Genomic DNA, 72,089 nt, shown 5'->3' on the forward strand with positions numbered 1-72,089 from the left:
GGGGATGCCTGGAGGTCCAAGTCAAGAGTCAATGTAGGATGTTTTAAATTTTCTCCTGTTCTTAGAGTAATTTGTTTCATTAGTCACATGTTCTTTGTTTCTTCAGTACTCTCTCCTTCCTTGAGGTGCTGAAATCTTTTTATTTGTCCCATAATTTTTCTATTTTTCACATAATTGTAAGGAGAAATTTGTGTGTCTCCAACTTTGGAAATTAAGGTTTCTTTTGGTACTGATATTGGGACTTATTCATAATCATCCAGGCACAAAAAAGAAGGTCAGGATTGCTTCGGAATTATTTGCCAAGCCAGAGACCAGGATGTCTGTCGCTAGCAGGAACAGTATAGCACTCATGTTGCGACCTGAGCTGGAGTACTCCCTGGAGAGTCTCCCACTAGTGTCCACTTGTGTGCCTGAATTACTCTTACACTTCCATCTCCTTGTGTAAGTGTATCATGATGATAGGGAGAGTAGTTTGGTGACATAGTCTCAGTGGTTTGGTTCCTTAACAATGACAATGATGCTATTTGATATTCCTCTAATGGCATGCAAACAAACGATATTTTGCTTCTAGGATGAAAATTTTGCAAAAAAGATGGATACTTACTTTCTGAAATATCTTATAGATAGACAACAGTTGGTATTAAACTAACATTTTTCACTGTTTATACTTATTAACTACTTCACAATGAGAGGGCAGCAATAACCTCCTGACTGCTTGTGCAGTCTCTATTGTATTCTTTTTCCTACATTAATAGTTTACACTTATTGAGTTCTTGCTGTGTCTGCTGCACTGAACAAAACATTTTATGTACATTAACCTCTGTATTCCTAATAACATTCTGGAGGTATCCCTAAATTTGCAGATAAAAAAAATTGACACTTGAAGACATTAAGTAGCTTTTTCAAGCTCACACATTAAATGGGAGAGCTGTGTTTTAAGGCCAAATTGGTTTGAGGCTAAAACACAATATCTTAACTATTCTTCTTCAATGCCTATCAACCTACCTCTCCAAATTATTATGTGGACAAGGACCCAGATTAAATATACAGAATTTCTCTTTCAAATTATTACTCATTTTCTCCAAAGCCTCAATAGATCTTTGCTTACTAACAAATAACTTACAACCTCTTTCAGGCATTCATCATCTTCTGCATTCTAGACCAAAATTTTCCTTCAATGTGATTTCCTGTGATACTCCAGCTTACTCTCTCTATCTTCTACTTATTTATCCATCCTTTTGTCCATAGAGCCATCTGTTCAACCATCATCTATTCCTCCATGGAATGATCTAAATATATTTGAGGAAAAGACTACAATGCACCTATCCTGGCATTAGCAAAGTAGAAAAGAAAGAAACGCTAATATATATAATCAGGGAATTACTGCATTTTAAAAACAATGTCAAATACCCTTTCAGAGGATTTTCTGCAAGAATTGGGTGAAAAAAACCCTAAAACCTTCACTGATTTGAGTTCTTGCTGGATTTAAACTGAATGTCTACCAACTATAGCCCAATAAGATCAAGAAGAAAGATGATTCAAAGTCAAAGCAATAGTTTTCCTACTTGGGGTGAGGCCAATAGTGGTGAAGGGGTGAAGAGTGGAGGCTCAGTACCAGGACCTGAGAAAGTTTCCTGGAATTCCGCCATGCATTCCCCTGTGCTATACATTATCTAGAGCACATGACATCCTCTGGCTACTGCAGTGGGAACAGCAGAATAGCTCAAATGGGCAATGGAATGGAGGACTTGGGAAACTGCATCCTTTGTCTTGTATCCAACTTTAATACAGTAAATTCCATTTCATGTACTGAGACTCAACAAACATTCTTCTAGACTTGCTACCTGCAGATGTGGTCTGAGAACCAGCAACACCAGCATCATGATTATGTTTATTAAAAATATAGACTATCCAGCCCCACCCCAGTCCTAATGAAACAGAATCTGCATTTTGATAAAGTCCCCAGGTGACTCATGTGCATATTGTTTGAGAAGCCCTGCACAACCTTCTGGACACAAGAGGGCAGTGTTTCCTATCCCCTCAGTGCCTTTCTTGGATTTGAAACAAAGTTCACCATATAGCTGGATTAGGCCCGTGTGTTCATATAATGTGCCGAACAGGCTTGTCACTATTTGGCTGGTAGGAAGGCTGAGACTTCCTCCTAGAATAGAAGAATCCCAGTAACACCCACCAAACTAAACAGAATGGCTTTTTGACTGATGAGGCTGGGTCTACATTTCAGGCCACAGTTGGGGACAAGAATGGAGCCATTCCTGGGAGTCGCTTTGGTGGTTTTGTGGCTTCAAACGGACTGTGAGTTGGAGGCTTCCTGGTGATGGGGACCGAGAGATCCAGGGACACAGCACACAGGATGGAGGGGAAGTGCCGGGATCCCTTGCTCTTCATCTTTGGGTCTATCTGGGGGTGTGGGAAGAAAGTGGACTCTTAATAGTGTCAGTGTAGTGACTACACCTTCTGTTTTTGGCATTGTGCTTCTGCCTAGGGGTGAACAGCCAGAAGGTAGAGCAGAATCCTCGGGCCCTGAGCATCCAGGAGGGTGAAAAGGCCACTCTGACCTGTAACTATACGAGCTTCTCTCCAGAGGCCCTACAGTGGTACCGACAAGATCCAGGAAGAGGCCTTGTCTTCTTGCTGCTAATACGTGAAAATGAGGGTGAAAAACAGGAAGGAAGACTGAGGGTCACCTTTGATAAGACCTCCAAACAGAGCTCCTTTCATATCACAGCCTCCTGGCCTGTAGACTCAGCCACATACCTCTGTGCTGCAGACACACAGCAGTGCCCTGGCAGCTGCGTCCTGCACCCAAACCCTGCTCACCTCTCACAGTCAACAGAGCTGGTGCTGTTCCCACAAGGCCTCCTCCAGCTCCTGGCAAAACAAAGTGGGGGCCATTTGAAAGGGGTGAAATGTGTGGGATAGAGCACCTGATTGACCAGGATAGGGGGTTTGTGCTATACTCTCAGGACTGCTGATGCTAACTGTACAACTTTGAGTAATGCATGAGGTTTGTAGGTGTCAATTTCCTTATCCAAAAATGATGGGCTTAAATACATGATTTCTGAAGTTTCTCTCAGCTCTGAAATTCAGAGTCTAATTTTTCCCAAGCTCACTCTTTCAAGAAATATTTGATTACCTAGCATATTCCAAAATTGTCTTAAATTTGTATGTTCTCAATAATATATCTCCTTGTTTCTTGGTAAAAATGGCTTTTTACACATAGTTTGGTTATAGTCCAGTATTTTAATCCACAACGCTTTTTCCCACCAGGACGTAATTCTCCCCATTTCTATCAGAGCTAAACTTACCAAATGGTCCCATTGCCTAGAGTGGGCAGAAGACTTGGTTAGTGGTTAGTGATGGTGATCCCCATTTGCACTAAAGTTGAGAGTTCATCAAATTAGAACTAGAATTGAAGAGGGTGGGTTTTGTTGTATGTATACTTTAAATATTATTAGAATCACCAAATTCAATTTTGAAATGTTGTGACTTTGTGATTAGACTCTAAAGGCAGTTTTTTAGATTTCCTGTTTTAGCACATTCATGACAGCCTTGGTATTTTCAAACTTTAAAACATTTTGCTACTCTGTTGAGTGTAAATGTCTTAATTTGCATTTCTCTGATTACTAGTGAAAGGTAGTATCTTGCCATATACTTACTAGTGAACCGAGTTTCCTCTTTCTGAATTTCCTGTTCTTCCAGGGGGGCTGTTCATCATTTTCTACATGACTTATGGGAGTTTTTATTTTTTTATTATTATTTTTAAATTTTTATTTTATTTTGTCAATATACAATGTGGTTGATTATTGTGGCCCATTACCGAGACCTCCCTCCCTCCTCTGTCTCCTCCCCCCCTCCCAACAATGTCCTTTCTGTTCGCTTGTCATATAAATTTCAAGGAATTGTAATTGTTGTGTCTTCTTCCCTCCCCCCGCCCAGTTTTTTGTGTATTTATTTATTTATTTTTAGCTCCCACCAATAAGTGAGAACATGTGATATTTCTCTTTCTGTGCCTGACTTGTTTCACTTAATATAATTCTCTCTAGGTCCATCCATGTCGTTGCAAATGGCACTATTTCATTCTTTTTTATACCTGAGTAGTATTCCATTGTGTACATATACCACATTTTCCGTATCCACTCATCTGATGATGGACATTTGGGCTGGTTCCAACTCTTAGCTATTGTAAAGAGTGCTGCAATGAACATTGGGGAACAGGTATACCTTTGATTTGATGATTTCCATTTCTCTGGGTATATTCCCAGTACTGGGATAGATGGGTCATATGGTAGATCTATCTGCAATTGTTTGAGGAACCTCCATACCATTTTCCATAGAGGCTGCACCATTTTGCAGTCCCACCAGCAATGTATGAGAGTTCCTTTTTCTCCACAACCTCACCACCACTTACTGTTCACAGTCTTTTGGATTTTTAGCCATCCTAACTGGGGTGAGATGGTATCTCATTGTGGTTTTGATTTGCATTTCCCAAATGCTGAGTGATATTGAGCATTTTTTCATATGTCTGTTGGCCATCCATATATCTTCCTTTGAGAAATGCCTATTTAGCTCTTTTGCCCATTTTTTAATTGGGTTGCTTGTTTTTTTGTTGTAAAGTTGTTTCAGTTCCTTGTATATTCTGGATATTAATCCTTTGTCAGATGTATATTTTGCAAATATTTTCTCCCACTCTGTTGGTTGTCTTTTAACTCTGTTAATTGTTTCCTTTGCTGTGCAGAAGCTTTTTAGTTTGATATAATCCCATTTGTTTATTTTTCCTTTGGTTGCCCGTGATTTTGGGGTCATATTCATGAAGTCTGTGTCCAGTCCTACTTCCTGAAGTGTTTCTCCCATGTTTTATTTAAGAAGTTTTATTGTTTCAGGGTGTATATGTAATTCTTTAATCCATTTTGAGTTGATTTTAGTATATGGTGAGAGGTATGGGTCTAGTTTCATTCTCCTGCATATTGATATCCAGTTATCCCAGCACCATTTGCTGAAGATGCGGTCTCTTCCCCAGTGTATAGTCTTGGTGCCTTGTCAAAGATCTGATGGCTGTAGGTGTGTGGGTTGATTTCTAGATTCTCTATTCTATTCCATTGATCCATTTGTCTGTTTTTATGCCAGTACCTACAGCTGTTTTGGTTATTATAACTTTGTAGTATAGTTTAAAGTGAGGTAGTGTTATGCCTCCAGCTTTATTTTTTTTGCTCAGCATTGTTTTGGCTATGTGTAGTCTTTTGTTATTCCATATAAATGTCTGGATAGTTTTTTCCATTTCTGAGAAAAATGTCATTGGAATTTTGTTGGGGATTGCATTGATTTTGTAGATTACCTTGGGTAGTGGACATTTTCACTATGTTGATTCTTCCAATCCAAGAGAATGGATATCTTTCCATCTTCTTGTATCTCTCTAATTTCTCTCAGGAGTGGTTTGTACTTCTCATTACAGAGATTTTTCACATCCTTGGTTAACTCTACTCCTAAGTATTTTATTTTTTTGGTGGCTATTGTAAATGGGCAAGCTTCCTTGATTTCTCTTTCTGCATGTTCACTATTGGAGAATAGAAATGCTACTGATTTTTGTATGTTGATTTTGTATCCTGCTACTTTGCTGAAATCATTTATCAACTCCGAGAGTTTTTTTTGTAGAGGCTTTAGGCTGTTCGATATATAGGATCATGTCATCTGCAAACAGGGACAGTTTGACTTCATCTTTTCTAATCTGGATGCCCTTTGTTTCATTCTCTTCTGTGATTGCTCTGGCTAGTACTTACAACACTATGTTGAATAGGAGTGGTGAGAGTGGGCATCCTTGTCTAGTTCCTGTTCTTAAAGGAAAAGCTTTCCACTTCTGCCATGCAGGATGATATTGGCAGTGGCTTTAATTATGTTGAGATACTTTCCATCTATACCTAACTTATAGAGGGTCTTTGTCATGAATGAATGTTGAATTTTATCAAATGCTTTTTCAGTATCTATAGAGATGATCATATGGTCCTTGTGTTCGATTTTATTAATATGGTGTATCACATTTATTGATTTGCATATGCTGAACCAACCTTGCATCCCTGGGATGAATCCTACTTGATCATGTGTTGCTGTATTCTGTTTGCTAGTATTTTATTGAGGATTTTTGCATCTATGTTCATCCAGGATATTGGCCTGTAGTTTTCTTTTTTAGTTGTATCTTTATCTGGTTTTGGTATCAGGGAGATGTTTACATCATAAAATGAGTTTGGGAGATTTGCCTCTGTTTCAATCTGTTGGAATAGTTTGTAGAGAATTGGGGTCAATTCCTCTTTGAATGTTTGGTAGAATTCTGCTGTGAATCCATCTGGTCCTGGGCTTTTGTTGTTGGGAGACTTCTGATAACAGCTTCGATCTCCATTATTGTTATTGGTCTGTTCAGATTTTCTACATCTTCATGGCTCAGTTTTGGTAGCAAGCGTGTGTCCAGAAATTTATCCATTTCCTCCAGATTTTCAAATTTGTTGGCATATAGTTGTTTATAGTAGTCTCAAATGATTCCTTGTATTTCAGAGGTATCAGTTGTAATATCACCTTTTCATTTCTAATTTTTGTTACTTGGGTCTTCTCTCTTCTTTTTTTAGTTAGCTGTGCTAATGGTTTGTCGATTTTATTTATCTTTTCAAAAAACCAACTTTTTGATTCATTGATCTTTTGTATTGTATTTTGGGTTTGTATTTCATTAAGTTCTGCTCTAATCTTAATGATTTCTTTCCGTCTCTTAACTTTGGGTTTGGATTGTTCTTGTTTTTCTAGTTCTTTAAGGTGAAGTATTAGGTTGCTCCCTTGCCATCTTTCCATTTTTCTGAAGTAAGCATTTAATGTGATAAATTTTCCCCTTAGTACTGCTGTTGCAGTACCCCAGAGATTTTGGTATGATGTATCATTGTTTTCATTAGTTTCAAGAAAGTGTTTGATTTCTTTTTGGACCCATATGTCATTAAGTAGAATGCTGTTTAATTTCCCTATGTGTGTATAGTTTACAGAATTTCATTTGTTATTGATTTCTAATTTTAATCCACTGTGGTCTGAAAAAATGCATGGGATAATTCCAATATTTTTGAATTTGTTGAGACTTGATTTGTGACCTAACATGTGATCTATCCTGGAGAATCATCCATGTGCTGATGAGAAGAATGAATATTCCGAGGCTGTTGGATGTAATGTTCTGTAGATATCTGCCAAGTCCAATTGGTCTAGAGTGTTGTTTAGATCTTGTGTTTCTCTGCTGATTCTTTGTGTAGATGATCAGTCCAATATCGATGGTGGGGTGTTCAGGTCCCCTGGTATTATGGTATTAGTGTCTATTTCCTTCTTAGTTCTAATAGAGTTTGCTTTATAAATCTGGCTGCTCTGACATTGGGTGCATATATATTTATGATTGTTATGTCTTCTTGATGGATGAATCCTTTTATCATTATGTAGTGGCCCTTGCTATCTCTTTTTATGGTTTTTAGTTTAAAGTCTATTTTATCAGATATAAGAATAGCTACTCCACCTCATTTTTCATTTCTGTTTGCATGGGAAATCTTTTTCCATCCTTTCACTCTTAGTCTATGTGAGTTTTTGTAGGTGTGGTGGGTCTCTTGAAGGTAGCATATAGTTGGGTCCTCCTTTTTAATCCATCAGCCAGTCTGTGTCTTTTGATTGGAGAATTTAATCCTTTTACATTAACAGTTGTTATTGAATGGTGTTGATTTACTCTTAGCATTTTATTGATTTTTGTTTGGATGTCTTAAGTGTCTTTCGTTCCTTTCTTTCTGATTTACTGTTTGTCTTCTGTGTTTGTTGGTTTCTTGGGTTGCAGATAAACTTTTTTTCTTTCTCTTCATTGTTGGCATTTTTATTTTACTAATGGGTTTTGATTTTTCTTGAGTTTTTATGGCAGTGGTAGGTATTTTTCTGGTATCAAACCCAGAACTCCCTTGAGAATTTCTTGTATGGGTGGTCATGTGGTAGTGAACTCCTGCAGTTTTTGTTTGTCTGATAAATATACTATTTGCCCTTCATTTCAGAAGGATAGCATGCAGGGTAGATTATTCTTGGCTGGCAATCTCTGTCTTTTAGTATTTTGAATATATCATCCCATTCCTTTCTGGCTTTTAGGGTTTGTGATGAAAAGTCTGATGTTGGTTAGTCTGATTGGGACTCCCTTATAGGTGATTTGACACTTCTCTCTTGCAGCTTTTAATATTCTCTCTTTGTCTTTGAGTTTTGCCAATTTGACTGTAACATGTCTTGGAGAAGACCTTTTTGGGTTGAATACAGTTGGGGACCTTCAAGCTTCCTATATCCAAACATCTGTGTCTTTTCCTATACCTCGGAAGTTTTCTGCTACTATTTTATTGAATATGTTTTCAATGCAATCTCCTTTTTCTCCCCTTCTGGAATACCCATGACTTGGACATTTGAGCACTTAAGGCTGTCTGATATCTCTCTTAGATTTTCTTCAATGTTTTTAATTCTTTTTTCTTTCTTTACTTTTTTTTTTTTTTTTTGGTCTGCCTTTGTTATTTCAAACAGCCCATCTTCAAGGTCAGAATTTCTCTCTTCTGCTTCTGCAAGCCTGCTGGTTAAACTCTCTTTTGTGATTTTTACTTCGTTGAATGAATTCTTCAGCTCGGCCAGCTCTGCTACATTCTTTTTCAGGGCTTTAATTTCCTTGTACATTTCTTCTTTCAGTTCCTGTATACTTTTCCTCATTTCATCATGTTGTCTAGCTGAATTTTCTTGTATCTCATTTAGTTTCCTTAGAATTATCACTCTAAATTCCTTGTCTGACATTTCAAGGGCATCTTGTTGTATAGGATCTAGAGTTTGTGAGTTATTACCCTCTGGTGGTATACTTTCTTGATTTTTCATATTTTTGGTATCTTTCCTTTGATGTTTAGTCATTGTGGCAAGGGATTTCATGGTCCACTGGTTCGACACTATTGTCTGGCTAGGATGCTGCTGGGGCTGCCAATTTGGTATGGCTGCCTCAGTGTCTGCTCGGTCGCCCGCTGGTTCCTTTGGCACATGGTCTCCATGGGACTCAGGCCTCTCCAGTTGGGCACCTGTCTGATTGGCAAGCACTTGGCTGGGCTGGGGATGGGGTCCAGCGGCAGTGAGGCCTACCTGTTTGGTTGTGCACTGGTGCCACTGGGCATGTGGTCTCTGCAGATCTTGGGCCTTTCCAGCAGCGCACCTCTCTGGTCAGTGTGCACTCAGCCGGGCTGGGGATTGGGTCTGGTGGCAGCAAGAGCTATCTGCTTGGTCATGCGCTGGTGCCGTATGGCATGTGGTCTCTGCGAATCTCGGGCCTCTCTGGCGGGGCCGAGTTTTTATTTTTATATGGTTTTTGATAAAAAGGCATAAACTGTCTTGTTAAATATTTTCTGTAGGTGGCTTGCTTTGTCATGTTATTTGTGATTATTTTTATACAGATATTTAAGTTTTTAAGGTAGTCATATTTACCAAGTCTTCTCTTTTATGGTTCAGTATTTAGCATCAAAGATCAGTAATCTTTCTTACCCTAAAGTCTTAAGGAAGTGCTTTTCAATGTTTTCTTCTAATTGTTTTAAGTTTAATCTTTCTCATTTGGGTATAGTGACTTTGTTTTTGAAAACAGTCTGAGGAAGGGATATAGTGCATCTCCTTTCACTCCAGTAAATAATACTAGGTATCTGATCATTCTTCCATCTTGGTCATCCCATCTTTCTCATATATCAAGCTGCTATGTAAACTTTGTTCTATTTCTGGGATAATTATTTCCTATTACTAAGGCAAGATTTTCTTCATTACTCTACCTAATGAATTACAAATTTTTCCACTCCAGCTAGTGGGAACAGACAAGGGTCTTGTCCCTGTGTGAGCATATGCTGGGCAGTGCTCCTCGTAATCCTTTTGGATGGTTTTTCCTCTGGCCTCAGGTAGTTGCCTACCATGCATGGGCTGCCCAGTATTCTGAGTACACAAGAGAGACCTTGGGATGATCTCTACAGTTCTGTCTGTGCATCTCTTTCCTCTTGGGCACTCCCTGCTATGAATTCTATTTGCTTTGGTCTATCGCATCTGAACTCTCTTCAACTCACAGAACTGAAGTAGTTCACCCGAGCACCCTCCCTATTTATTATGCAAACAAGGAATTTTTCACAGAAACATTAGAAAGTAAATGTTAAATATTAAATAGTAGTTAGTAAATATGAATTATAATTAATAATTATAATTATTATTAGTAATTAGCAAATATTAAGCACTTTACTTAATAATTAGATTTTAGATAAATTTCCAAATAAACAAACATTGATTAAGATATAATTTTGTTACCTCTTTCCTCAAAAGTTTTCACATCCCTGGTTTAATTATCACCCCTTTTACCTTTCTATTCTTTTGTCTGTGGAGATTTTGGAGAGATTAGGCAGGGAGCAGGTATGGCCAGAAGCATTATTCACAGACATTAAAAGTCTCAAACTGACAACTTCTCATAAGTGAGAGACAACCTGCAGGCAAAAGGGAGCAAGAAAATGAGTATCTTGAGGACAGATTTGATCTCATCCTGCTCAGAACAATCACAGCCCTGGTAAAGAGGCTTTCTGTTTTTAGAAAAAGGGCCCTCTTGGCCTCAGGGAAGGCAGAGTGTTTCTCTATTCTCATTTCCCGTGAAACTGATCTCCCAGAGTGGTGGTTACTTTTTTACTCACAGGGGTTTGGCCACAATCAACACTACCCTCATTTTACCAGACCTGACTTTTACTCATATTAAACTGCTGGTTGCCTGTCTATGTTGGATTTCATGATCAAACTGCTCCCAAGTCTTTCATTCCTTTCAGAAGTTTCTCTTGGCTATGGTCTGCTGGTGGTACTCCTTCAAGTGTTCCAGGGTTAATGCCAATTTAATCTTACTCTGTCTTTAAATCCTTCAAAAATTCTTTGTTTTATTTTGCAGTGCCTTCATCTGAGTCTGTTCAGTTTCATTGGCAGATGCTCAAATCTGTCAATGTTCTCTTGATAGTGTGGTAACCAGAATTGTGTGAAATACTCATCTTGGTCTGTGCAGATGACAATGGGATTTTCTTTCTTATCTGAATATTACATTATTATTGTTATTGATCTAAAGCCACTGACTCTTGGTAATTCTGCTAGAAGTAGACAAAGATAACCTTACTTCATTTTCCATGTTCTAGGTTGATATTTTGTAGGTCTGATTTTTTTTAAAATTTCACCAGCCAAGGCAATTATCTCCACATCCTACCACATTCTCCTCTTGATCTGATGCTCACTGTCAGCAAGGACATCCGAAGCTCAGCCTAGTGGAGTTGATCTGATTGTTTCTGCTTAAAAAATGATTCAGCTGCTTTTACACAAAGGCTCTAATGAACTCCAAAGTCTGACAGATTTATTGTGAGATCAGTTTCTCTGTCAAGTAAATTTCTCCTCTATTTTACAGTCCTCATTTTTTACTGAAGCTAGGATTAATGTAATTGACTACAAAGGGTGACAAAGCACAGATTATGGAAGAAAGAAGCATGTTCATTTCCTCCTCTAAACAGAAGGAAAGTACAGGTTAGCTTTCTGTGGGGAGTCTGGACCTTCAGTCCTGCATCTGGCCTCCAGAGGGTGATGTTGAACAGACTTGAGCTCCCTGTTTCTGCTAAGATCAGCAACTTCCCCTCAGCAACTCCTTCCTGCAGCTATGACTGAAGCTGTCTCACTGAGCTGTTTGAAGACAGCACAAGTGGAGGAGCAGAGTCAGAAAGCACCCAAGAGCATCTCGGAAGTTTTTGTATCTTTATGTAAACAAGGAACTTGTCTAGCCAAGCCTAACTCACCCCTCCTGTTTCGGGGGGTTGACTTCCGCAGCCACTTTCCTGCTTGCTCAGAAAAAGAATTTCCAGGACTCCTGCAGCATCTCCCCTGCTCAGCCATGCTCCTGCTGCTCATCCCAGGACTGGGAGTGATTTTTGCCCTGAGTGAGTAACATTCTATTATGGTTCCTCATTCCACAGAAGTAACTCTTCTCAGATCTTAGTAGAAATATTTTTCACAGTAAAATATGCATTGCTTTCACTGATATGATGTTGATTTTCCAGGAAATGCCAGAGCACAGTCAGTGACCCAGCCTGATGTCCACGTCACAGTCTCTGAAGGAGCCTTTCTGGAGTTAAGATGTAATTATTCCTATGCTGCAACACCTTATCTCTTCTGGTACGTCCAGTATCCCAGCCAAGGCCTCCAGCTTCTCCTTGGGTACTTTTCAGGGGAAACCCTGGTTAAAGGCATCAAAGGCTTTGAGGCTGAATTTAGAAAAAGTGACTCTTCCTTCCACCTGAGGAAACCCTCTGTGCATTTGAGTGACGCCGCTGAGTACTTCTGTGCTCTGAATGACACAGTGCCTGGGAGTGCAGGGGTAGCTGAACACAAACTTGGTGAGATGCTAAGGAGGGTAACTGCTTGTGAAAGAGTTTGGATTCTGACATAGTAGAAGCCAGAATGTTCTCATCCCATCATATGGAGGTGCTCAGGGACTTGCTGGACCAGTGTGGGGCTGATGCACTATAAGTGGTTGGAGATGAGGTATGTGACAAGGCACTGGAGAGCTCTGCTTTTCATTCATCATTTTATCTTTCAGTAATCAAAACAAAGGTGAGCTTCCTTTTGTAGGCTTATCTTCTCTGTACTGCCTTCCTAACTTGGCAATGTTAAGGTAGTTTTCTTGAAAATTTTTTTCTGATTGGAACTTTGTGCTGGTTATTTTCTCTCATTTTGGGGTGACCCCATTTAGGAGGGAGAAGATTGATTGGGATGGTAAATGACTTTGAATACAGGGTACTCATGTCAACTTTAGTAACTTTTTAGGTATATTACAGAAAGAAGAGTAAGTAACTCAAATTATTTAGTATTTTTTAAAGAACTATTAAGGAGAGAGGAGATACTAAATATAGATGTCAAATCCCATTTATCTTATGGTAAAGCTGGTTTTATTTTTCTCAATTACAAAAACTGATCCTACCCTTTTGATATCTTAAATTCTGCAAATACACATCAGAAGTCTTCAAAATTGGTGGAATAGCAACTTTTTCCAGTTACCCCCAAATTCTGACATTGTTTTCTTTTTTATCCTTATTTTCATGTATTTGCACAGTTGGAATATTAGAAATTGATTCTCACCTGTTTAACATTGCTGTAATTAATGATGTGTAAGGTTTAGCAATATCTGTCCCCTGAATATATACTGATTAAGTATTGGAATCAAAATTAAAAGGTAAAAGGGACGTGATTGATGTATGGCTTTCCTCTGGCTAGGATGAAATATACTCTGTAAGAAGACTTTGTATCCTTATTATCTGAAGCCTTTGAGGTTAATGATGACTTTGAAGTCAAGTAAAGAGAAGGAGGAAGGAGGGTTGGGCTTTGTATTATTCTGTTTCTGTTGCTTGTAACAAAATACCTCGAAATGGGTGATTTCTAAGAAAATGAAATTTACTGCTTACAGTTTCAGAGGCTGGGAGGTCCAAAGTCCAGGGAACACATCTGGTGAGGGTCTTCTTAGGTGGTGGCTTTACAGCAGTGCAGGAGTCTCCCACGGCAGAATAGCAGAGCAGAGAGAGAGATAGCTCCTCATGTGTTCTCCTTTTAGCCCTCAGAACCATGGCCACGACTACCATTAAACCATCAACTTAATCACCTGTTCAAGGCCCCACCTTTCAATTACTGTAATAGGATTTCCTACCCTCAACAGTTACTGTGCGGATTAAGTTTTGGGGGTAATATTCAACCCAAGGCAGGCTTTTTGTTGCATATTTCCTGATACTGTCCTGAGTAAGAGATGAAGGCTATAGGAATTCAAAGATATAGAGACTAATAGTGAATTGCGTCCAGTGATTTACCTTAGCCAAAGGGGACACCAATAGGGATCAGCATTATTTTCAAGTCATATTGATGCAGCTATTTGTGGTATATGCATCTGAAAGATTTCTGGAAATGGGATAAGACATATAAAATTATTCATAAGCAATTTATGCTTATTTAATCTTTGTTCTTCAGGTTACATTCTCTATTGTCTCTGAGAAGTTGATTATCGTTATGAGATTTAAAGTCACCAACTCACTTTCATGGCCGAAAATGTCTGCAAGTGGGTACTTTATAAGTATGTATGAGAAGGAGAAATGCCCATTTCTTTTAATTCTGAACTGAAGCTTAGTATTAAGGAAATGAAACTCCAGACACTAAGGACTTCAAGCACCTGGGAAAGCCTTTTGCATTTTCACACCAGCAACCTTACTTGGAAAATTTAAGTGATTTTATTTATGTAATTGCTCTATAGTTGAGAAAATTTTTGAATAATATGTAAATATATTAAGGAGAAAGTAGAAATCCCCAGTTATTTTAACACAATTATATTTGTCATAGGAACAAATTGTAGCATCTTTAAAAATAATATATAATCCATATCTCTTTATGTTAATAAATATAATTATACCTAAATGCAAAGTTTTAATTTTTTAAAATAAATAAAACATTACAGATAAAATTGTCATCTGTTTTATTTTTCTCCTGTCTTATTCCCTTCCTCCCTTTTTCAAGACAAACTTATAATAAACTTTTTTCTGAAGTCCAGGTTTTTATATATCTAATACATACAAGTTTATAAACAATGTGCGGTGCTATATTTTGTGTTTTTAATATTTACATGATTGTTATCCCATTGTATATATTGTTGTGGAGTTTGCTTTTTGTCACTAAAAACATTTTTGAGATGTAGAAAAATTTATACATCTGGATATACTTTATTACTTTTAACTGCTCTGTAGTATCCCATTTTATGAATATACCATATATCCTTTTCTGATGGACATTTGGGTGGTGTGGTGCCATCAGATATGGTCCTAGGCTTAAGTAGGTAATCACATTTGCAAAGCTCAATAGGCCACATAAGTATTGGCTTCCCTCATAAGTCCCTCAGCTGTCCACACAGTTCATAGAATATTATTTTTACAATTCCTCCTCTCCTCTTCTCATGTCAAGTGCTCAGGTGTGAGGGAACAAGACCAAATAGGCCACCCAGATTTGGAAGCCAAGTGTCCCCAAAAGGAATCAATATCTCCTGTAACAAGACTTAAAAATCACTGCCCCAGAGCTATGGCATCCTACCAAGCATTCACAGTTCATTTACAGCCTGGATGCCATTTATCAATCAGTGATCATTTTTATCTAAAGAATGTTATCTAGTAATACAGCCGACATTCCACCTTCATCAGGTTGCCAGAGGAGGAGAGGTAGAAAGTTAGCCTAATTCTTTCACGTAGAAGGAGAAAGCATTTTGTTACTCCTTTACTCAAGAGATGTTTCTAATTGTTTATTCTCATAAAAATTCTACAAGGCATATAATTACAAATGTCTCCTTATATAAAGGTACAGAATGTTCTGTGTTATATACTTGAAAGTGGCATTGCTGGGTTATACGATTTGCACTTTTGAAAATGTACTTGCTATTGACAAATGCTCTTCAAAATGAATCAAAAACTATTATTTCCTCACATTCTTGTAAACACTTAATATTGTCTGCATCACACCCCCTCTTCTCTTCATGTGTTTTCTGCATTGCCCAAATCCTTTTTTTCAATGTTGGCTTCTGGAGGAACCCATTGTAAGAGACTGGGTACAGAAGCAATCTTTGCGGTGAATGGCATGGGGTTCAGGTGTAAGTTGTTGCAGAAGATTATGTAATATCTTCAGCATTTGAGAAGTATTCTGATAATGGTAATTTTCTGCGCTATGGAGTTGGTTACTTGTTAGGTGTCATAAGGGAAGAGCCAGAACAAAATGGAAACAGCCAATACCGCTGTGTCTTTCACCATCCAACCAACAACAATCTTCAGAAGATAATGGCTGCTGTTTACTGTCTGCTTCCAAAATCTTATAGGAATTAACTTTTGTTTTCAGAATTACAAGTGGCAGGAGATTTTTGCAAAATGTAGTTTTCTGTGCAACCACATTGACAATAGAATAATCCACCATAGAAAACTGAGAGCCACTTAACTTCTTTTATATTATATTCTTCCAATCTAGAGTTTCCTTAATTTTTTCTATCATGACATTCAGTGATACTTATTAAGGAATCATTAAAAATATCTGAGTAGATGGAGTGGTTGGAGCCCAGCTTCAAGCAGCAAACATCCATACCCCACTTGTTATAATAAGATGAGATAATTTGAATAAGAAAAGTTAGGGATAGAACTAGAAGCCCTGGAATTAAGAATTTAAAAAAATTTATTAATTGTGACATGGTAGTCACAGATGCACACTAGCAAGGTCTCCCTGTTTACCTCAGGGACAATGCAAATTTCTTGTGTCACTTATTCCACACTCATTCAACAGCATTTATTGAACAGATTACTAAGTGTATATGGCACAACTTTAGAGCTCATAGGTCTTAAAGGCTTAAAACCTTCATGTGCGAATAGAAGACAATGTATTTGTCATTAGCTTAATTTCTGCCTTTCTTGTGTCATGGTTCTTTTCATGTTCAGTGCCATTATGTTGAAAAATGATAAAAATTCTAAATGGCAACTTATAAAACATTACAGTGGTCCTAATCCACATTCACCTACTATCTGCTGTAATTATTACAGAGGTAATAATTAATATTAAATTAAAATTAATAATATTATTATTAATTAATATTAAATTCTTTAATATTAAACTACATTTCTCTTGGTGTAGATAAGGACTTAGTTCACTGGTGTGCTGTGTTGCACATTGTCAACTGAACATCTTCCTCATCCCCTTTAATATACTCCCGTGTTTGCTGAGAAGTCTAAACTACATTTCCAACAATCCCTAATTTTTTTTTAATCATCTAGTTTAGATTCTGTAAATGAGAGGCATTTGCACGGTATTAGCAAAATGTGAGAGAAGGAGAAGCCAGTACTATTCTGTAGGGCTGTGGACAGGCAGCTCAGATTACCAGCAGTGGCTTTGTCTGGCTTCTGGGTTTCTTCCTAATAATCACCCATTTTAGTGTTACAAGCAGCTGGATTCATCATACTTCAGAATTTCCTGCAATCGGTCGTTCTCATCTTGCTTCATCAGCCTTTCAATGGCTGTATGTCCAATTTCCTATATTAAGTTTCTTTCTTCTTAAAATATTTGGATTTGTTTCTGCTTTTATGATTGACCAACACATCTGGGTAAATCCAAGTCCTTGAAGCAGAGGTTCTAAGCTCTTGAAGTTAAGCCAGCAGAATAAATCTAAATGAGCTGGAAACCTTTGTCACAGATCATACAGTTCTACCGCATTCCACTCAAGTCTACTGCTACAATTCCTTGACGATATTCATCTCCTTATGAACTCATGATGTGGAGAACAGATTCCCTCAAAGTAATGGAGGCTTGCCACAGCACACGGACAAGGCTGGCTTGAAAAAGTAAAAGAAATCCTGCAGAGGGAACACGGCGCCAGGGCTTCTGTGGATGCAGCCAGGATCCCGGAGGCCGGGGCCACGCTGAAGGCAGCCAGCTGCCCTATTCAGGATTCGAGGTTTCAGGCCGGCATTAAAGAAGATTCCTGGGAGCACCCGAGCCGCGCCGCGACTGAACAGCCCGAGGTGGCAGCGGCTGAGAACGGGAAAGGCGACAAACCAGAGACAGAGAGTGAGCACCCGACCTGGCACAACCCTGTGAGTGACCCCTGGACCAGTCCTGTGGGCGGCAGACGCCGACCCGGCTCCCGCCTGCATCACCAGGCCACTCACCACCCCGGGGCTGCCTCCATTTTCCCAGGTCCAGGCAGCTCCGCCCGGCTCGGCCTCCACTGAGCCTTCCCACTTGCTTGGCCTGGCGCGGGGCTTTCCAGAGCCTGCAGACTGGCCTCCCCTCCCACTCCCTCCGTGGTTCTCTGGGGGGTTGGTGGCGTGGGGCGTCCCCGGCCAGTGTTGGGAGGGCAAGGAAGTACGGGCGGGCCGACTCACTCCACCGCACCCTGGACTCCGGCCCCGGTAAACTTCCTGTTACTGGGAGGCAGATACCATCGCTGCGGCCACCAATTCGGGAAAAAAAGCCTAACCAATTTCTGGTTGGGAATAGTGTGGTAGGAGAGTTCCCAGGTCCGCTTGAACCTGCCGGAGAGCTGGCCACAGGCAGGTGCTAGACTCAGTTTATACCGGGGGGATACAAAGGTGAACATACCCGAGAAAGATCTACACAGTGCTACAAAGGCACCCAGAGTGACCGGTCGTCTGTGCCTAGCAGAAACCTGGTAGACTTCCTGGGCAAGGCGGTGCCGAGCAGGGTCTTGAAGGCCCAGCTGATAGACGAGGGTTGCAGAAGACACGCCCCAGCCCAGCACAGTGTGCACAGAGTCGGGAGACGTGCAGCCAGGGAGGCGGAGACTCGACAGAAACCACACACCCTGTGGGGTCGCCACTGCACGATCCAACAGCCTGGGCCAGAGCACACGGAACAGGGAGAAGTCCTGCACAGGAAGTGAAAGCTCAACAGCGATCACACACCCTGTGGTACGTGATCCACCAGCCCAGCAGAGTCCAAGCTGACCAGAAAGGTGGCTACCCAGAGAAGCCCAAGACCCGAGGCAACCACACACACAAGGCACAAGAGGCCAACTGAGCAGCCACGGAGGTAGCCATACGAAATTGGCAACCACAGCAACATCCTAGTTAGTCATTAGTCTCAAACCGGTGGACTGTGAAACCCCCTGCCACAATGAATAAACATCAAAAAAAAGATACCAGAAATACAAAAATTCAAGAAAGTATACCACCAAAAGTTAATAAATCTCAAACTCTAGATCCTATAGAACAAGAAGCCCTTGAAATGACTGACAAGGAATTTCGAGTGATAATTCTAAGGAAACTGAATGAGATACAAGAAAACACAGCTAGACATCATGATGAAATGAGGAAAAGTATACAGGACCTGAAAGAGGAAATGTACAAAGAAATCAATGTCCTGAAAAAAAATGTAGCAGAACTTGCTGAACTGTAGAAGTTATTCAGCGAAATAAAAAGCACAACGGAGAGTTTAACCAGCAGGCTTGTCGAAGTTGAAGAGAGAACCTCTGAACTTGAAGATGGGCTGTTTGAAATAACACAAGCAGACAAAAAGAAAGAAAAAAGAATCAAGCACATTGAAGAAAATATGAGAGAGATATCAGACAACCTTAAGCGATCAAATATCTGAGTCATGGGTTTTCCAGAAGGGGAGGAAAACGGAGATTCCATTGAGAACATATTCAACAAAATAGTGGCAGAAAACTTCCCAGGTATAGGAAAAGTCACAGATCTTCAGATCCAGGAAGCTCAACGATCTGCAAATGTATTCAACCCAAAAAGGCCTTCTCCAAGACATGTCATAGTCAAATTGGCAAAACTCAGAGACAAAGAGAGAATCATAAAAGCTGCAAGAGAGAAGCGTCAAATCACCTATAAGGGAGCCCCAATCAGGCTAACATCAGACTTTTCATCACAAACCCTAAAAGCCAGAAAGGAATGGGATGATATATTCACAATACTAAAAGACGAAGATTGCCAGCCAAGAATACTTTACCCTGCAAGGCTATCCTTCCGAAATGAAGGGCAAATAGTATATTTCTCAGACAAACAAAAACTGTGGGAGTTCACTACCACACGACCACCCTTACAAGAAATCCTCAAGGGAGTACTGGGTCTGGTTCCTGAAAAATAACTACCACTGCCATAAAAACCCAAGAAATATCAATACCCACTAGTATAATAAAAATGGCATTCATGAAGAGAAAACAAGCAAGCAAAAACGCTGTCTACAATCTAAGTAACCAACAAACACAGAAAACAAACAGTAAATCAGAAAGCAAGGAACAAAAGACACCTAAGACAACCAAACAACCAACAAAATGCTAGGAATAAATCAACACCTTTCAATAACAACTCTTAATGTAAAAGGCTTAAATTCCCCAATCAAAAGACACAGACTGGCTGACTGGATCAAAAAGGAGGACCCAACTATATGCTGCCTACAAGAGACCCACCTCACCCATAAAGATTCACACAGACTAAGAGTGAAAGGATGGAAAAAGATTTACCATGCAAACAAAAAAGAAAAATGAGCTGGAGTAGCTATTCTTATATCTGACAAAATAGACTTTAAACTAAAATCCATAAAAAGAGACAATGAGGGACAGTACTTAATGATAAAAGGACTGATCCATCAAGAAGACATAACAATCCTAAATATGTACACACCCAATGTTGGAGCAGCCAGATTTATAAAACAAACTCGATTAGACCTAAAGAAGGAAATAGACACTAATACCATAATAGCAGGGGACCTGAACACCCCACTGTCAATATTAGACAGATCATCTAGGCAAAGAATCAGTAGAGAAACACAAGATCTAAACAAGACTCTAGACCAATTGGAATTAGCAGATATCTACAGAACATTCCACCCAACAACCTCAGAATATTCATTCTTCTCAGAAGCACAGGGATCATTCTCCAGGATAGATCACATATTAGGTCACAAATCAAGTCTCCATAAATTCAAAAAAATTGCAATTATCCCATGTATCTTCTCAGACCACAATGGATTAAAACTAGAAATTAATAACAAACGAAACTCTGGAAACTATACAAACACATGGAAATTAAACAGCATTCTACTTAATGACATATGGGTCCAAGAAAAAATCAAGCAGGAAATCTAAAAATTTATTGAAACTAATGAAAACAATGATACATCATACCAAAACCTGTGGGATACTGCAAAAGCAGTATTGAGGGGGAAATTTATTGCATTAAACGCTCACTTCAGAAGAATGGAAAGATGGCAAGTGAACAACCTAACACTTCACCTTAAAGAACTAGGAAAACAAGAACAATCCAAACCTAAAGTTAGCAGACGGAAAGAAATCATTAAGATCAGAGCAGTACTGAATGAAATTGAAAACCAAGAAACAATTCAAAAGATCAATGAATCAAAAAGTTGGTTTTTTGAAAAGATAAATAAAATTGACAAACCATTAGCATGGCTAACAAAAAAAAGAAGAGAGAAGATCCAAATAAAAAAATTAGAAATGAAAAAGGCGATATTACAACTGATTCATCTGAAATACAAGGAATCATTTGAGACTACTATAAACAACTATACGCCAACAAATTTGAAAATCTGGAGGAAATGGATAAATTTCTGGACACACACAAGCTCCCAAAACTGAACCATGAAGACGTAGAAAATTTGAACAGACCAATAACAATAAAGGAGATTGAAGCTGTTATCAGAAGGCTACCAACAAAGAAAAGCCCAGGACCAGATGGATTCACAGCAGAATTTTACCAAACATTCAAAGAGGAATTGACACCGATTCTTTACAAATTATTCCAAAAGATTGAAATGGACGTAAATCTCCCAAACTCATTCTATGAAGCAAACATCATCCTGATATCAAAACCAGGTAAAGATATTACCAAAAAAGAAAACTACAGGCCGATATCCTTGATGAATATAGATGCAAAAATCCTCACTAAAATACTAGCAAACAGAATACAGCAACACATACGAAAAATTATTCATCACGATCAAGTGGGATTCATCCCAGGGATGCAAGGTTGGTTCAACATATGCAAATCAATAAATGTGATACACCATATTAATAAACTCAAACACAAGGACCATATGATCATCTCTATAGATGCTGAAAAAGCATTTGATAAAGTTCAGCACTCATTCATGACGAAGACCCTCTATAAGTTAGGTATAGAGGGAAAGTATCTCAACATAATTACAGCCATATATGCCAAACCCACTGCCAATATCATCCTGTATGGGGAAAAGCTGAAAGCTTTTCCTTTAAGAACAGGAACTAGACAAGGATGCCCACTCTCACCACTCCTATTCAACATAGTGTTGGAAGTACTAGCCAGAGCAATCAGAGAAGAGAAGGAAATAAAGGGCATCCAGATTGGAAAAGATGAAGTCAAACTGTCCCTGTTTGCAGATGACATGATCCTATATATTGAACAGCCTAAAACCTCTACAAAAAAACTGCTGGAATTGATAAATAATTTCAGCACAGTAGCAGTATACAAAATCAACACACAAAAATCAGTAGCATTTCTTTTCTCCAATAGTGAACATGCAGAACGAGAGATCAAGAAAGCCTGCCCATTTACAATAGCCACCAAAAAAATAAAATACTTAGGAATTGAGTTAACCAAGGACGTGAAAAATCTCTATAATGAGAACTACAAACCACTGCTGAGAGAAATTAGAGAGGATACAAGAAGATGGAAAGATATCCCATGCTCTAGGATTGGAAGAATCAACATAGTGAAAATGTCCATACTACCCAAAGTGATATACAAATTCAATGCAATCCCCATCAAAATTCCAAAGACATTTTTCTCAGAAATGGAAAAAACTATCCAGTCATTGATATGGAACAATAAAAGACCACGCATAGCCAAAGCAATGCTGAGCAAGAAAAATAAAGCTGGAGGCATAACACTACCTGACTTTAAGCTATACTACAAAGCTATAATAACCAAAACAGTATGGTACTGGCATAAAAACAGACACACTGACCAATGGAATAGAATAGAGAATCCAGAAATCAACCCACACACTTACTGCCCTCTGATCTTTGACAAAGGCACCAAGCCTATTCACTGGGGAAGGGACTGCCTCTTCAGCAAATGGTGCTGGGATAACTGGATATCCATATGCAGGAGAATGAAACTAGATCCATACCTCTCACCGTATACTAAAATCAACTCAAAATGGATTAAGGATTTAAATATACACCCTGAAACCATAAAACTTCTTAAAGAAAACATAGGAGAAACACTTCAGGAAATAGGACTGGACACAGACTTCATGAACACGACCCCAAAAGCACGGGCAACCAAAGGAAAAATAAACAAATGGGATTATATCAAACTAAAAAGCTTCTGCACAGCAAAAGAAACAATTAACAGAGTTAAAAGACAACCAACAGAGTGGGAGAAAATATTTGCAAAATATACATCTGACAAAGGATTAATATCCAGAATATACAAGGAACTCAAACAACTTTACAAGAAGAAAACAAGCAACCCAATTAAAAAATGGGCAAAAGAGCTAAGTAGGCATTTCTCTAAGGAAGATATAAAAATGGCCAACAGACATATGAAAAAATGCTCTACATCACTCAGCATCCGGGAAATGGAAATCAAAACCACACTGAGATACCACCTAACCCCAGTTAGGATGGCTAAAATCCAAAAGACTATGAATGATAAATGCTGGCGAGGTTGTGGAGAAAAAGGAACTCTCATACATTGCTGGTGGGACTGCAAAATGGTGCAGCCTCTATGGAAAATGGTATGGAGGTTCCTCAAACAACTGCAGATAGATCTACCATACGACCCAGCTATCCCACTGTTGGGAATATACCCAGAGGAATGGAAATCATCAAGTCGAAGGTATACCTGTTCCCCAATGTTCATCGCAGCACTCTTTACAATAGCCAAGTGTTGGAACCAGCCCAAATGTCCATCATCAGATGAGTGGATATAGAAAATGTGGTACATCTACACAATGGAATACTACTCAGCTATAAAAACGAATGAAATACTGCCATTTGCAACAACATGGATGGACCATGAGAGAATTATATTAAGTGAAACAAGTCAGGCACAGAAAGAGAAATACCACATGTTCTCACTTATTGGTGGGAGCTAAAAATTAATATATAAATTCACACACACACACACACACACACACACACACACAAAACGGGGGTGGGGGAAGAAGATATAACAATCACAATTACTTGAATTTGATACAACAAGCAAACAGAAAGGACATTGCCGGGGGGGAGGGGGGGAGGGAGAAGGGAGGGAGGTTTTGGTAATGGGGAGCAATAATCAGCCACAATGTATATCGACAAAATAAAATTAAAAAAAAAAAAAAAGAAATCCTGCAGAGTGAGGCTGCTCACTCTGTGTTCTGCTTAGACTTCCAGTGGGGCAGGTTAGACACATGGGCCAAAAGAACAAAGAAAAGGCAGAAGGCGCTGCTTGATCCCAGAGATTTGACACAGGAAGGAGAGAAAAGGAAGAGAGACGTGAGCGCAAACCTAAACAATATCCAGACCTAAATATTGTACTCACATCTGGAGCGTGCTACTGTTTATTCCTTGATGCAGGACCATGTAGCTGCCCCCTCTGAATTCATGGATAGGGAGCGCTTCAGGAAGCACAGTGAATCTGGCTTTCATGTCCAAAGGTAAATGTTAGGAGGTCTTGGCTGAAAAAAGTCATCCTTCTTCCCTAGTTTGTCTTGTGAACATTCAGCATTTTTGTTATAATGGGCAAGAATAATGAGAGTAAGCAGTATTTATTTTTGCTACTGTGACTTCAGTGCTACCACGAAAGGACAATGGTTTTAAAAATATGTGAGGATTGGAGGTTTTTCCCATGCCGATACTATGTTTCCCTGAGACCTCGACTGTCTGCTTAGGCCAGTGTTCCCAAAGATTATTTTGTAAATTTGTACAATACTGGCTGCATCACAAGCCACTTGAGGTGATTTTAACTACCTAGACTTCAATTCTATAGATCATGATTTTATAAGTGGATAATATCCAAATTTGTATTTTAAAGTTGATCATCAGCTAACCCTTATATCCAAAGAAGTTTCACCTTTGCCAGAAAATGATTCTGTACATCAGCAGACATGTTTCTATCAATCCTAGAAATTGAGATTGAGCTCGTTCTTTTGGTCTTTTGAAACAAATCCATATTATATGAGTATCTTATCCTGAGGTGAAAATAATTTTATTAAACTTTATTGACCCAAAATTTTGGTAAATGGACATATGTAAAGAGCATAGTTGAGAAAATTTCCATTAAAACTTTAGTATCAGAGCACTTTGTCTGATGCACACAGGACAATCACATTATCTGGGAATCATTAAAATCCTAGGGGAGAAGAATATGATACAATTTAACAGGGATTCAATAACTTTAATTACTGCATTTCTTCAATACAAAGAGTTATATTTTTTTCACTTTTTAGTAAATATATAATGTAGAATTCTTTTCATATTTGAAAAGCTTTTCATTAAATTGTATTTTTTTTACAACTGATGTCTTAAATGTGAAGTAATACGATATTTCAAATAGTAACAATTTCTCAGCCAAAGATCATTCATTCATTCATTTAATTGTGCATTTAAGAAATACTTGTTAACCACCTGATAAGTGTCTGACATTGTTCTAGGTGTGGAAATAGTATAGCAAAAAGAAGTTTGTCTCTGCCATCCAAAATCATCTACTAATGACTAAACATGTGTTATTGACATTCCTCTGATTTTAATGCTTGCTTATACGATATTTCAGTGGATTGCTGGGTGACCTAAAATGGCTAAATGAGAAAAAGTAAAATTGAATTCTTCTCAAAGATGTCATGGTATGGAGTTTCCTTGTCAGTCAGTGTGTTGGTTTCACAAAATAGGCTTGTGAAAATTACCAACTATTCTTTAGTTTTACAAAAGACCATCAGAGAGATAACAGGTGTCTCAGAAAAAAAGCCAGAGATGAAGATGTAAGACTAACTTTTGAGAGGAGAACAGGTAAAAATCCTCTGAGTACAGTATCTTGCCCACAAGGGGGTGCATCTTCCTAACATGTGCACATTTCCTGCTTTAATTCTGAGCTTAAATTCATCCTTTCACCGTGACCTTAACCTTTCCTCACACTAAGTAGTCAAGACCAAAGGACACCAGAGGCTCTAAAATGAACTCTTCTCCAGGACCAGTGGTTGTGCTATTCTTAATGTTTGGTAAGTAAAGTGGCACTTAAATCTTAGAGTCTTTTACTCCATGAAGTTAGTAAAGTCTTTAGCCACAATTTTCTCAGTGGGGAAGAGCCCAGATCATGCCTAAGGTGAAATGCATTGTTATTATTTTTTTTTCAGGAGGAAGCAATGGAGACTCGGTGATGCAGACAGAAGGCCAGGTGACCCTCTCTGAAGGGGCTTCCCTAACTGTGAACTGCTCCTATGAAACCAAACAGTACCCTGCTCTTTTCTGGTATGTTCAGTATCCTGGTGAAGTTCTGCAGCTCCTCTTTAGTGTCTCAAAGGCCAACGAGAAGGGAAGCAACAAAGGTTTTGAAGCCACATACAATAAGGAAACCACCTCCTTCCACTTGAAGAAAGCCTCAGTGCAAGAGTCAGACTCAGCTATGTACTACTGTGCTCTGAGTGACACAGTGACAGGAACTGCAGGGGGAGCTGAACACAAACTCTGAGCAACAGCAAGGGGCCTGGCTGCTGAGTGTCTGACTCTGTGATCCTCTAGGGTTTAGGGACCAGGAACTAGTTTACTATTGCTGTTACCCATAATCCACCCCAGGTACTCCTGCTGGTGGGAAAGTCATCCAAAGAAGTAAACATGCCTCCCACAAGACACTCTAACAGTGAGAGTGAAAAGAGTCCATCACCATACTACTCACCCACAACTGAAATCTGTGATTTTTAAAAGTATAAAACTTCAAGATAAATGAAATGGCCTCTGTGCTCATCCCTGTGTGAAACTCTAGCCCCCTAACTTTGTCCCATGTTAACCATGTTTATGTTTATTATGTTTATGTTTATTATGTTTAGAATCACAGCCGTGACACATAAAGTTGCAAATGCTTAATGTTTCCCTGATAAGCTGGGACAAGAAAGAATGATTTCCTAGGGAAGCTTGAGCCCAAGAAATAGGTTCTTAAAGGAGAAAAGAAATATAAGAAAGGAAGGAGGAGAGGAGAGTCCTATATTTGATTACATTTGTGGAAAAAGAAGACGGAGCATTTCTTAGTTTCTTTTTGGAGAGATTAGATGGCATACATATATTGGTGTTCTATGCTGTTTGATGGTTCAAAATAGGTAACTTATGCCCCCAAATTAGAGAGATCTCCCACTCTTTGTAATATCTCAGCAAGCTGGCTTTCTATCAGCAGGACGTACTTGAGATAGATAGGCAGTGTCCAGAGTCTGGAGAAGAAAAACTCTACTGAGATGAAATTCCCTATCTGTAGACTGGTGAGGGAAGGGAATGCTCTAGCTTCGCCAATATCTTTCAAGCCATTTCTTCTACAGAAGCGGTGTAGTAGATAATGTGGGAGATGGTGGCCAGGGCTATGAGAAGAGGAAGCATGGCAAAAAAGAAGAATCTGATTTTAATTGTACATATCTTGGCGTTTTTGCAAATTTTGGAGATTTTTTTTTGCTTTGTGTGTTGTAAATTGCTTAAGGTATGTCAGTTTACTGACCCATAAACAGTGCATTTTTGCTTGTGAGGAGGATCCTTGAGCACAAAAAGTGAGAGTGAGAGAATGGTAGGCATGATTCACTATCTCAGAGGCTGCAGAGAAATGCAACTATGCAGGTTACTGAAATTGGCATTGTCACTGAAGAGACTTTGCCCGTAAATCTTTCATTGTTTATGATTAACCTTTCTTAGTTTTATCTTATCATTTTATTGTTTTTTTTCCAGAGGCCCCCTCTCTAGGTTTTAATTAGTTAAGTCCATAACTACTCATACAAAATACATAATTTATATACAGTGAAAAAAACAATTTCAAATAGTTCAAAAGGGCATATAAAGTCTCTGACTTTTGGCTAACATGGCAGATTGAACATATGTGCTTACTGCTGCTCACTCTGAAACCTCCCCAAAATGACACTAACGGCATTTAAAAAGCAAAATTCCATGAACACAAGAGAATGGAAAAGGAGAAGACATCGGATGAAATGTCAGCAACATCTGAAAAAGTGAAAAAGAGATCCAGAGATATAGCAGACTAAGAAGACCTGAGCAATGTGACACCAAAGCTTGCAGAGGGGAATCCAGGAAGAAGCCTCTCAGATTGTGCTGCAACATTCTAGCAAGGCCCAGGAATTGGAAGCAACAATTACCTTTGAATACTTGGAGAAAATGATGCTGTGGACAGGTAAGTGGTTGGGACTAAAACAGGAGAACTCCACAGAAGACTGTAAGTAGCAGTCAAATCCCCACATCCTCCACCACCTTGTACAGCAGCAACTCTCACTCACCAAATATGACAAGAGATTAAAGGTTACTCTTGGTCTCTGGTTTGGGAAACACCAATCTGATGGTGGAGGTGAGTTGTCAGATTTTGAATCAAAGACTGAAAATGTAACAGATAAAGTTATAAAATACTTACAGGTAAACATAGAGTAAATCTTCATGACATTGGGCTGGGAAATTCCTACTTAGATATGACAAAAAGGGACAAGAAAAAAAAAATAAAATAGATAAACTGGACTCCATCACAATTAAAAATGTTTATGCTTCAAACTACATCATTAATAATGTGAAATGACTAACTAAAATGGAAGAAAATATATGCACATCATATATCTGATAAGGCAATTCCATGCAGAATATATAAGCAGTTCTTACAACTTGGTAATAAAAAGACAAATAACCCAGTTAAAAATGGGCAAAGAATGTTAATATCATTTCTCCAAAGATGACATACAAATAGTCAATAAGCACACAAAAAGATACTCAACCTTGTTGGTCTTTAGAAAAATGCAAAGCAAAACTACAATAAGGTGCCACTTCACTTCCACTAAGATAGATGATATAAAAGACAAGTGATATAACAAGTCGTTGGCAAAATGTGGAGAATTGGCAATCCTCATGCATTGCTGGTGGGAATGTAAAATGGTGCAGCCACTTAGCAATTCTACTGCTAGGTGTATACCGAAGAGAAATGAAAACATATGTCCACACAAAAAGTTGTGCACAAATGTTCAAATCAGAATTATTTATAAGAGCCAAAAAAGTTTGAATAACCCAAATGTCCATCAACTGATGAATGAAACTGTAAACTGTAGTATATTCATGCAATGGAATATTATTCAGCAATAAAAAAAAATGAAGTACTGATATATACTACAACATGGGTAAAATCTGAAAATATGTGAAAATAAGTGAAAGAAACCAGCCACAAAAGATCACAGTGTCATAACTCTATTTATATGCAATGTTCAGAACAGGCAAATCTATAAAGACATCAATTTTTCAGTTTACCTAGACTTCTAGTAGCCTCAGTGGCAGTGGGTGGATGGGAGGAAAACGAGGATGAATGCTAATCGGCACAGTCTCTTTTTGTGGTGATGAAAATGTTTTAAAATTGATTTTTGTGATGGTCGCACAACTCTGTGAACATATACCAAGCATTGAACTGTACACTTTAAATGGCCGAATTGTACAGCATTTGAATTATATCTTAAAAGAGCTGTTAAAAATGCAAAGCTCTAACAAGGTGAAAGAATACACTGTAAGTCTTCGTGAAAGTATGCATTTTATTGTAAAAAAAAAAAAAAGTAAGGTTAAAAAAAGCAAAGGCAAAAATTCCAGTGACTGAACCTTTTAGCTCTATTTAGACTCTGTCCTCTTTTCACTAACTTTGTTGTTACCATCTCAGTTTAGGCCCGAATATCTCTTGCCTGGAATTTTGAAGCCTGCTATCTCATATTCCTACTTTTCTCCTTGCCCAATTATAGTCTGTTTTCCAGACAGCAGCCAGAATGATCCTTTCAAAACAACAGACAGAATAGATTGTGATGTCCTTTCAAAACAAACAAACAAACAACAACAACATAGCCTGCTTCACTCCCCCCAAAACCCAAACTTTTCTTATTTCACTCAGAACAAAAGTCAAAGTTCTTGAATTGACTTAAATGCATTTTATGGTCTGGATACTGTAAAAAATACTTACTTATTCAGTTCGGCCCCTACTCCTGGGTCTTTTTACTTGCTGCACTATCCGCCTAGAAAATACAACCCCCTTGAATATACACATGGTTCTCTTAATTTTTGCTCAAATCTTACCTTAGTGAGGTCTTCCTTAACCACTGTATATATAGTACCACCTCTTATTAGTTTATGTCCCTCAATCTGCTTGTTTACTTCTTTTATACATTTATAGGCATAATCTTCTGAATAAATATGTATATAGAAATACATACACACACACAGTTTTTTCCGGTCTCCAGTAGATTTTACGCCACGAGGGCAGAGATTTTGTCTTTTATTTGTTGTTATAGTGCCTGCAATTACAATGGTGCCTGTATTATATAGTAAAATCTTTTAAAACATTTTTATAATTAATAAACAGGAAAATCAATTACTGCTACCACAAAATACTACCAACTTTTTCATTAAAGAAAATTGTTTAACAAAGAATTATTTGTGCCTATTTTGTGCCAGATTATATTCTAAGGGACAGTATGCAAACAGACAAAATTTCGGCCCCCAAAGAACTTACATCCATGTTAGTTCATAGCGAGCTTACTCCATGTTACCACTATTCTAGGCCTTTAATGTGCATCACATAATTGAATTCTCTTAAAAATTGGTATACAAATAAAACTATGCCCATTGTATATAAGAAGACACAAAGGTACAAATAATTTCAGCTACTTATCTGCCATCATGTAGTAGTTAGTAGGAGGGCTTAGACCCAAGTGCAGGTCCTCAAAGCCTATGTCATAAGTAAATATTAATGTACAGTTCCTATATCTATTTATAGAGCATTGCCAGAAGTGAGGAGACCAGACAATAAATTAACCAGAAGTTCTGAGTGACTGCAGATAGACTCTAAGATGGTCCTTGCTGGCATATCTGCTCACACATACAGCATGACTATTTGTGTAGCTATAAAAGTATACAGTAGGGCCAAGTCTGGACTCTGATGACCTGGAGTGTGAACTTGAATCTCCTTTTCAGGTAGCAGCGTCAGATAACAGAAAAATATACAGCATAGAAAGGCAAGCCTTGGCGGCCGTGCTGGGTAGTGTACTTAGAAGAATTGTGAAGATACATCTGAGAACTAATGAATGTCTTCCTCTAGTGCTGGAAAATGAGAATGCTTACTTGCTTGTATCCATGTTTTAAGTACTTCATTTTTTCTAAAATCCAATAATTTCAGAATTCTGCATCTATTTGGCCCCAAAGGCATGATAAGGCATGCTGCGACTGTTCAGACTGTTTTTTTTCAGAAACTAAAAGCTGTTCTGTTTTAAATGTTCTCTGCCACTATTTTTTTAATTCCTGAATTTTTGCTTGTTTTATTTATTTTTCTTTTCTTTTCTTTATTGAAACATAATGGATTGTATATATTTGAGGGGTACAGCATTGAATATCAATACCTGTGCGTTATGTGATGCTCAGACCAGGATACTAAGTATGTTCAACATTACACAGTATAATAATCTCTTGCGGCCCTTTACCAATTTCTCGCTGAGCCTCCCTCCCCCTCCACCTTTCCCACTTCTGGTGGTCTTAGTTCTGTTCTCTGCTTTTGAAAGTTCAACAAGTTATTGTGATTGTTGTATCTTTCTTTCTTACTTTTTAAAATTTGTTTATTTTTAAATTTCCACTAATGAGTGAGGACATGTGGTATTTCTCTTTTTGTGCCTGTCTTATTTCACTTAACACAATTTTCTCTAAGTTCATCCATATTGCTGCAAATGGCATAATTTCATTCTTTTTTATGGCAGAGTAGTATTTCACTGTGTTTATATGCCACATTTCCTTACCCAGCCATCCATCCGTCGATAGACATTTAGGTTGGTTCCAACTCTTGGCTACTGTAAATAGAGCTGTGATAAAAAATGCAAACCAAACCACTTTGAGATATCATCTTATCCCAGTTAGCCTGGCCATTATAAAAAACAAATAGAGAATAGTATATGTTGGCGAGGATGCGGAGAAAGGAGAATCATCCTATACTATTGGTGGGACTATAAATTAGTGCAGCCATTATGGAAAACAGTATGAAGTTTCTGCAAACAACTACAGATAGAACTGCCATACTATCCAGTAATTCCACTGGAAGGTATATACCCAAAGAAATGGGAATCATCATGTTGAAGGGATACCTGCACTCCAATTTTTGCTTGTTTTTTAAGGACCATGCATTGTGGTATCCAGGGCTGAATCGGGAGACTCTTCAGTCTTTCTGGCAATCAGGGTTTTTCTTGAATGCTGTTAGCATCCTTAAGTGAGAACATTCTATTTCTGATCTTACTCTTTCTCAACTATGAGATGATGTTTCTACTATCACAGAGGACTAGGGAATTCCTTTGCATTCTTCCAGTGCAAAGGAAACAGCACCATTTCAAGGTATCTAACTGTCCTGTGGCCTTTGACTTTGCACATGCTGGGCTTTGCCAATGTCCAGCAACTTTAAGAGGAGTTAAGATAACCATCAGCTTGAATTGCTCCTCATAGCTTATTTTTGACTATTTTTTCCCTCTAAATTTAATCTTCAATGTGATCCCATCTACTTTTTTTCCTCTGGAACTATGTATAAATCTCTTCTCTCCAGGTGATCCTTATTTCTTTTACTTTTATGGATTTTTTTTCTCTTTTATATTTCACTTCTTTTAATTAGGAAGAAATTTGGAAGAGATAAGAGGTGAGTATATAGCCCTGAGTATCAGAAGTCCACATCCATAGAGTCCACATTCAAAAAATAGATAGCAGTACCAAATCTTCCAGGTGAAAGACAGTCTCTTCCAGCATAAAGACAGAGCAAGTGAATGAAAAGCGCAAGTAGAGGACTGGGATAATACTCCTGGAATAAAAAAACGAAAGTATTCTGCCTTTGTCAAAAGGCCACATTGCCCACAGAGAAAGTGGTGAATTTCTCCATCCTCATGTTTTCAGAGATTGATCTCTCTGGGTTGTTGTGTTTCCATTAGCCCTAAAGGTTTCTGTAGTTGTGTTTCATTTAGCCCTAGGCACAAGCCCTTCTTATCCAGAGTTATACCTCATCATTAGTCACATGGCAGCACTACTCTATTTTATGGGCCATGTTTTACCTCTATGGATGCACAAGCACCATCCAACGGAAATACCTCTATCATACTCTATTGCCACCATGGCAGCATGGGACCATCCCAAACTCAGCCTCAGGCAATTTGTCTCATTCCAAATACTCTCATGGACCCTAATAGGAAGTCTGATATACTTTTTAAAAATTGGTTTATCAGTGAAGTAACTTATTTCTCTATTTTGACAAAATGTCCCATTTCTAATGGACTCTAGGGCTAAAACACTATCATTGGTTCGGGAAGAAAGCAACATTTCGGGTGTAAGTTTTGTTATATCTCAGAAAACAGAAGGAACACACTAATTAGTCTGTGTGGGACCTCAGGACCTTTGGTTCTGTGCCTGGCCTCCAGAGGGTGATGCTGCACGAACTAGAGATCTTGCTTCTGCTGAAGATCCGCATCACAGGCTCAGTTCCTCCTCCCTGAGCTGGCTGAGTTCTTTGCAAGCAGAGAAAAGTTACAAGGCTCAGAGGTCGAAAATCGTCTAGGTTCATTTCAGCAGTTTCTGAATTTTTATCTAAGCAAGGGATTTGTCCAGCTGAACCTTTCCCACACCTTCTATTTCTAAGATCTTGGTTTCTGCATTCACTTTCCTGATTATTCTGAAGAGATTTCTAGAAAAGAACCCGAAGCCAGGTTCTGCCATGCTCCTGGTGCTCATATCAGTACTGGGAATACATTTTGCCCTGAGTGAGTAAAATTTCTTTATGGTCTCTAGTTCTGCAGATTCTGACTACAAATTCTTACTTTTCATACTGGAGTCTACATTGCTTTCACTGATATAACATTGATTTTTCAGGAGATGCCAGAGCCCAGTCAGTGACCCAGCCTGATGTCCATGTCACTGTCTCTGAAGGAGCCTCTCTGGAGTTGAGGTGCAACTATTCCTATGGTGGAAGTCTTTATCTCTTCTGGTATGTCCAATACCCACGCCAAGGCCTCCAACTTCTCCTCAAGTACTCATCAGGGGACTCCCACGTCAAAGGCATTAAAGGTTTTGAGGCTGAATTTGTGAAAAGTGAATCTTCTTTCTACCTGAGGAAACCCTCTGTGCACTGGAGTGACACAGCTGAGTACTTCTGTGCTCTGGGTGCCACAGTGCCTGGAACTGCAGGGGGAGCTGAACACAAACCACCCACGGTAGTGGAGTCTTCAGAGACTCAGGTTCTCTTCCTGTGGTATTTTTAAAGTTCCCTTGTTTTATTACAGCAAATGAGGCAAAGAAGGAGGAGCAGACCCAGGTACTTATATATAATTCTTCAATTCCCACTGTGCCCCATGTCTGATAAACTTTGTTTCAGAAGATTTTGCTACTTGTAGAAACTACATAATACCAAAGAGCTAATATTCTAGAATTATTGAAAAGACAGTGTCCTTCTCTCATAATAATAAGGATTTGCCTTGAGTTAGACAACCTCAAGGGGTTGACTATGTGATTTGGGATATGGCCTTTGAGAAGCTGGGTTTTCATTAATCATGTCATCTCTCAACCGATCCAGAAAACAAAAGAAGAGCTCCTCAAGCGTCTTCCCTGAAATTTTGCCTCCTTGTCTACACAGGCATTCACAGACAATTTTCTTGGAATTTCTTTTCCTACCTCTAACTGTGCTGGTCACAATGAGTTGGATATTTTGTATGAGTTTAAGTATCTCTACTTAGGAGGGATTCTGACAAATTATTAATCAACTGTAGGAGATTGATTAGAATTGCAAAGGGCTTAGGAAACTGTCATGGTTCATGTTAGTTCTGGCTACTATTTAAGAATAGTTCAGAAGGAAAATAAAGATTCAGAATTCATTTTTCACAGTTATAAAAGTAGGATTCTATTCTCTTGGTAGCTTAAATTCTGTAAATCTACATCAGAAATTTGTGGATACAAACACGTTGAGTGAAAGAAACCAGGCATAAAAAGTACCAGTACCAGTACTTCTAGCTACTGGCATTTTCACTCACTGCTTTCACCTTATGTATACATGATTTCACTCTTAGAATATTAAAGATTATTCTTCTATGCTAACAATGTTATCACATTGTAATAACATTGTAGTAACAATGTAATAACAATGTTATTGCTGCATGATTACTAATCATGTAGTAAGTTTAGCAATGTTAAGCTCTGCTAGAAATACTGAAGAATGGTAATTGATACTAGGGGTCTCTGGACCCAGCATAAATTTATGAATTTCTTCTGTCTAGGATGAGGTGGACTGTGTAAGAAGCTTTTAGATTGGTTGTGAGCTTAAAGCCTGGGAGGAAAACAAATACTCTGGAGAAGAAGAAGGAGGAAATGGCCTTGTAGCTGCTATTTGTCTCACACCAGAATCTATAAGAACAGAGTATATGTGCATAGGAACCCCAAAACATGCAGAGCATTGGGTAGATTATGGCCAGTGGTCCCCTATAGCCAAATGTTGAACCAGGAGAGTAACAATATTTTTCCAGACATAGTGATATGAGTATATGTAATAAATGTGTTTGAGTGAATGCTGGAAGGGTGTAAGAAAGATAAATAAGGTATTAGAGACATAAAATTATATGTAAGAAATGTTTGCTCATTTAACGTCCTCCTTCCTTACCCTCGCCCTTCTTTTCTGTTTTTGGACCTCACTCTCTTTTGCCTCCCATTAGATGGCTAATTTTAGGTGACTCACTGTCATCAGCTCAGCCACGTTGCCTGAAGGGACTACGGTAGACACACTTTATACTGGAGAAGGAGAACTTCCAGTTTCTTTTGATTCTAAATCCAAGCTGAGTATTGAAGAAAAATAAGTTCCAAAGCGAGGACCCCAAGCAGCTGAGAAATCAGCCCTCATTCCCCAAACCCATACTCTGCCTGAGTAATGAAAGTAATCTTTCTTCTTTTATTAATAATTTCATATTTATTTATATGATTATATGATTTTATGAAAAATTTTCTACAATAAGTGATTGTATTAAGGAAGTGGAAATCTGAGTTATTTTATTAGTGGAATTAATAGTTCTGAGTTAGCAGCAGCTGACCTAATTGAAAGGTGGAATAGCTTACTGAAGACCGAGTTACAGTGCCACTTCAGAGACAGCACCCTGAAAGGATGGGGTTTTGTTTAACAGGATTTGGCATGTGCTTCAAATCAGAGACCATTACATGTTGCTGTCTCCCACTTAGCTGGAATACATGGGTCCAAGAGTTAAAAGGTGAACATGGGAGTAAATTTACTCTATTACACCTAGTAACCCACTAACAGACTTCGAGCTCCTCATCCTAGCAACTTTATAAAAGGATTTTGCTTTCTGGTTTCTGTGTGCTCACAAAAAGATCCTGCTGCATGCAGCCTTCTGCAGTGCCCCATTCATGCAGGGCACCTTCACCAGGTTCCTGCAGTGCACAGAGCCAGCACCTTCCTGCAGCACCTCGATTTGTTTTGATGGTTTTGTAGAAAAGTGCCCACGTGAGACATCTTCCTGTGAACAGCTTTCCCAGAATTTAGAGGATGGTTTTCTAGCAAGTTCTAGAGGGTGAGTTTTCAGCAAGTTCCACTAGTACAGCACCACAGCAACCTCTCTGTCATCCAGTGAGCCACAGCTGTGCCATTTCCATGATCCAGGTCTCAGCCCTGGGGGTGGGGCTGGGGCCTCTTTCCTGGGCATTTTATACTCCGTGGCCGAGGAGTACACCTTATATCTTCTATTCCTGTATGCTTACAGTTTTCTTTTCTTACTGTCCATTCCCTTGTTGCTCCAATCTCCTGTTAGTTAATAATCCTTTAAACTTGCTCTGTTCAGATTACTATGTGGTTTCTCTCTCCTTATTGGACCAGACTCATACATGCATCAAGGAACTCGAGCAGCTAAGGTGCCTCCTCCTTCTCTCCACACCCTCCCCTGCCTGAGACATTAAAGTAGTTTGCTTTATCTATTTATTTATTATTTGATTTGTTGTTTTATTTACTTATACAATTATTATATAATTGTAAGAAACTTCCTACAATAATTATACTAAGAAGAATTCAGAAATCTATGATTTATTATATCAAAAATTTAATTTTTTAATAAGTACTTTCTTAAATATCTATTTCTAATTTACAAATATTGATTGTACAGATTTATAGGGTACAGAGTTATATTTCAATACATCTATACAATGTGTGGTGATCAAATCAGTGTAATTAGCATGTTCATCATTGCAAAGCTTTATCATTTCTCTGTGATGAGAACATTTGAGCTCCTCTCTTCTAGCCATTTTATTTATTTATTTTTTATTTTTTTTGAAAAAATGACTGGTAAGGGGATCTTAACCCTTGACTTGGTGTTGTCAGCACCATGCTCTCCCAAGTGAGCTAACCAGCCATCCCTATATGGGATCCAAACCCATGGCCTTGGTGTTATTAGCACCACACTCTCCCAAGTGAGTCATGGGCTGACCCTCTTCTAGCCATTTTAGAACATAAAATAATTAAAATTAATTTTGATTTTTCATATTTTGTGCATATTTGACACAAAATGTTATTATACAATGGAGACAAATTATAATCAATTTTAAAGCTATTTTGGCTTAAAACACATATAAACATTCATGCCCCAATGAGAATGTGTATAAAGATTGTAATTTGAAGTAATCTTTTTTGCATCTAATTCTTTCAATACATTCTTATTTATGATTTCCTATTTCTTTAAAATGGAGTGGGGAAGCAATGGTAATTTTAAAACAATCCAAAGGCAGAATATCTCCCCACAAAGTTTTCATGTGTCCCTTTCCACTCAGTCCACCTTCTGGAAGCAACAGATGTTCTTATTTCTGTCACCATGGATTTACTTTAACTACTTCAGAACTCCAAATCACTGGAATCCTATGGTTGGTACTTTTTATGCCTGGTTTCTTTCACTCAACCTGTTCTTGAAATACACCCATGGTTGCATGTGTATCAGACACTCATTACCATCATTGCTGAATGGTATCTTATTATATGATTATAGCACAATTTGTTTATCCATTCATCTGTGTCCCTCACTGGCTGGACACAGGACCTCTTAGGGATTAAATCTTTGCTAACATTTATAAGGGTGTAAGGTACAAGCTGCCTTAGATTTTTATGTCCTGATTATGCAAGGGTACACTGTGTCTCTAAAGTATGTGAAACAGATATTTTAAATACCTTTATTTAAAAACCCATTTCTAACATTATTTATGCTATTTAACATGCCACTAATTTTGCCAATAAAAATCCAATATCTGATATTCCCTTTGCTATTTAACAAAGCTTCAGATATCAATCAAGATGTGGATAGCTGAATTGTAGTTTTCTCTGTGGTAGTCTTCTGTTGCGGTGGTAGCTGCTATATTTTGGATATGTTTGCCCCTCAAAAACACATATTGTAATCAGATTCCCAATTCGGCAGTGCTGGGAAGTGGGGTCTAATTGGAGGTGTTTGAAAGATGGAGGTGGGTCCCTCATGAATAGATTAATGCCCTCCCTCTGAGTGAGTGAGGTCTCGCTGTTAGTTTTTATTACAGCTGATCATTAAGAAGAGCCTGGCACATCTCCTTCCTCCTTGCTTTCTCTCTTGCCATGTGATCTCCCTGCATGTGCTGGCTCCTCTTCCATTTTCTGCAGTGAGTAGAAGCAGCCTGAGGCTCATGCCAGACTCCTCAGCCCCAGAATCCTGAGCCAAACAAACCTCTTCTCTTTGTAAATACCCAGTCTCAGGTATTCTGTTATAGAAACACAATTACGGACTAAGACAGTAGCTGACCAAGAAATTTGCTTTCTTCACTAGGCCAATTGACTCTTCTTAGAGTTGAGACTTAATTTAACTAGCACATATCCATATCTTATGGTCTGTGCTAAAAAGATTTAATGTAAGTTATACATCCTAAAACTTTGATATATTTGTTTTCCCTTGGTAAGCAATGTACAGATACTATGAACAATTTTTAGGTAATAGTTGTTGCAAGTTCTAAAAAATCTGTGAGTCATGTATTGTGATCCTTTCTTAACAGGGATTCCAGGGAACTTTAAGATTTAGAGGCATTTGCTGTAAAAGGCAAATATAAAATATTGAAAAACTTGTTAGGTAATTTATGAGGAAAAATTCACTAATTCATTATTTAATATCAAATACGTAATACATTCAAAACAAATTTCCAATCTTTTTAGAACATTGACCAAGTTAAGGTAATTAGACCTCCATATACAATCCTTATGGGGATATCTAAGACAAGTGAGCACTTCTAGTTAGAAAACAAATGCACTACAGCATGGGTATAATGGGTAGATTATCAAACTGTTTAAGATATTTTACATGCATAATTATTACTCCAAATTGCTTTTTGCAATATGTTTTTAGTTTTATATTTTATGTAATATGTTTTTGTGATGTGTTTCTGAGGGGGAGCGCTGCTGCGCTCCCAAGCGCCGCACTCTCCCGAGTGCGCCACGGGGCTGGCCCCTTGTCTCTTCTGTTTTAGATCTCACCTTTGCAGGACCTAATTTAACTGACTCTCTCGCTATACTTTTCTTGGACTTCCCCCTTTACTGACCCGTCAGCAGAACTGACATTCTTTTCAGACATCTTTGTGCTGGATTTAGTGGTGTATTCAGTGGATGAGGGCTTCAGTTCTTGCACATGGGGGCAGCAGGCAGAATCCCATCCTATATGCTTGGCTTTCTTTGTTGTTTTCTGTTAGGTTTGTCTCTTCAGCAGTATGTAGGGAGAATTTTTATTTTGATTCAAACAGATAATCTCTTTTTATTATAATTTGATTAATGATATATTTAGACTCATTTCTAGTATTTAGTTTTTCTTGGCATGCTCTTGGTTTTTTCTTTTTCCTTTTCTGTCTGACTTGTGTAGCATTGATACAATTTCCTACCGATTTAGAAAACGTAAAGTGTACTTCTGTTCCTAAATTATATATATATATAAATTTTCTATGTTCAATGTTATTCTATAACATTTTTTCCTTGTATATCTGTCTCCTTCTCCTTGGGGGTACTTTTCCTCTTGCTGGTTTACTATCTTTAGAACTACCTCAGTGGCTGGAGAAATTGCACACTAGCTATGTATCAGGTCAGTAATTTCCAACAGCATTTATCAAATGAGCTGATAAAGTGTAATTCCAATGCACATTAAGAAAAGTAATAAAAAAGAAAACCACCTAACACAATAATCACAACATAAATTCACTTTCTTCTTTTTCAGAGACTTTATCCCTGATCTTCCTCCTGCCTGGAGTGCTTTTCACTTATTAGCCACGTAGATCGTTCCTTCATTTCTTCCTAGTCTGTGCTGCTAGAGAAACATGGGCACATGTGAATAAAGAGGATAAAAGTTTCATTGAAATGAATGTCTTAAAATAATTTAGCAATTTTCATCTCGTGCTATTTATTTGATTTCTCTAGTTCAAAATAAATCTATACACATTTATTGAAGTTGCATTGTAAATGAGTAATTTACTGGACCTTAAGAATATATAAAAGAGGATGAGACACTAGTTTACACTCTACTGAAGAAGACATTAAGAAGATTATTGCAGTGTTCTATTTCATAGCTAAAATAATTCAGCACCTTAAGTGTTCATCAATAGGAGAAGGCCTGTATATAAACTGAAGTATATCCATAATATGGAATACAATGTAGCAGAAGGACCTTATGTGTTAATATAATGAGACCCACAAGATTTATTATTGAGTCTATAAATCAAGTAATGGAAAGGTATGTACAAAATGTACCATTCTGTATTAAATACAAAACTATAAATGCTATATATATTTTCCGTTGATTCATATTTGTAAATCTACAGTAAACCATCTGGAAACATGAAATTCAAATGGATTAAAGTGAAGAAAGATTTAGGGTAACAAATGGTGAAAGGATTAGTAGTGGTAGTCAAAGGAAAGTTTAGTTTATATATAATGTTTTATTACTTTTAATAATTCATATATTTATGAAGTCTTCTGAATGTTAAAACTAATAAGATGCCATAAAGCCACCATATTTTCCTCTGTTCTTTTCATAAAAAAGGGGAAAAGGAGAAAATAACCACATTCTTTATAAGATTTTGTCCAACCATCCCAAGTATAAGTATTTCTCCTACCTCTACCATTATATAGCTTATAGTTTACACTTCTCTTAGGGTCCTACTCTTTGACTTTATTATAGATATGTGTATTTTTTACTTCTTCAGTAGACTATAAATTAGTGTCTCATCCATTTTTATATATTCTTAAGACCTAGTAAATTACCGCTGTGGTATTTCTCTTTCTGTGCCTGGCTTATTTCATTTAACATGATTTTCTCTAAGTTCATCCATGTTGCTGCAAATGGCAGTATTTCATTCCTTTCTATGGCAGAGTAGTATTCCTTCCATAAAATGGAATTTTAAAAAATAGGAATTAGTTTGTTTTTAACCTGCATTCAATCTAGGCAGTTATTTTGTTTTCTGACCTTCTGCATTTCTTTCTTCAGAAAACAAAGCCTGAATGAGACTGGGGTCTTCTGTCTGCTGGTCTGAAGTTTTCTTTGTTGGCAGTTTCTGTCCACAAGGAGGCACTCTAGGCTTTACTACGAAAGATTCACTGATGGTCCCAGAGGGCTGAACAGCAAAGAGGGGAGACAAGAGAGCATGTGAGGCAGTCAAATCACAGACAGCAAGGAGGGTGGGGAAGGAGGTTTTTGAGTGAAGTTCACCTCAGTGTTTCAGGTCTGCCATTCTCTACAAAAGCTCACAAAGGTGAAGCCCATATCTCTACAAATCCATTGCAAGAGTGATTCTCTGAGCGAGGATAAGGAATTGGGAGTTTACATAGCATTATCAGCATGGAAGCTCAATAGAAAACATCTCCATTACCTGTTTTCAGTTTTTAAATTTTTACAACTAAAATTCCCCAAAATTACTGACCTAGAAATTACTCCAACACCCCTGATATCTGATCTTTTCATAAATCTCCTCTGAGACTAGAAGAGACAAAAGTAAAGAGCAGAGTAAAAACTAAGGAACAAAAATAGAAGAAAAATGAGAGGACGATAATTTGACCAGTAATGGGTGGTTTAATCAGAATCAGCTGTGCCGGCTTTCAGGGTGTGTTGAAAAGGGCTGGACAGAAGAAAGGGAGATATAGAAATTAAGTCAGAGTGGACATCGTACACATATCCTACTTTTCTTTTAACCAACCAAATTCTTCTTTAAAATAATCTATGTAGGTGGTAATCATATGTCCTGGGTGTCTAGAACTCTCCTGATTTCAATAAATTATTTTTACTTCTTAATACATAGTGCATGCCACCAAATAGTGTTTCTTTATTAGAATTTTGTATACATGAGTCTCAAATTCTCTGTTAAACAATGCAATTTGGAAAATAGGGTCACTCTAACCATGATTCTTCAGGGCTCTACTTAAGTCAATTGAAACATGGATTCTTCTCAGAAGTACCATCCCAATCCTCACACACCATCTCATGAACTTCTCTTACAAAATGTGTTTTTTGTTTGTTTGTTTAAGGAAAAAAAACCCCTCATATCTTTACACATTGGAAATATTGTGTTCTACCCCTCTGCTCTGTTTTCTCGCACAATTTTGGAGAGATTACTGTGAAGTCTCACTGGGCCACTGTGGGTGGAGTTTCCTGTTAAGAAGAACACAGAGCTTAGGCGTGGGGGGTACTCAGTAAGTCTGGTGAAACCTATTGACTTAACATCCTTCAGAGCAGGGATAAAGACACCTCAGCCACCCGGCAAGGAACCATGGAGAGGAGACTGGGAGCTCTGCTGGGGCTTCTGTGTGTTCAGGTTTGCTGTGAGTTGGGACTTTCCCAGATGCGGGCTGTGGGATGTTCCACGGGGAGAGAGAGAGGGGAGAGCTGACAGAAAGCTCCTGGCATGTTCTACATCTGCATGGGGGTTTCTTGGGATATTTTACAGATTTGGAAACTGTATCAGTGATTCCCCAGTGATATCATATTTGTTTTATTTTCTTTTCCAAGCAGGGGTGAGAGGGGTGCAGGTGGAGCAGAGTCCTTCAGCCCTGAGTCTCCAGGAGGGAACCAGCCCTACTCTGAGGTGCAATTTTTCTGCCAGCGTGAACAATGTGCAGTGGTTCCGACAGAATCCTGGGGGCGGCCTCATAAGTCTGTTTTTCATGGCTTTAGGGACAAAGCAGAGTGGAAGGTTAAAGTCAACAATGAATTCTAAGGAACTCTATAGTACTTTACACATCACGGCCTCCCAACTGGAAGACTCAGGCACCTACCTCTGTGCGGTGGAGGCACAGTGTCCCCAGCTAACCTGCAGCCCGGACCCAAACTGCAGCTGGCACTGCAGCCCCACTTCTTCCACAGGGGAGCACGTTGTCCCTGCAGTAGCGTTTGCATGGCTCTGGGTTTTCTGATTCACATTGTAGCACTTTTATCTCTGCTAAAATTAAACGTTTCAGGACTGTCATTTAACTTTTTTGGGACTCCTTTCCTTCTAGATATCTTTTTGCAGGAAATAGAGCTCTAATATGAAATCATTGAAGCAACTGATAAAGATATCAGGACCCAATGTACTATTACAACAGATCCCCTGGCAGAGAGCATAGAAATTATATGCGAATTACTGTGATGAAAAAGGCTTGTAAAAAATATATGTTGGCCAATAAATAGAAAAGAGATGACTCAGTGTTTCAGTTAATTGCAGATCGTTCAACTTTCCAGGAAAAAGGAACAGAACATGTGTAAGTTATTTTTTTTTAATTTTTTTTTAATGTTTGCATTTAGCTTTTTCACTCCTGGAACCTGTAAACAGTATAATTAAAAAATACTTAATGTCATGGTATGTCAGCACTCTAGGTTATTACATATATTATTTAGGTACTGATGATACCCTGTGAATGGGTATTATACTTCACTATGCACACTGAGAAATGGAGAATTACAGAGCATAAGTGTCTTACCTGAGCTTAGATGATTACTAAACCAGCAAAGCTGGGGTGGGATTCCTACTCAGGAAGTCTGACATGACAGCTTGTGCTCTGAGCTAGCCAGTATTGAAGAAAAAAGTAAGTGATTTCTATTGATACATTTATACAATGTGCTTATACACATCACTGACAAAAGTATCTATTTTGGTCACTTCTCAATAGAGTTTTGTGAGAAAGAGTTCACTGAACTTTTCAATTTGTTACATTAAACGCCATTGGTCCTCCTTGCATTTTGAATGAATCTGTCACCCATGATTTTGTAACGTAATTCAAGGCCTGGGAAGGGGAGCAGAAAGCTCGTAGGACACCCTAAAAGAAACCCTTATCTGCTCTAGCCACAGACCAAGACTTCTGATAACCAAACTATGTGTGGATCAATTACAGCACACACAGAATTCCAATCTTGCAAGTTATTTTATGTTAATGTAAGGACATTGGCTAGGAAGGAGGGGGATCCTGAAAATTAAGATGAAACAATCAGACACACTCCAGTAAAGCTGGGAGCAGGGCCAGCTTTCTCATCATGTGACCTCTGCAGTCTCTCACAAAGGGCCTGGTAATTGGTTTAATGTTCTTCTGCTATTGCTGTCTTGAAATTCTTAATAATTTTATTTTTAAATTTGTGTTTTGTAAATGAATTCCAATAAGAGGATGGAACATGTGCATGAGCAGAGGAGATATGTGGGGCAGCAGGACACAGGACAGGAACACATGCAGGCTCAGGTTCACAGGCCCAGCAGACATCTGTGAACCAAGCAGTTGGTCGGGCCATTCTGAGTGCACGTGCACAGTTGGTGCTGTGAGGTGCTCTGTGGGGCCTCAAGGTGGATGGCCGTAAATTTTATTGGTAAATTATTACAAAATAAAAATAAATACAGGGACATTGCAATAAAGCATATCGGGGAGTTAGAATTCTTCAAAAAGTTTAGGAATTGCTGCAAAGTTACAAAGTAAATATCCTCAAGCTTCAAAATAGAAATTAAGTGTAAAGATAGTAGCTTGATGGAAAAGAACAATATTTCCACATGAAGATTTGAATGAACCAATTATTAACTCAGAAAATAATTTTAAAATTAATTTTTCTTATAATTAGAGATACAATAATAAGATGCCTAAACAAGCATTGTGAATTATATACAAATCATCAAGCTGCTTTTGATTTCTTATACAAGTTATAGAAAATGTCGGAGGAAACATTAAAATGTCACTTTATAAATTTACATTTAAAATTAAATTCAGACATATGAAACTAATTGGCATGAGAAGTTAAATTGTTTTAGAGAAATTGTGCCACTAGAAACATTAACCCTAGATTTATTAAAATTTATATTTCAAGCTAATTCATCAGATATTTATGCTAACATTGTCACAGCATATAAAATATTCTTAAGAGCTCCAGAATTAATTGCACCAGCATAAATATACTTCTCAAAATTAGAAATGATCAAAAATGCTGTTTGCAGTTTTGCTTTCACTGAGAGCCACGGACATTGGTGTTAATTATAGTGCTTGAAAATGAAGTTGCTAAAAGTATAAGTGTTGCTAACCTAATAAATGAATTTGCAGAAAAGTGAGCCAGTAAAACTTTATGGTTAATCAGGATATCATATTAATAGAGTATAATTATTGTATTACATAAAATTATGACACCCAATAAATTTTTTTTTGCCATTTGTAAGTTTATGTTGTTACTCATGTATTATTATAAACCCTATTTTGTTTTATAAGTAATAAAAAATTTTAAAGAGATCTTTATATTTTACTACCTAATGACACTTTTTCCCTGTGTTTTGAACAAGGAACCACAAATTTTCATTTTGCACTGGGTTTGGAAAATTACATAGCCCATCACCCCCCGGCTGGGAATCTTGGATCTTCAAGCTAAGAGTCTAAGGAAGGACTAGAAGCTAGAAAGCAATCATGCTGTTTGAGAAAGTGCCTTTTGCTTTACATGTTAGTAAACTCACCCATATCCTTCAGGTTCTCCAAGTTGTTTCTTTTTTTTTCCTACAAGAACAATATGATATGTCAGGAAAGAGGGCTCAGGCTGAGCCACGGTTATTCTACCAGCAAATCAGTCTCTCACTCACTGGCTTCTGCAGGAGTGAGCCCAAAGTGATGATGCCATCTTCAGCACCCAGATAGATTTCTAAGGACTTTTCTAAAAATAGCAAGGTATATTTATTATGCAGGTGGACATCCCTTGAAGGGAGGACATAAACATAATGAGCATCACTCATTCATTATCAGTGAAAATAATCATTGGAATTGGATCATTTCAAGGTTCATTGTCTTCATGCAGCTGAAGTCCATAAAGGTGCTGGAAAAAAGCTTTCTCAGGCCAACACTTTGACAAGGAGCAGGCAATATTTAATGAAATAATTATGGGGCTGGGAATTTTGTCCAACGGATGGCTTTACCTGTGCTATAGTTGATATATGAAACACTGTGCTCCATATAAATGGTAATATTTAGACCATTACATTCAGTTCTGGATACCATAACTTAAAAGGGTTATTGGCCTAAAATATATGTCTCAAAGAAGACACACACACACACACACACGCACCTACACACATATTGAGCTGAGATTCTTCATTATAGCTATCCTTAAATCTTTAAGGGTGTGAGATATGAATGAGGTTTTAGACTTATTTCTATAACTTCAGGGGACTAGTGAGTACAAATCACAGGAAAAGGGTTTTGATTTTAGAAACGAGGTAGTCTTGGTTTCCCAGGGACCATTTCTCATGGTCAGTTCTCTAGGATCAGTTTTCTATTTGTGTTATTCCCCTAGCTGACACAGGCAATATTTAGGTTTCCCTAGATTTATTCTTATGGAGATAATAAGAAAACACTGAGAAATTAAAGTAGATAAGAAAGATTTTCTGGCAGAAAGAGATAACCCTGAAAATTTACAGAGTAAAGGACTTTATCAATAACTTGGGGAAAAACATTGTAGTGGAGTTTGAGAGAAAAGTGATAGAGTATGGAATCTGAGCCAGCAATGTCCAAGGCAGCAGGAGTCCATGCCAGGAAAGTTGGCTTATCCTTTGGAGAAAATGCCATTAAACATATGACTCTGTCATTGCGTATAAGGACATGCCATCTATTTTGATATCAAAATAAATCACCTCAAGAATAAACTTACATGTGTTTCCATTTTCTGAATCTGCAGCTTGATGTTCACTGAGAATTTCTCCTTTTTCTTTTAGCACTTTGAAGAATATAAGCCACATAGCAATAGAAAGAGATTTCTTAAAGCCTGTCAAGTTTTTCCTTGCAAATCTATCCAAACTATGGGTCAAATTATTTCCTAGGTCTAGAATATTAATAACTCACGGAACTTATCCTCTTTTTACCTTAACATTGAGATTTGATCCTTTACTTTCTATCACAGTCATCTCTAATGAAGGTAGTTTTCATATTTTGGCTGTTGGCACTGTCAATTCTCTAGGAATAGCAAGGTCATGGGCAAGACCAGGCTTGGAGGAGCAGAGACTGAGATAATATGCACTTAAAATACCAAGTATTCCTCCCTCTCTTACTCTGATCTTGGGCTTACATGTTCCTTTTAGAAAGAATTTTTCTCCATAATAGACAAGTCATGATGATTTGGCTGAAAGGGAAGCTATTATTTTTTGTTTGTCCAGGAGAGTGAATCATGGTGCTCTATTGGTTTCAAACATTTAAACTTGGTCCATCATTGAATTAACATCAACAGCATCTACCTCTTCCTAATTTATTAGCAAAAAAACTTCAATAGTAGAATTTAAATTTTGATTTCTATATTCTTACTGTGCATTTAATCTCTAACCTAACACCTAATTTGTTTGACTTATTGCTGCTTTTATGTATCTGAGTCCCTCACAGGGTAAGAGAAGAACTTTCAGCCAGTGAGTTCCATAGTTAGGTATGTGACCACAAGATGGTAGTGCACCTCTGCTGATGCAGAATATGTGGAGGGTGCATTTTAGTGGATTCTGAATGAATAGGCTTATGGAAGAAGCAGAACCTTTTTCTTATTGGCTGGGTAGACAATATGAAAAACCACTACAATTGTTAGAAAAAAGAAGGGACAACTTCATAATAGAAGTAGCTCTCCTGGCTGAAGATTGCAGGTCTATGATTGATGCTAAACGGGAAGAACAATGAAGGCATCTATTCAAACTTTATTCACATTCTTGTGGCTGCAGCTGGATTGTGAGTTGAGAGGTTTTGGGAAATGGGATATATTAATAGGTATTCCTTGGAAGTCCAAGGAGGAGACTAGCTTTATTCAGGTTTCTTCTAGTTACTGAAGAAAAATGAAATAATGACCTGATAACCTTTCTCCTTCCTCTGACTTTTTCTTTCTGCATAGGGCTGAGCCAAGGAGAGAATGTGGAGCAGCGTCCTTCTACCCTGAGTGCCCAGGAGGGAGACAGAGCTGTTATCAACTGTACTTATTCAGATAGTGTCTCAAACTATTTCCTTTGGTATAAGCAAGAACCTGGAAAAAGTCTTCAGCTTATTATAGACATTCGTTCAAATATGGACAAAAAGCAAGACCAAAGACTCACTGTCCTATTAGACAAGACGGCGAAACATCTCTCCCTGCACATTGCAGCCACCCAGCCTGGAGACTCAGCGGTCTACTTCTGTGCAGCAAGCACACATTGCTTCCCAGCCACCTGCAGCCTGTACCCAAACCTGCGACTGGGGCTGAAGCCTCACCCAGTTTCCTTTGCCACAGACCTTCAAGTATAGCATTTGTTATTTTGTTTGTGTGCAAGTGGAAATTGGCACATAGACATTAAAAGCATATAATAAGCAGGTTAGGTTCAAGATGACTCAGAAAGGGTTGACTGATTGTTGCTTAATGGATTCTTAAAAAGAATTGGTGGTGTTTTTTTTTTTGAAATCCAGCCTTTCAATATGACTTCATGTTTGCTATTCAGACTCCGCTCCTATAAATAGCTCCTTAGAATCAATAGCACAGTCCCTGTTATGGATGATCTTAACTCTTTCAAAAATTGTATTTGTCATTTTTTGTGATTGTAAAACTTTACATGCCAAATATAGAAGATATGTAAAATACAAAAATAGAAAATGATAATTTTATACCCAGACAATTTACTGCTAATATTTAGTTTACTCTCCATAAATTCTTATTATAATTAGGATTTTGATTTTATTCACTTGATATTACTTCTTAAGTTGAAATTCTCCATATCATCAAGTCTCCTCAAACATCTGTTTTTTTAATAACTCCATGAGAGATTTTCATAAGTTACAGTTTTATTTTTATTTTCTTCCTCTCTACATTTGTGGTAAAATTTGACAGTTCCCTCTATCTGCTCTGATCACTTTCGTGTTGAGAATATGTGACTTGGGTTTTGTTTTAGAGCCAAGTGATGGTATATGTTGTTTCTGTGTTTGAGGAAAATCAGGATAGGAAGTGATATGAGAATGTGAGCTTCGGATTAGACTTACAAATCTATTTTTTTTCAAAATTTTGTTAGTATCTGTTCATATTTACTCTCTCATAGAATTTAGAAGGGAGGTGCTGTGTTTTAATCCCTGCTATATCTGTAGCTTTTTCATAAGAAAATAATGAGTAGATGTTTGTTAAAGAAAGAAGGAAAAAATGAATTCTGCTATATATTCAAAAGTTTATTTTAGGCTTTGCGATTGAATTAAATTTATAAACTTATTTGTTAATAATAAACTCAAGGCATATATTTTACCATGCAAGAATACAGTATTTCTTTCCATTTATCTCTGTCTTTCTTGACAAATGTTTATTGTTTTAATATATTTAAATATACTCCCAGATATTTATTTTTATTGTTACTTTTGTGATTGAATATTTTGGGTGTTGAACTTGGAAAAAATTATATACGAGTATATATAAATTATACATAGATAAGTATATATTCATATATATGTTATATATGTATACTTTTTAGCCACCTTATCCAGCTCTTATTAGTGGATTGCAGAAAGATATTTGGACTAACAGATAATTTATAACAGAGCTTGCTCCAAATCTCTTGCCTTTGTGTTTTGACTGAATTAAACATTACTACCACAAGTTTATTTTTAAAAGTTATTTCTTTTAGTGTTGTAGATAAGTCACTGGAAAGAAATAAGTTGCATAAATAATTAATTCCCCAACTCTTCCACCCCTGGTCAAGGGTAAGGTATTTCCAAGATCTCTCCTATTCTTCCTAAGCTTGAATGTAATTGGTGATTGACAAGGTGAAAGTGATCCCTCTTGGCTGAGTTATGATTGTTAATTATTAGTCAATTGGCTTGTTCGTATAGGGAAAGTCACTAAGTTAAATTAGATTTAAAACATCTAAACAAGGGAAATCTCTATTTGTAGTCCAGTACCTTAACTGGATTTTATTATTTCCCTCTCTATACCACCAGCTCCAGTCCAGTAGAGGCAAGTTGACTCTTGATTCGTCCATTTCCTCTAAGACTGATCATGGAGTGAAAGGATAGCCAGGATTAGATTTTATTGGTTTATGTCTTCTTAAATCTGAGTTAGAAGAGAGAGGGTGTAATTACTATTGGCCTAACTGCTTTATCTTACTTAGGTGACAATTTATCCAATAGAAGAAAAAAAATTCTCTAGTTAGATTGTGCAGGGGCATACACAGTTAGCTTAGATCCAGACACATTCAAACTTTAAAGCTTCACCCTGGTTTGTGTATTTAAATTTCACTCTGATTTCCTATTGCTTCAACGAATTCCCACATACATGGTGGCTTAAGACAGCAGAAACTTCTCTCATGGTTCTGGAGGCCTGAAGTTGAAATCCGTTTCACTGATTCTAAATCAGTTTCACTGGGTTGAAATCAAGGTGTCAACATGGCTACTTCCTCTCCAGAGTGTGTAGAGGAGAAACCGTTCCTCACCTCTTCCAGCTCTATCGAGCTGCTGGCATTTCTTAGCTTGTAGGAATCACTCCAATCTCTCACTCCAAAGTCATATTGGCTTCTCTTCTTCTGTTGTCAAATCTTCCTCTATCTCCCTCTTACAAATATACATGTGCTTGCATTTAAAGCCCATGTAATTTAGGATAATCTTCTCACCTCAAAACCTGCACCTTAATCATATCTGCAAAGTTGTTTTTTGACATATAAGGTAACATTCACAGATTCTAGGGATTAGGGCATGATTTTTCTGGAAGCCTTTGTTTTGCTTATCACAGTTATCATGGCTGGTGCTTTTCTTTTCCAAATTGAGAAAATAATATATGTATTAGGCAGAGTCCAATCAGGAAAATAGATATGTTTTTAATTTTTAATTTTTTATGTTATCATATAAAAATAACTTTTTGGTGTACAGTTCTATCTGTGCATTTTAAATTTTAATACATTGTATAGATTCATGTGACCATCACAATTATGATACAGAACAATTTCATCTCCTGCAAAACTCTCTTGTGCTATTCTTTTGTAATCACACCCTCTCCATTCCTAACTCCTCACAAACCTTGATCTGTTGTTTTACGTTTTCATCTTTTTCAGAATGTCATATGAATGGACCATGCTCTCTCTCTCTCTCTCTCTCTCTCTCTCTCTCTCTCTCTCTCTCTATATATATATATATATATATATATATGCACATGCCATTGGGCACATGCAAAATCACCATCTCTGCCACCAACTTCAGTTTTTCTATACCTGGATGTTTTAAACTCCTAAGTCATTTCATAGGAACAGCTTATCATTTCAAGTGTTTGAATTTCTTTGGAGATTTGAATTATAGTACTACAAAAGAAATACTGTAGCAATTGACAACAAAGAGGTTCAATTTAGGGTTAGACCAACTCCTGTTATCAGGTTGAGTCATGTTCTGTATGAAAGTTTAGTTGTACCAATTCTATCTTAAATTTTTATAGATATTTTGCTAACATTTTAAGGCTAATTTTACTGATCAAAATTCACCTTTGTGAATTTTGTGAGATCTGTGCACTAATTGGGCTATGGTTATTATTTGGATTTTTTAAGGGGTTGGTATTGGATGACACATCCAACAATTATTTAAGTTTGTTGGACTGGCAATGGCTTTATAGAGCTGAATTATAGCATTATGGTGGTCATTTTCTCAAGTAAAGCCTATACTAAGCAAGTTATTGCATTAGTAAGAGAACATATTAGGGTAAAGTAGAAACATATAATATTCTACTACTAAAATGAAAAAATACCACTAGAAGAATGAAAATGAAAGAATGCAAAGGAGAATGTGACAATCAGTTGTTCTAAACATCAAGAATATTATGTTCTGGTAGTCTTGGAGGGGGTGTCTACTTTATGCAATTATGTTTGTTTCAAGGATTTGGGGTCAGCACTCATCTTCCGTGGACTGTCTGCCTCTGAAGATTCTCCAGAGAATCTCAATTTAAGATCTTTAATATGAGTAACCTTATAATTCTTGTCATTTAAGAATGAATGATGTCATACTAGTTGGTAAACATGTAACCAAGGATAAATTCCTTGTGCTTTATCTGCTGAACTGGTAGTAAACAGTACCAAATAAGGTCATTTCCACAAGGTTCAAAGGCAGTCTTCCTTTGGAATTTTTTTTCAGAATAGCAAGTCACCCAGGTTTAGGCTGATTAAATGAAAGGCTGGGAAAGGCAACCCATACCTGTTGGTGAAAAGACTAATAAGAATAGGTTTATTTATCTAGTTAAGTTTATGAAAGAATAGAATGTGACATTCTGAGTGATATGGACCTTCTTATGACCATTTCATAGGGAGAAAACACAGGACTTTGTGAAGGGGAAACATGCAGGGCCATGAGAGCTAGGGGTAGTCATGCATCAGGCCATGGAGTTCAAGGATGTCTGACAAAGTAATTTCAGTTTTATTACTCCATTTGTTGTTTCCGCATTTTCAGAAAACAGGGAAGTGATAAGAAAAATGAAGTTTTTGAGTGAGGACAAAACATTACTTAACTGTCCTAGAAAAATACACTCCTTTACTGATAGAAAAATTGAAACGGCACAGGTAGGGAACAAAATAATCAAATTTACTTTTAGCCGTTGTGAGTGCTGTGGCTTTCAAAAGACGTGTGCCTCAACCCATGTAGAAAATAAAAATACTAACATATACTCATAAGCCACACAGGGAATGCAATTGTGAAAAGTCCTTTTGGAGATGCTCAAATGGTTTCTTAGGACAGTATTCTAGTTTATATCCCACTTTTACAGTTTTTATAGGATTTTGTTGGTTTCAAGAAAGGTATGAACTGGCCATATTCCCTGTTATCCTAGAAATGTTCTCCCACAAGTGTTTGTTCGATATTGCAGCCAGTATGTCCCTGCTGTGATGAGTTGTCTCTGTAGGATTTTAACAAGAGTTCATTGGCGATCATTTGGCTCCCTCCACCAGGCAGCCTTTCTGGCTTTGACATATGTTATTCTCACTGATTAAACAAATCAATCATTCCTCGTTTTCTTTACAAAACTGAGCACAAAGTTTCTGCATCTATGTTGGAATTACTGAACTTTCCCATGGATTTTTCTTTGTGCTACAAAAGAGGTCCTTACATAGAACTTCAGTCAGAAAGTCATGTTTAGCATTATTATCTTCTCGAGCATTTTTTCCTAGTTTCGTAGTGTCTTTTATACTATGGAAATTTGTCTTTGTTACAGAAATTTATTTGAGTACTATCAAAACTTCAATTAATTCATGTGTTTGAATTTCATTCTTAATAGGGATATATGACATATATTAGAAGGTTAAGGAAAGGTTAAGAAGATTAAGAAATCTTATTGTTTTCCTAGTATTTGGAAGTTGTGAACTACATCAAGACATATGGATTGTCATTGTGTATATTTTTTGTAATTTGACATGCCCAAGAGAGTCACACGGTCAGGAACTTGAATTAATTTTGCTTTTGCTAAGGAATTAGATTTTATAATGATGTCTGCAGTAATTATTGCATACCCAGCTGGATATGATCCCTTTTCAATTTTTAAGATAAGACTTATTAAAAAACAAAATTAATTTAAAATTTGGTATGAGAGTGTCCAAAATATCTGTTCTGGACATGGATACTTCTTGAATGACAGAAATACAATTATGAGATTCTTTTGAATGACAAATGTAATGAGATTGAAAGTTATCAGCAGAAATTAATAATATTTTATAATTAGTAACCAACTGGTAGAAAAATGTTGGGTGTTTTTAGAGAGAAGAGTAATTTTACTGTATGTGATATCATCAGATTTAATGGCATTTCCAGTACAAGGTCTGAAGTTACTTCAGCCAATTTAGACAAGGCAGAAATTATTTTGAGATGAGGAGAATAAGTTCTGGCTAATGTATCAGGAAATTGGCTATGATAAGCAATGGGTCATTGTTGTTTGCCATGCTGTTCAGTGATATCCCTAAGGCATGGTTTTACTGTTAATGTTAACAAACAAACAAAGGTTTATCACAATCAGTGATCCTGTGATCAGCTATCTTAGAAATATATGTGGAATTACCTAGGATATATTCCCTTCATAGCTGAGAATACAGAATATAGCTGCTTGTTGTGGCTTATTTACAGCTTTAACTGAGGCAATGAAAAAATATAAATTCAAAGGTTTGATAACCTAATGATAAAACTCTGGTGTCTAATTTGACCTTATGAACAGTTAGGCGATCAAAGATAAATAGAGAAGAGAAGGAGGCCATTATGGCAGGACTCTTAATAAAGAGGGCTTCATTTTAAACTCTATAGAAAAGAGAGATTAGTTTTATTTTCCCTTGCTGTTTTGCTCCAATATAAGCAACTGGATAGACATTGAAAGTGAGTAGGAACATTGTTATATAAATAGATAGGTCAAAAGAGCTGCAGTGATTAGTTCAAATGGCCTCGCCTTCTTATCATAAAGTGATTTATTTCACTCTATGACACACGTAGGTGAGGATACATGATTATTACATCTTATGTTGTCTCCATAAGCTATTACACATATTATTTATAAATAAGTGCCCAACTCTTAGTTTCATCACAGGTGCAATGAGTAAACATAGCAATTGGTCAAGTCATCAATTTTCCTTTCAATAAATCCATGATTACTTCCAGATTTAATTGTAATCAGATTAAGAGTTGGTTAATCCAAAAGGAAGTTTGGTTTGGGTGAGACTCTTGGCCAGTACATAGAGAAGTCTGACATGACACACAACAACTTGCTACATCTGTTTCCTGTTCTTGGGCAGCAGCAGCAGCACATGGACCAATAAATCTTCCCTCACCCTGTCAGGCTCACTTCACAGTGCAGAGCCCGAAACTGAAGAACAAGTTATTTTCCAACTAGGGGGAAGAATCAAACATGTTGCTCTCCAGCCTGCTGAAGGTGGTCATGGCTTCAATGTGGCTAGATAGGGAAGGCCCCAGTGGGAATGGGTCTCCTCAGAGACCTAAGAACTGGTTGTACAGGAAATGTCTTATAGGGATGTTGGGAAGGAGGGGTAACAGGATGTTAAAATAGAATTTCTCTGTCCCACACCACATATCCCTAAACCTTCTCAGGACCCAGTATTGCTCAGAAGGTAACTCAAGCCCAGCCAGCAATGTTGGTGCAGGAGAAGGAGGTTGTGACCCTGGAGTGCACATATGACACTAGTGCTGAAAGTTATGGTTTATTCTGGTACAAGCAGCCCAGCAGTGGGGAGATGATTTTCCTTATACGTAAGGAATCTTATAACCAGCAAAATGCAACAGAAGATCGCTACTCATTGAATTTCCAGAAGGCAAAGAAATCCATCAACCTTGTCATCTTGGCTTCACAATTAGGGGAATTAGGGGACTCAGCGGTGTATTTCTGTGCATTGAGAGAGGCCACGGTGAGAAGACTGTTGGAGAGAGCTGTACAAAAACACCTCAGGCATCTGCTTGAGACATTCACTTGCTGTAGGTATAAGGCAGGGAACACTATCACAGACAGAAAGTGGCTAGAACTGTGGCAGCACAGGTATGGTGTTAGAGGGTAAAGACTCACTCTTAGAAAATACCTCTCTAGGTTCATAGGACATGTCGAGAGTTATCATTCATCAAAAGCATCCTTATACCTTGGTCAGTGGCTTGAAGTTAGACACACGAAATTTTTAATCTAAGATTAAAGAGAAAGAACAGCCACAATAAATAATTTGACATTAGCCATTAGATTGGGCTAGAAGAATTGGCTAAAGAAGTTCAGAAATATATGACTGAAAAGACAGTAAAAATGTATGAATCGCTGGATTTTCAGATCACCTTGTTCAATAAATATTTATTGAGCACGTACTACGTTAGAGATTGTTTTGAATGAGGAAGCCCTTAAAGTCTCTTTGTATGTTTCCTTTTTTAAAAACTAATATGTTGCTTTATACTCTTTAATAAATTAGTTTGATTTAGTTTGTGTGCTGTGAGTAAATGGTACTCACATTTACTTTCTAAAGATGCTTAAATTGTGACAAATTTTTGCTAAGAGCTCATTCCATCATATTAACACTTCTAGCATGGAATAACTCAATTTCCATACTGTCAGTTTACCCACTTATCACCAGTCTTATCCAATAAATGATCAATATGCCTTTCAGATGGACATGTGGGGAAGCTCCCTCACAGAGTACAAACCTCTTTATTTGTATGTAAAGAACACATCTTTTTCTCCTAAAAATGAATCAATATTTTTAAATATATTAAATTTCCATTTTCACTATATTTCCTCATGCTTTGTTTAGTTCCACTGATCTATTTATTTTATTCTATGCCAACCTCAGAAAGTAGTTTTAAGTAAGTTTGATTACCTGTTAGAGTAAATGATTTCTCATCAGTACTTTTTTTTTAAAACTTTTTAAGTAATTCTTGCACATTTATTTTTTAATATAAATGTTAAAATTCTGTCCCATTTTTCTCATGTTCAATATCCCTCCATTAAAATAAACAAAACAAAAAATGTTAAAAATCCAGAATTACATGTTGGGATGCATTTAATGAGTATATTAACATATATAACATTAACTTGTTTTCTTATTTTTTTATTTGGAAAAATGCTATTTTTCTTAATATATGAAGAACTTTTTATGATCTTCAATTACACTTGGTGTGCAGAAGTTTTTCAGATTGATGCAGTTCCATTTGTCTATATTTGCTTGAGTTGCTTGTGCCTTGTGGTCTTGTTCAAAAAAGCTCTGCCCACTCCCATTTCATATAGCATTTCTCCTATGTTATCTTCTAGTAGTTTCACAGTTTCAGGTTTTAAATTTAGCCTTTAATCAATTTTGAGTTGATTTTTGCATATGGTGAAAGACAGGAGTCAGCTTTCAATTTTCTGCATGTGGGTACGAGTTTTCTCAGCACCATTTATTGAAGGGGCTGTCCTTTTTGCAGTGTATATTTTTGGCACCTTTGCTGAAAATCAGTTGGCTGTAAATGCATGGGTTTGTCTCTGTGCTCTCTATGCTGTTCCATTGGTCTATTTGTTTTTATGCCAGTATCAGGCTGGTTTGGTTACTACAGCTTTATGATACATTTTGAAGTCAGGAAATGTGATGCCTCCAACTTTTGATCCTTTTGTTTAATATTGTTTTGGCTATATGGGGTCTTTTGTAGTTGAAGATTAGATTAAGATTATATTAAGATTTTTTTTTTCTATTTCTGTGAACAATATCATTGGTATTTTGCTAGTGATTGCATTGAATCTGTAGATTACTTTGAGTGATATAGACATTTTGATTATATTAATTGTCCCAACACATGAACAGGGGATATCTTTCCAAATGTTTCTGTGGGGCAGGTCCCACACAAGTCCCCGGGAACACTTACAGATCTCTGGGAAAATCAGACGCCCACCACCTACTCTCTTCTTTCACCTCTGAGACAGCAGGTCCATGGTCTTCTCAGTGCCTGGCTCCATGCTGGTCCAGTGACATTTTTTTCCCCAAGTGGTCATAGCACCCTTCTGCCCTGCAGACTCCAAGTAGCTTCATGCAAAAGATGCAGCGGTGGCTTTGTCATTGTTTTCTCTGCTGTTATCCTTTACTTCCTGTGTCCTCTGAAAGCATTTAATGCCATCATGTGGATGATTTTGTACACCCCCAGGCCTGCTATGCTCAATTAATGTTCCACAGTCCAAAACCCTCAACAAACTCTTAGCTAGTCCAAGTAAGGAAAAAAGAGAGAAGACTCAAATAAATAAAAAATGAAAGTGAAGAAATTACAACAGACACCTCAGAAATAAAAAGAAAAATAAGGAATTATTATGAACAATTATATACAACGACCTATGATGACTGAATGAGTAAGCCTGAACATACCAATAATGAATAACAGGAGACCAACTTAAACTTTAAAGACACACGTAGGCTGAAAGTGATGGAGTGGAGAAGGGTATTCCATGCAAACAATAAAACAAGTAACAGCCTTACTAAAAAATAATCAAGAAAACAATCTCAGCTATATAAAAAAACTTAGAAATAAATGTAATCAAAAGGAATAAAAGAAATTTAAGAAGACGTAATAAATGGAAAGACATTATGTGCTTGAGGATCAGAAGATTAATATTGTTAAAATTTCCATACTACCCAAAGAAATATACAGTCAATGCAATCTCTATCAAAATCCCAATGGCATTCATCACAGAAATAGAAAAAACAGTCCTAAAATTTGAAACCATAAAAGACCCTAAATAGCCCAAACAATTTGAAACCATAAAAGACCCTGAACAGTTGAAACAATTCTGAGGGAAAAAAAAAGTTGGAGGCATCACACTTCCTGATTTAAAATTATATTACAAAGCTATAGTAATCAGAACAGTATGGATCTAGCATCAAAGCAAACACACAGACCATTAGAACATAGTAGAGAGTCCAGAAATAAATCCAAACATATATGGCCAACTAATTATCAACAAGGGCACTAAGAAGACAAAGTAGGGAAAGGATAGTTTCTTCAATAAATGCTGCTGGGAAAACCAAATTTTCACATACAAAAGAATGCAATCAAACACTTATCTCACACCACAAACAAAAATCAAGTCGAAATGGATAAAAACCTAAATGTAAGACCAGAAGCTATAAAATTCCTAGAAGAAGATGTAGGAAGAAAGTTGTTGGACATTAGCCTTGACAATGATTTTTTGAATATCACAGCAAAAGCTCAGACCACAAAAGGAAAAATAAATAAATGGTGCTACATCAAGCTAAAAAGCTTCTGTGCAGCAAAATAAACCAATCAATAAAATGAAATGGCAGCCAATGGACTGAGAATAATATTTGCAAACCATATCTGAAAAGGGGTTAATATCCAAAATATATGAACATATTGAGTTAATCTGCTCAATAGTGGAAGAACAAATAACCTAATTTAAAAATGGGAAAAAGACCCATTTTAAAAATTATATCTGTCAACAGACAAATGAATGAAGAAACTGGTACATATACACAATAGAATATTACTTAATCCTGATACAGAGTGAGATCTTGCCATTTGCCACAACATGGATAAGCCTAGAGGACATTATACAAAGTAAAATAAGCCAGACACAGAAAAAAATATTACTTAATCTCAATCATATGTTTTATATATATATGTGTGTGTGTGTATATATATGGATAAATAGTTTTATATCTATATAATGAAATACTACTCACCCAAACTGTCCAATGCAATAACTCCAGAGAAAGAAAGAAAAGGCATGCAGTGTGGTTTTCTTTTTTTAGTTTTATTTTATTTTGTCAATATAAAATGTGGTTGATTATTGTAGCCCATTAACGAAACATCCCTCCCTCCTCCTTCTCCCCCCTCCGTCCCAACAATCTCCTTTCTGTTTGCTTGTATCTACTTCAAGGAATTGTAATTGCTGTATCTTCTTCCCTTCCCCCCGCAGGTTGTTTGTGTATTTATTTATTTACTTTTAGCTCCCACAAATAAGTGCGAAGATGTGATATTTTTCTTTCTGTGCCTGACTAGTTTCACTTAATATAATTCTCTCTAGGTCCATCCATGTGGTTGCAAATGGCAGTATTTCATTCTTTTTTATAGCAGAATAGTATTCCATTGTGTAGATATACCACATTTTCCATATCCACTCATCTGGTGATGGACATTTGGGCTGGTTCCAACTCTTAGTTATTGTAAATAGTGCTGCAGTGAACATTGGAGAAGAGGTACACCTTAAACTTGATGATTGCCATTCTTCTGGGTATATTCCCAGCAGTGGGATAGCTGGGTTATATGGTAGATCTATCTGCAATTGTTTGAGGAACCTCCATACCATTTTCCATAGAGGCTGCACCATTTTGCATTCTCACCAACAGTATATGAGAGTTCCTTTTTCTCTGAAACATCACCAGAATTTATCATTCACAGTCTTTTGGATATTAGCCATCCAATCTAGGGTGAGATGGTATCTCAGTGTAGTTTTGATTTGCATTTCCCGAATGGTGAGTGATGTTAAGCATTTTTTCATGTGTCTGTTGGCCATTTGTATATCTTCCTTTGAGAAATGCCTGTTTAGATCTTTTGCCCATTTTTTAATTAGGTTACTTGTTTTTTTGTTGTAAAGTTGTTTCACTTCCTTGTATATTCTGGACATTAATTCTTTGTCAGATGTATATTTTGCAAATATTTTCTCCCACTCTGTTGGTTGTCTTTTAACTCGGTTAATTGTTTCTTTTTTTTTTTTTTTTTTAAATTTTATTTTGTCGATATACATTGTAGCTGATTAATGCTCCCCATCACCAAAACCTCCCTCCCTTCTCCCTCCCCCCCTCCCCCCCAACCATGTCCTTTCTGTTTGTTTGTTGTATCAACTTCAAATAATTGTGGTTGTTATATCTTCTTCCCCCCCCCCCCGGTTTGTGTGTGTATGTGTGTATGTGTGTGTGTGAATTTATATATTAATTTTTAGCTCCCACCAATAAGTGAGAACATGTGGTATTTCTCTTTCTGTGCCTGACTTGTTTCACTTAATATAATTCTCTCGAGGTCCATCCATGTTGTTGCAAATGGCAGTATTTCATTCGTTTTTATAGCTGAGTAGTATTCCATTGTGTAGATGTACCACATTTTCCGTATCCACTCATCTGATGATGGGCATTTGGGCTGGTTCCAACTCTTGGCTATTGTAAAGAGTGCTGCGATGAACATTGGGGAACAGGTATACCTTCGACTTGATGATTTCCATTCCTCTGGGTATATTCCCAACAGTGGGATGGCTGGGTCGTATGGTAGATCTATTTGCAATTGTTTGAGGAACCTCCATACCATTTTCCATAGAGGCTGCACCATTTTGCAGTCCCACCAACAATGTATGAGAGTTCCTTTTTCTCCGCAGCCTCGCCAGCATTTATCGTTCATAGTCTTTTGGATTTTAGCCATCCTAACTGGGGTTAGATGGTATCTCAATGTGGTTTTGATTTGCATTTCCCGGATGCTGAGTGATGTTGAGCATTTTTTCATATGTCTGTTGGCCATTTGTATATCTTCCTTAGAGAAATGCCTACTTAGCTCTTTTGCCCATTTTTTAATTGGGTTGCTTGTTTTCTTCTTGTAAAGTTGTTTGAGTTCCTTATATATTCTGGATATTAATCCTTTGTCAGATGTATATTTTGCAAATATTTTCTCCCACTCTGTTGGTTGTCTTTTAACTCTTTTAATTGTTTCTTTTGCTGTGCAGAAGCTTTTTAGTTTGATATAATCCCATTTGTTTATTTTTCCTTTGGTTGCCCGTGCTTTTGGGGTCGTATTCATGAAGTCTGTGCCCAGTCCTATTTCCTGAAGTGTTTCCCCTATGTTTTCTTTAAGAAGTTTTATTGTCTCAGGGTGTATATTTAAATCCTTAATCCATTTTGAGTTGATTTTAGTATACGGTGAGAGGTATGGATCTAGTTTCATTCTCCTGCATATCGATATCCAGTTATCCCAGCACCACTTGCTGAAGAGGCAGTCCCTTCCCCAGTGAATAGGCTTGGTGCCTTTGTCAAAGATCAGATGGCAGTAAGTGTGAGGGTTGATTTCTGGATTCTCTATTCTATTCCATTGGTCAGTGTGTCTGTTTTTATGCCAGTACCATACTGTTTTGGTTATTATAGCTTTGTAGTATAGCTTAAAGTCAGGTAGTGTTATGCCTCCAGCTTTATTTTTTTTGCTGAGCATTGCTTTGGCTATTCGTGGTCTTTTATTGTTCCATATAAATGTCTGAATAGTTTTTTCCATTTCTGAGAAAAATGTCTTTGGAATTTTGATGGGGATTGCATTGAATTTGTATATCACTTTGGGTAGTATGGACATTTTCACTATGTTGATTCTTCCAATCCAAGAGCATGGAATATCTTTCCATCTTCTTGTATCCTCTCTAATTTCTCTCAGCAGTGGTTTGTAGTTCTCATTATAGAGATTTTTCACCTCCTTGGTTAACTCAATTCCTAAGTATTTTATTTTTTTGGTGGCTATTGTAAATGGGCAGGCTTTCTTGATTTCTCCTTCTGCATGTTCACTATTGGAGAAAAGAAATGCTACTGATTTTTGTGTGTTGATTTTGTATCCTGCTACTGTGCTGAAATCATTTGGTTAATTGTTTCTTTTGCTGTGCAGAAGCTTTTTAGTTTGATAAAATCCCATTTGTTTATTTTTCCTTTAGTTGTCTGTGCTTTTGGGGTCATATTCATGAAGTCTGTGCCCAGTCCTACTTCCTGAAGTGTTTCTCTTATGTTTTATTGAGAAGTTTCATTGTTGCAGGATGTATATTTAATTCTTTAATCCATTTCAAGTTCATTTTAGTATATGGTGAGAGGTATGGGTCTAGTTTCATTCTCCTGCATATTGATATCCAGTTATCCCAGCACCATTTGCTGAAGAGCCAGTCTCTTCCCCAGTGTAAATCTTGGTGCCTTTGTCAAAGATCAGATGGCTGTAGGTGTGTGGGTTGATTTCTGGATTCTCTATTCTATTCCATTTATCAGTGTGTCTGTTTTTTCTGCTAGTACCTACAGCTGTTTGGTTATTATATCTTTGTAGTATAGTTTAAAGTTGGGTAGTGTTATTTCCAGCTTCATTTTTTTTTTTGCTCAGCATTGCTTTGGCTATGTGTGGTCTTTTGTTATTCCATATAAATGTCTGGACAGTTTTTTCCATTTCTGAGAAAAATGTCATTGGAATTTTGATAGGGATTGCATTGAATTTGTATATCACTTTGGGTAGTATGGACATTTTCACAATGCTGATTCTTCCAATGCAAGAGCAGGGGATATCTTTCCATCTTCTTGTATCCTCTCTAATTTCTCTTAGCAGTGGTTTATTGTTTTCATTAGAGATTTTTACATCCCTGGTTAACTTGACTCCTAAGTATTTTATTTTTTTGGTTCCTATTGTAATTGGGCAAGCTTTCTTGATTTCTCTTTCTGCATGTTCACTATTGGAGAATAGAAATGCTACTGATTTTTGTGTGTTGATTTGGTGTCCTGCAACTTTGTTGAAATCATTTATCAACTTCAATAGTTTTTTGGTAGAGGCTTTAGACTGTTTGATATATAGGATCATGTCATCTGCAAACAGGGACAGTTTGATTTCCTCTTTTCCAATCTGGATGCCCTTTATTTCCTTCTCTTCTCTGATTGCTCTGGCTAGTACTTCCAATACTATGCTGAATAGGAGTGGTGAGAGTGGCCATCCTTGTCTAGTTCCTGTTCTTAAATGAAAAACTTTCAGCTTTTCCCCATTCAAGATGATACTGGCGATGGGTTTATCACATATGGCTTTAATTATGTTGAGATAATTTCCATCTATACCTAACTTATAGAGAGTCTTTATCAGGAATGAGTGTTGAATTTTATCAAATGCTTTTTCTGTATCTGTAGAGATGATCACATGGTCCTCGTGTTTGATTTCATTGATATGGTGTATTACATTTATTGATTTGTGTATGTTGAACCAACCTTGCACCACTGGGATGAATCCCACTTAATCATGGTGTATAATTTTGGAGTATGTGTTGCTGTATTCTGTTAGCTAGTATTTTATTGACGATTTTTGCATCTATATTCATCAAGGATATTGGCTTGTAGCTTCCTTTTTTAGTTGTATCTTTACCTACTTTTGTAAAAGGGTGATGTTTACTTCATAGAATGAGTTTGGGAGAATTGCCTCTGTTTCAATCTTTTGGAATAGTTTGTAGAGAATTGGTGTCAATTCCTTTTTGAATGTTTGGTAGAATTCTGCTGTGAATCCATCTGGTCCTTGGCTTTTCTTTGTTTGGAGCCTTCTGATAACAGCTTCAATCTCTTTTATTGTTATTGGTCTGATCAGATTTTCTACATCTACTTGGCTCAGTTTTGGTAGTTAGTGTGTGTCCAGAAATTTATCCATTTCCTCCATATTTTCAAATTTGCTGGCATATAGTCGTTTATAGTACTCTCGAATGATTCCTTGTATTTCAGAGGTATCAGTTGTAATATTACCTTTTTCATTTCTAATTTTTGTTATTTGGATCTTCTCTCTTCTTTTTTTAGTTAGTCATGCTAATGGTTTGTCGATTTTATTTATCTTTTCATAAAACCAACTTTTTGATTCATTGATCTTTTGTATCATTTTTTGGGTTTCAATTTCATTAAATTCTGCTCTGATCTTAATGATTTCTTTCCATCTGGTAACTTTGGTTTTGGACTGTTCTTGTTTTTCTAGTTCTTTAAGATGAAGTATTAGGTTGTTCACTTGCCATCTTTCCATTCTTCTGAAGTAAGCATTTAATGTGAAAAATTTCCCCATTAGTACTGCTTTTGCAGTATCCCACAGTTTTTGGTATGATGTATCATTGTTTTCATTAGTTTCAATAAATTTTTTGATTTCCCATATGATTTCTTCCTGGACCCATATGTCATTAAATAGAATGCTTTTTAATTTCCATGTGTATGTATAGTTTCCAGAATTTCATTTGTTATTGTTTTCCAATTTTAATCCATTGTGGTCTGAAAAAATACATGGGATAATTCCAATATTTTTGAATTTGTTGAGACTTGATTTGTGACCTAGCATGTGATGTATCCTGGAGAATGACCCATGTGCTGATGAAAAGAATGAATACTCTGAGGTGCTGGATGGAATGCTCTGTAGATATCTGCCAAGTCCAATTGGTCTAGAATGTTGTTTAGATCTTGTATTTCTCTGCTGATTCTTTGCCTAGATGATCTGTGTAATATTGACATTGGGGTGTTCAGATCCCATGCTATTATGGCATTAGTGTCTATTTCCTTCTTTAGGTCTAATAGAGTTTGTTTTATAAATCTGGCTGCTCCAACATTGGGTGCATATATATTTATGATTGTTATGTCTTCTTGATGGATCAATCCTTTTATCATTATGTAGTGGCCCTCATCATCTCTTTTCATGATTTTTAAGTTTAAAGTCCATTTTATCAGATACAAGAATAACTACTCCAGCTCATTTTTCATTTCTGTTTGCATGGTAAATCCTTTTCCATCCTTTCACTCTTAGTCTATGTGAGTCTTTATAGGTGAGGTGGGTCTCTTGAAGGCAGCATATAGTTGGGTCCTCCTTTTTAATCCGGTCAGCCTGTCTGTGTCTTTTGATTGGGGCATTTAATCCTTTTACAGTAAGAGTTGTTATTGAAAAGTGTTGATTTACTCCTAGCATTTTATTGATTTTTGTTTGGATGTCTTAAGTGTCTTTTGTTCCTTTCTGCCTGATTTACCATTTGTCTTCTGTATTTGTTGGTTCCTTGGGTCGTAGATAAACTTTTGTTGTTGTTGTTTTCTCTTTATTGATGCCATTTTTATTTTACTACTGGGCTTTGATTTTTCTTGAATTTTTATGGCAGTGGTAGTTATTTTTCAAGTACCAAACCCAGTACTCTCTTGAGAATTTCATGTAAGGCTGGTTGTGTGGTAGTGAAATCCTGCAGTTTTTGTTTGTCTGAGAAATATACTATTTGCCCTTCATTTTAGAAGGATAGCCTTGCAGTGTAGACTATTCTTGGCTGGCAATCTCTGTCTTTTAGTATTTTGTATATATCATATCATTCCTTTCTGACTTTTTGGGTTTGTCATGAAAAGTCTGGTGTTAGTCTGATTGGGGCTCCCTTATATGTGATTTGACTCTTCTCTCTTGCATCTTTTAAGATTTTATCTTTGTCTTTGAGTTTTGCCAATTTGACTATAACATGTCTTGGAGAAAACCTTTTTTGTTTGAATACTTTTGGGGATCTACGAGCTTCCTGAATCTGAAGATCTGTGTCTTTTCCTATACCTGGGAAGTTTTCTGCCACTATTTTGCTGAATATATTTTCAATGCAATCTCCTTTTTCCTCCCCTTTTGGAATACCCATGACTCAGATATTTCAGCGCTTAAGGTTGATATTTCTCTTAGATTTTCTTCAATATTTTTAATTCTTTTTTCTTTCTTTCTTTTTTTGTCTGCCTGTGTTATTTCAAATAGCCCATCTTCAAGGTCATAAGTTCTCTCTTCTGCTTCTGCAAGCCTGTTGGTTAAACTCTCTGTTGTGTTTTTTATTTCGTTGAATGAATTCTTCAGCTCAGCCAGCTCTGCTACATTCTTTTTCAGGGCATTGAATTCCTTGTACATTTCTTCTTTCAGGTCCTGTATACTTTTCCTAATTTCATAGTGTTGTCTAGCTGAGTTTTCTCATATCTCATTTCATTTCCTTAGAATTATCACTCAAAATTCCTTGTCTGACATTTCAAGGGCTACTTGTTCTATAGGATCTGGAGCTTGTGAGTTATTACTCTTTGGTGATGTAATTCCTTGATTTTTCATATTTCTGGTATCTTTCCTTTGCTGTTTAGTCATTGTGGCAGGGGATTTCATGGTCCACTGACTCGACACTATTGTCTGGCTAGGATGCTGCTGGGGCTGCCAATTTGGTATGCCCACTAGTGCCTCAGGTTCATGGTTGCCTTTGATCTTGGGCCTCTCAGGGGAGGCACCTCTCTGGTCAGCATGTTCTTGGCCAGGCTGGAGATGGAGTCAGGTGGTGGTGGCAAGGCCTACCTGCTGGGTTGCACACTGGCACTGCAGGGTGTGTAGTCTCTGAGGATCATGGGTCTCTCTGACTGGGCACCTCTCTGATCAGCCCAGCCAGATCAAATTCATCTGGGCTGGGGATGGAATCAGGTGGCGGTGGCGAGGCCTACCTCCTGGGTTGCGTGCTGGCACTACAGGGCACATGGTCTCCGCAGATCTTGGGCTTCTCCAGCTGAGTGCCTCTCTGATCAGTGCACACTCGGTGGGGCTTGGTATCAAGGCATGCGGTTTTCAATGAAGAAGTGAATCTACCTTTATTTGCAGAGAACATAAGTGTCTAAGTAGAAAATCTAAGGGAACATTAAAAAAAGCTACTAGAACTCATGGTGATTTTAACAACATTGCAGAATAAAAGATCAATAAACAAAAATCAATTGTATTTGTAAATGTTTGCAAAGAACAATCAGAAAGTAGCATTAAAAATCAATACCATTTATAATAGAATCAAAAATGTTAAATGCTTAGGGATAAATCTTGCAAAACATGCAAGACCTGGTTATTTAAGATACAGAATTTCCTGAGAGAAATTAAGACATAATTTTCTCTCAATATTATCCATGGTTTCCATGGATTGAGACACTCAAAATTACTAAGATGTCAGTTATCTCCCAATTAGTCTATAGATTTGACACAATCCCAATAAAAGTCCTACCAGCTTTTCTGTTAAAATTGACAAGCTGATTCTGAAATTTATATGGAAATGTAATGAATTTAGAGCAGCCAAAATAACTTTGGAAGAAAACAAAGTTGAAGGGATAACACTATCTGACTTCAAATCATTTTCGACAACAATCAAGACATGTGACATTTGTATACAGTTAGATAAACAGATTAATGAAACAGAATAGAGAATCCAGAAATAGGTTCACACAGATATAGACAGCTTATTTTTGACAAGGATGTAAAGGCAATTCAATGGGAAAACAAGTCTTTTCAACAAACAGTGCTAGAACAATTGAATATCCATATGCAAAAAAAATAATCAACTTCAATTCTCCCCTCACGGCATATACAGTAATTTTACTCAAAATTGACCATAACACAAATATAAAACCTGAAAATATAGAACATTTGGAAAAAATATGAAAGAAAATCTTAGTAAACTTGGCCTCCGTGAACATTTAGATATGATAGAAAATCATGATTCATAGAAGAAAGAATTGATAAACTGGATTTACAAAAATTAATAACTTCTACCTTTGAAAGACTCTGTCAGTGGAGTTAATAGGTAAACTATAGACTGGGAAAAATATTTGCAAATCATATATCTGATAAAGCAGTTGATTTGAATTATATAAAGAACCCTCAAAACTCAATACCGGAAAAAAGAAAAAACGAAAAAAAGTGAACAAAAGATTAGGGCAGATATTCCAGCAAAAAAATATATATATGAATGGAAAATAGGCACATGGAAAGATGCTCTGCATTATTAGTCATTGGGGATATTGAAATTAAAAAGACAATGAGGTACTACTCCATATCTATTAGAACGGGGTTGGAACTTTCATATACTACCAGTGGGTATGTAAAATAGTTACTCTGAATAACAATCTGGCAGTTTCCTAGTAAGTCAAATATGCACCTTCCAAATGATGTAGCCATTCTAATTCCAGGTAGCTACACAAGAGAAATGAAAGCATATATCTATACAAAAACTTGAACACACATGGTTATTTGTCACAGCCCCAAACTTGGGCTAACTAAAATGTACATCAACAGGTGGATGGATAAACAAATTGTTTCATATCTGTATAATGAAATACTACTCACTAATAAAAAGAAAAGAAACAGTGATACAAAATAATTTATGCAGAATGAAAGAAGCCAGACAAATAAGAATATATATGATTCCATTTGAGTAAATTATAAAATACACAAACTAATCTACAGTGACAGCAGTGTTGCCAGTAAACACTGGGGGTCGGAGGTGGGAAGAAGGGTGAGAAAAAGATTACAAAGAGACCTGAAAAACTTTTGGAATGATGCATACATTCATTATCTTGATCTTGGTGATGGCTTCATACATCTATATGTATGTCAAATCTTATAAAATTGTTCACTTTAAGTAGGTGTAATTTATTTTAATGTCAATTGTACATCAATAAAATTATCGAAACTATCTGAATTTAACAAATATCTGCCCTCCCACCTAATAATAATGTCAGTCACCGTTCTCCATATTGGGGCAGTGTTATAGACGTCTTCTGGTATATCCTAATAGGCAGAAAGTTTCTCCTCTACGTTATCACTGTGTTTAAGCTATTTTCTTAAGTATAGATAACAACTTTCTGCCCGATGTGCTATAGTGTTTATTTCAACCCAGCATCATCCCAACTTATTTTGCGTTCTCCCCTGCATATCAGAACAGAACTTTGCAGCTGATTTTCTAGAATTCCTTTCTGTCATAGTCGTGCTCTAGTCTCTGGCTACGTGATCTGGAAGGTCTAGGAGAAATGGAAGGAATTCGTGAACCCAAACAATATCTGGGCCTGAATTTTTTAGTAAAGTCTGTATCTGGGAAACGATTCACACATCAACTCTGAACACATGAAACTCCTTTATCTGAATCTGTGATGAGTGAATTCCAGGAAACAGACAGAGCTAAGCCTCCGTCTATGTGTCTAGTCATAAATGTTCACAAGGTCGGAAAGAAAGATGCATCCTTCTCCTGAATTTTATCCTGATAACATCCCCAGAGTTTCTTCACTTTCTATTGTTTTGTTTTAAAAAATGAAAGGTCATAAGAAACAAAAATAAAGAAGTTCTTGTTTTGCTGCTAGTATGTCACAGAAAAAGACCACTTTTAAAAAAATTTGTGTTACCATGGGGATATTTCCCCCATATTGACCCCAGAGCACTCTCTCTGTTCTTTGATGACCATCTGGTTCAAGGACGGTATTCACAAGTTCCAACAAATCCAGTTGGGAAAAATTTTAAAAGTACAACTTTTTTGGTCTCAATCCTGGAAATTGTGATTCCTAAAGTTAGTGGCATAATCACAGAATCTGTAATTTTAAATCACTCACAAGCTGATGTGTCTTTATCAATTTGAAAAGCCAAGGCAGAAGAGAGAACTTATGTTCCACTATTTTGATGCAAATCCACATCTATGTTCTCTATACTGTGGGGAAAACTATTTGATTAGTCTAGCAACAAAATTTAGGCAGATGGACAATGGTAGAAAGCATCCTTGAGGCTAGATCTCCTTTTGAGTACAGGGTTAATATTCATTGCCTGATTCACATAGGTTAGCTACCTCATCCTGAAATCACTGAAATTGTGGAGGACTCAGATGTTGATCTCAGATCATTCCACACGGATTCAACGATTTTAATTATGGTGTTTCTTCTGTCTAGGATGCATACTTTTCACATTTTAATGATTTAAAAATTCTGGGATACTTAACTATTGATAAGATAGCATGATTTTTTTTTCCTCCTGAAATGCTTTTATTAAAAATGATAGCATTGCTTGCAATTGATATTATTTTAGAACTGAAGAAATACCACCTTTCAAGTAGTAGTGATTCCTCAGTCAAAGACTGTCTACTCACTGTTTTTATTTCATTTAACAAATATTTATTGAGCACCTAGTAATAATGTCAGTTACTGTTCAACGTATTAGGTATGGTGCTAAAAAACAGAATCACTCAATAATGACTTCTTACCACTTCCTATGATTTCAACCCAAAACTCTCTTCTGAAATTTCAATGAATTACAAGCTGGCCCACAATGGCTACATGAGAATATGAAGGCATATATTAAAATGTTAAAGAAAATTGGTATCTTCTCAGCTACAGAAATACCCTGGAATGCTCTGCTAAAGAACTTTCATGTTAGGACGTGTCGTAAGAACAAAATGGACCTTAGAAATTATGACAGCTGTCCTTCAGATATACAAAAGCTGCCTGAAGACTCACAAGTGCCTTATAAATGAGGTCAAGGATGAGGACATATTTCTGATTTTTGGAGGGAGTCCAGAAAAACATTCTTTTCAGTTTAGTCTTTGTCCACCAGGGGGTGTATTTTCCTAACACAAACTCATTTCCTGTGTGAATTTTAGGTTAAGATTTACCATTTCACTGTGACTTCAACATTTCTTCATATTAAGAATCAAGAACAATATTTAGTTCACACTCCAAGGATGAGCTCTTCTTCAGCTTTAGTGACTGTGATACTCTTAATGCTTGGTAAGTAGAACGCCTCTTAAAATTTGGTCTCTTTCTTCTATTATGTCAACGAAGTCTTTAACGCTCAAGGTGACACGGATCTCTCTCTTTCTTCCCTAGGAAAAATCCATGGAGACTCAGTGACCCAGACAGAAGGCCAAGTGACCCTTTCACAAGGGGCATTCTTGACTATAAACTGCACTTATACAGCCACAGGGTACCCTTCTCTTTTATGGTATGTCCAATATCCTGGAGAAGGTCCACAGCTCCTTCTGAAAGCCATGGCGGCCAATGAAAAGGGAAGCAACAAAGGTTTTGAAGCCACATACCATCGAGAAACAACCTCCTTCCACTTGAAGAAAGCCACAGTCCAAATGTCAGACTCGGCTATGTACTACTGTGCTCTGAGTGACACAGTGACAGGAACTGCAGGGGGAGCTGAGCACAAACTCTGAGCAGCAGCAAGGGGCCTGACTGCTGAGTCTCTGGCTCTGTGACCCACTTTGTTTTCGGTATGGTCTATGTGGTTGTTTGTCTCTCATTTTTTCTGGTAATGGAAATATCACACAAATGGCCAGACAGAAGAACAAAAAACGAGCATCCTTCATACCAAACCCCAATCACCACAGGATCACTCAGTGGAGACTGGTCAGGAATATAGAACTGCAAGTGGTGAAGTTTACTGTCTTCATTAGTGAAATTAAAAACAGAGCCTGACACGAGTAGTTCTTCAACCAGGGCCAAAGTAATTTCAAGGCAAACTGCTTAAAATCTGTGCTCACCCTTGCAAAGTCCAGCCCCCATATCTTGCTCCAGGTTACCCTGATAGATACTGCTGTGTCTTATTATATTTTTAGAGAGCCCAGTGTGCCAGAGAAGGTGGCATCTACATAATGTCTCCTTAGCAGTGTAAAGTAGGGAAGGTGATAAGAGAGCTACCCACCCTCCAACCGGGATTTCTAACAGAGAAAGAAGGCAAAAGAAGAAATGAGAAACAGAATCTCACATGAAAAAGAGACAT

The 72,089-nt window shown here is 37.3% G+C and overlaps 6 gene segments (V, D, J or C); all 6 read left to right on the plus strand.

Annotated features, from left to right (window-relative positions):
• Positions 1 to 2,261: 2,261 nt before the first annotated feature.
• LOC134372678 (T cell receptor alpha variable 6-like) lies at positions 2,262 to 2,940 on the plus strand. The segment is given in 2 exon segments: positions 2,262 to 2,313; positions 2,504 to 2,940. Coding segments are annotated over 2 exon segments (489 nt in total).
• A 9,010-nt stretch (positions 2,941 to 11,950) lies between these two features.
• On the plus strand, positions 11,951 to 12,508 carry LOC134372679 (T cell receptor alpha variable 8-3-like). The segment is given in 2 exon segments: positions 11,951 to 11,999; positions 12,120 to 12,508. Coding segments are annotated over 2 exon segments (435 nt in total).
• A 13,294-nt stretch (positions 12,509 to 25,802) lies between these two features.
• On the plus strand, positions 25,803 to 26,318 carry LOC134372680 (T cell receptor alpha variable 9-1-like). The segment is given in 2 exon segments: positions 25,803 to 25,848; positions 25,984 to 26,318. Coding segments are annotated over 2 exon segments (381 nt in total).
• Positions 26,319 to 33,572: 7,254 nt separating this feature from the next.
• Positions 33,573 to 34,116, plus strand: LOC134372681 (T cell receptor alpha variable 8-3-like). The segment is given in 2 exon segments: positions 33,573 to 33,618; positions 33,728 to 34,116. Coding segments are annotated over 2 exon segments (435 nt in total).
• Positions 34,117 to 42,649: 8,533 nt separating this feature from the next.
• Positions 42,650 to 43,292, plus strand: LOC134372682 (T cell receptor alpha variable 22-like). The segment is given in 2 exon segments: positions 42,650 to 42,701; positions 42,892 to 43,292. Coding segments are annotated over 2 exon segments (453 nt in total).
• A 27,751-nt stretch (positions 43,293 to 71,043) lies between these two features.
• On the plus strand, positions 71,044 to 71,523 carry LOC134372683 (T cell receptor alpha variable 9-2-like). The segment is given in 2 exon segments: positions 71,044 to 71,089; positions 71,189 to 71,523. Coding segments are annotated over 2 exon segments (381 nt in total).
• Positions 71,524 to 72,089: the final 566 nt, after the last annotated feature.

The sequence above is a fragment of the Cynocephalus volans genome, chromosome 3 (genome assembly GCF_027409185.1).
Source record: "Cynocephalus volans isolate mCynVol1 chromosome 3, mCynVol1.pri, whole genome shotgun sequence".
Taxonomy (NCBI): Eukaryota; Metazoa; Chordata; class Mammalia; order Dermoptera; family Cynocephalidae; genus Cynocephalus; species Cynocephalus volans.